The 72089-nt window shown below is 33.5% G+C and overlaps 3 pseudogenes; 1 reads left to right on the top strand and 2 right to left on the bottom strand.

The window, feature by feature from the left end:
• Window positions 1-28130: 28130 nt before the first annotated feature.
• LOC141492194 (CD2-associated protein-like) lies at window positions 28131-28754 on the bottom strand (annotated as a pseudogene).
• Window positions 28755-28934: 180 nt separating this feature from the next.
• Window positions 28935-40824, bottom strand: LOC141492193 (CD2-associated protein pseudogene; annotated as a pseudogene).
• An 8928-nt stretch (window positions 40825-49752) lies between these two features.
• LOC141491792 (ATP synthase F(0) complex subunit C2, mitochondrial pseudogene) lies at window positions 49753-50249 on the top strand (annotated as a pseudogene).
• The last annotated feature ends 21840 nt before the right edge of the window (window positions 50250-72089 follow it).

Below are 72089 nucleotides of genomic sequence, written 5' to 3'. Positions count from 1 at the left end.
AATGATAATATTCTTTTTATAAATTGTCTTTTCTATCCCTTAAGTTTATATCAATAAAAATTAAAGTTATCTTTGGTCAAGTCCTTTAAATAATTATTTTCATACTCTTTTTTATTGCTGCACAGTTTCTCTTAATACCTTAGTTTATACTCTGGTATAGCCATGTAAACCTATATACATGCAACCATCTAAGTAGTGGGAATATTTATATGCTTTTCTTTTACTATAATACAGAGGACACCTTCCTCTCACCTAATGCACAGAAAAGATAGGCTAGGTTTAAGGAAATACTTAAATACATTTATTCAAAATTTCAATTCATCAGTCTATGTGACATGGTTACTTTTATTATTCAGGTTGGAGAAACATCTGGTTCCAAACAAAATCATTTAAATAAAATGACAAGGTAAAACTAACAATTGAATATTATTTGTTTTACAATAATATGAGACATAAACTTCCTAAAATTCTCATACCATTAGTTAGAGAAGAAAGCAATCCTAGGGAATATTCTTGGAGGGGAGCATGCTTTGGAAACATTTCCTTGTAAGGGATCTGTTTATTCATTTCTGAGAAAAGGTGAATTATGCCTCTGATCCAGCAGAGATGCTGATGTCTGCTATTGATTTCATTGTGCTCACTTCACTGGGGTTGCTTTCCACAATCTCCATGACTATCTCTCTTCTTGGATTGGCTTGATGCTGCCAATAACTGTGCTTGAACTGGAGATCTTGGTTTCAATGCAACCAGTTCTAAATAAGAGGAAGAGTGGGTCCAGTCATACATTCATAGCTTACAGTTCAATGCATAAGTTTCAATTCTTTTTGGAAGGCAGGAAAGTTACAGAGCTATTCATGGAAAGAGAGGGAAAATAACTCTCTATGAATAAATTGAGGGATCACTTTCATCATTTTGAGTTTAAGCTTTGCATAACTTTTTTAAATTATTATTTTTAAGGAGAAACTTCTTTCAGCAACCAAAATTTGAGATTTAGAGTCTAATATCGTTGGAACATGGACCAGTTAGCCAAGAAACTGGAAGCCAAAGGTATGTATCTAGTCTGTCTTTATGAAAATGCACACATGATCCCATTCAACCTTAACTTCATCAGATTATCTCCTTTATCATCCCAGTATTTTCAGTCTCTCCTTGACTGCTAACTACTTTGCTATTACCTAAAAATATACTCATGTCTCTCTAATTCTTAAATACTTCTCACAAAATCTTAACATCTCCAGAAGGAGAAAAGTTGAGGTCTGATGCATGAATCATAAGTATCAGTGATATGGTAATCAAACTTGAAACATGGGAGTTGATGAGATCATCAAGAGAAATATATATATATATATATATATATATATATGTATATGTATATGTATATACATAAAACTAAAAGTCAAGATCAGAGAACTTAAAGACATCTACAGTTAATGGCTATGATTTGGATAAAGATCAAAAAGGCTGTGAAGGAATGGTTAGAAAGGTAAAAGTAGAACCAGGAGAGAGGAAAATCATGAAAACCTAGAGAGAAGACAGTATCAAGAAGCTGTTGAGCTGTTGTCAATGTCGAAGAGTAAAGAAAGGTCAAGAAGAATAAATATTGAGCAAACATAATTAGATTTGGCAATTATAATTAAGGAATGAAAAGATGAGAATTAGAGACTTTGCTGTAGATATTTTTCTGCAGGAATTTAGCCCAAAAAGGAAGAAGAGATATAGGACCATATCTAGTAAGCATGGATTAATCCCTAGTGCTTTGTAACAGTCCCTGGACTACAGTAAGTGCAAAATAAATGTTTGTTGGCATGTTGACTATTTTCTTCTATTAGTAGGATTAACTTCTTTCTAAAAAAGTTCTATCTTACTTGAATTTTCTAGGTAGGGGAGATAAAAAGGGCATCTTTAGAAATGAATGAAATGTAAACTCAAAAAGCATCAATAAAACTAAAAAAGAAAGAAGTCCCTAAAGGAAATTGTAATTTCCTTTAGTTTAGATCTTCTCAAAGGCCAGCAGAACTACTGTGAAATTGTTATACTGCATCCCATTTTTGGTGTTATTGTTATCGTTGATTTTAATTCCTGCCTTTCACAGGTAGGAACTCTCAGTAATAAATTTTGCAGTCAATGATATACCTTTTATGTTCTTTGGTTTTTATCTTTTCCTCTTTGCAATGTATCAGATTTCTTATAATTTCACTGAATTCTCACAAAAAAAGATCATCACAGTTTCACAAATTTAAAATTGTAAAGGACCTTAGGTACCTGAATTTCAGACTCTTTATTTGTTGATAAAAACATTAAGATAAAGAAAGCTTAAGAAACTTAGCATGATTGCATTGTTAGATTATTAGGTGGAAGGTGAATCCAGGTCTATTCTGATTCTAAATCCAGTGACCTAAAGTCCTTACCAGAACTCCAAACTTCTCATGGTTAACAAATTCCTGATGTCTCTTTATTACTAGGTATCAACTCCCCAAGATGGTTATAACATAATAGCAAGCCAAGCATCCATGTAAGTTATAATAAAATAGGGGAATTTCTTCTTCTACTGGAATAAACTTAACTTAAATACTCTCACAGATCATCTCAGTGGAATAAGCAGATACCACTGCACTCCCCTTCTCTTCATTTTGTTTTCAGTGGGACAGAATAATTCTCATATAGTGAAAAACCAAGAATGATCTGCAGAAATTGCAATGCATCATCTGTCATACCCAAATAAAACAATCCAAGTTATCTTTTTTTCTTACTTTATTTTCACAACATCTCCAGGATCTATTTCCATTCACACACTCACAAATGCACTGCCTAATCAGGCTATCACCTGTGAACTAGACTGTTAGTATCCCTGCTTCAAGGTTCCCATCCAGAAACTTTAATGGCTCCCTATTGATTTTAGGATCAAATATCTTTTATTTGTTATCTCATCATTTGGTAATTTCTACGTTTATGTTTCATGATGTAATAGGAAAATAGTTGACTTTGATTCAGAAGTCTGAGAGACATGTCTTTTATTAACTCTTGATAAGACTTGTAAGTATAATTTCAAGATAAAGATTCAATATTATTTTGAATATTAATGTTGATTATTCATCCAATGAAAATACTTCATTGGCTTCATTTTTCTTTCTTTTAGATTTTTTTAATTATTTAAGGCAATGAAGTTAAGCGACTTTGCCCAAGGTCATACAGCTAGGCAATTATTAAGTGTCTGAGGTCATATTTGAATTCAGGTCCTCCTGACTCCAGGGCCAGTGCTCTATCCACTATGCCACCCAGGCCTCATTTTTCTTTGTCTGCATAAATGTGTTAGTGAATATGCATAAGTGCTTATTAGTTGGGTGGGATACTAGGTCAATTCTTGCAATTTTATCAATATATTGGATTTTTAGTAGATAAAATACCTATTTGTAGGCAGTCTTGCAGTTTGCCTAAAACTTAAAATCTTAGGGACATTAAAGGTGAAATTATCTTCCTTTGGTTACAAATATAGGATTTCTCAGAAAACAAGCTCTAGTCTTCTTGGTTTGAGTATAAAGCCTTTATCTACTCTATGATATGTTATTTTTAATTTATTTAAGGCAGTGGGGTTAAGTGACTTTCCCAAGGCCACATAGCTAGGCAATTGTTAAGTGTCTGAGGTTGGATTTTTAACTCAGATGTTCATAACAGCTATGTTTGTTTAGCAAAGAATTGGAAATGTAGTGAATGTTCATCATCTGGGGAATGGCAGAACAAACTGTGGTACATGTACATTATGGAACATTATTGTTCTATTAGAAACCAAGAGGGATGGGATCTCACAGAGGCCTAGAAAGACTTGCATGAACTGATGCTGAGTGAAATGCGCAGAACTAGAAGAGAATTTTACACTCTAACAGTAACATGGGGATGATGATCAATGTTAATGGATGGGCTTATTCCATCAGTGCAATAATCAGGCATAATTTTAAGATATCAGGGACAGAGAATACCATTTGTACCCTGAGAAAGAAATGTGTAGTTTAAGCAAAGACCAAAGATTATTACCTTCAATTTTTTTAAAGTTGCCTTTTGAACTATATAAGTGTGCTATCCCTAATATTTTATTCTTTCCTCCAGGATATGATTTTTCTCTCAACAGGTTTAATGTTCATCAATGGAAAGCATGGAAACAAAGTAAAGATTATCAGACTGCCTTCTGTGGGGGGAAGGGGAAGGGAAGGAAGGGTGGGACAAATGTATAAAATTCAAAATATTACTTAAAATGATAGGTAGAAACTACTATTGTATATAATTGGAAAACAAATAAAATATTTATATAATGAAAACACTAGAAAATTTAGGAAGAAATGGAGTGAAAACTTAAACCCTAAAATAATAAATTGTATCTATATGAAACCATCAACAAATATTATATGTAATGGTGATAAACTTGGAGTATTTCCAACAAAATCAGGGGTGAAAGAAGGATGCCAATTATCACCATTATTATTCAATATAGTTTCAGAATTGCTAGCTGTAGTAATAGAAGAAAAACACATTTAAGAAATCAGAATTGGCAATGAGAAAGCAATGCTTTCACTCTTTGCAGATGGTATGATCATATACTTAGAGAACCTGAGAAAATCATCTAAAAAGTCCTTGAAACAATTAGTTAATTTAGTAAAGTAGCAGGATTTAAAATAAATCCATATAAATCATCAGCATCTTTATAAATGAAAAAATGGTTGAACATGTTACAATATTTGAATATTATGGAATACTATTGATCTATAAGAAATCATAAATGGTTGAACTCTAGAGAAGCATGGAATGAATTATAGGATCTGATGATGAGTGAAGGGAATAGAACCAAAAGAACAATGTACACCTTAACAATATTGTGAGATGATCAACTATGATAGATGAAACACCTTTCAGCAGTTCAGAGAGCTAGGACAATTCTCTTAAATTGGCTATGGTTGATACTATACCCATCCAAAGAAGAAAACATAACAAAACAAAGACCCCTTCAGAATTTAATGAAAACTATATGCATTTTTTAAAAAAATCTCTTATCTATTTCTTTCCCTTGATCCTCATTCCTCATACTGAAAATGACAAATTTATAAATATGTTTAACACAAATGTGTATGTACAATATCAACCTGATTTTTCACCACTGAAAGGAGAGGAACTGGGAAGTGAGGGTAGAAGGATATTTTTTAACTTAACCATATACATAGACTTCTGAATGAATGTTGAAGAACTTTCATAACATGTATTTGGAAAAATAAAATATCAACTTAAAAAAAGATAGAAAAGTAAATTTATCAGTTACCTTATCCATCCCCTTCAAGTTTAGATTTAGAAACTGAGACACATAGAGCTTAAACAGTTTTAATAAGGTTACATAGGATATCAGTAGTAGTGTAAAGACAACAAGCATATCTTAAGCACCTAATACAGTACTAAGCTCTTTATAGATATTGAATTATTTGATTATTAACAAAACAATGGGAGGTAGGTGCACTTATGGTTCCAATTTTACTGTTCAGAAAAGTGATGCAGACAGAATTTCAATGATTTGTTCAGTCACATAGCTAGTAGGTATCTGAATGAGAATTTGCATTCGTCTTTCTGACTCTAGGCCAAACACATCTATTTATCTACATAGGTGCTTCTGTAGAGTTAGAAAGAAAAAACAAAACACCTTGATTGAATATTATTCTAGGACATTCTCTATTAGTTCCTGTTATACAAGCACAGAAATGTTCAAATAGTCAGAAAGTTTTAAGAGGAACACTTAAAAATTAGAGCAGAATTTATTTTTAAATATTTGTAAACACTAATTTATATGTTTATAAATTATTTTCTAATGAACTTAAACTGAATTATTTTATCATACCTTTAAAAAACTGAACAGAAATTGACAATAATTAATGACAGTACTGTATTTATATTTCCATTAAGCAGGAATTAACATGATTTTTCTAATGAATTCTAGTGAAATACTTATTCTATTCTACATACATAAATATCCTGTTAAGAAAAAAAAACCACTGTTGTCTTAATAAATTAAAACAAATATTTCTGCTCATAAATATGAAAATAATCTTAATCCTAATTTGAAAATTTGATTGATTTGTGCAATAAAACACTATAGTAGTTAGTTATTCTCTATTTTTGTATATTATAATTTGGAAAAATATATAATGAGTTGTAGTGAAACAATATTCAGCTTGTAATAGAGAAAGGACATATTTTCAAGGGAAAATTTGGTAAGTTTGGGTCAAATAATTAATTACCTATGCTCAATTATAAATTGTTTAATAAAACAAAACCTGAAAAAATTTCTGGTTCCACAGGTAAAATACGTTTGAACTTGAAGTGTATGCATGTTGTTTTTGTTCCATTCCTCTATTATATTTTAAATTAAGTCTGCTACATACTAAGTCCCTTGCAGACAGAAATAGTAATTTTGTAATTTATGTTCTGATTCAATATTATATAGAGTAATGAATATCATTGTATACTAGGTATGAAATATATTCAGAATATTTCATTAATTTTTGTTGAAATGATGAAGGTAAGGTAGTCTAGTGTTTAGTGAAGAAAAAATGCATGCATCTGTTGAACGTAGTGACCACTGACTAACCTACCTCTCGAATTTGTTTTCCTTTGTGAATTTGAGGGATGTCATCAAAACAGAGAACTTCCTTAATGAATGACTCTTTGAAAGCATTATTAAGATTCCTGACATTCAAAAGATGATGTATATCTTGCTGTCTCATTAAGCATGGCTGTGTAAAATAGATTGAACAAAACAAGAGTCATTATGTAAACCTACTTTACACTATTAGTGATGGGAAATGGAAGAGACAAAATACCATCTTTACCAAGAATCATTCCATTAACCACTCCTTTGTGAAACAGTCTGATGAATTGGTCAAGCAACTTCACTTAGTTCAGGAGGTATTGAAAACATTGATCAGATTTATTTAAATTATTCTGATTAATTTAATCCAATTCATTAGACTGTTTTTTACATCTCTTAAAAGGTAAATATTATAACATTTTCATCATATTATTAAGGGAGATAATCCTAACACCTCACAATTGGCAAGTTTTGTACTAAAAGTTCAAGAGATTCTAATATAGAATTATTAATCAATAACATTGATTTTTGATAATATTCAACATATTTTCCTTACATTAAAAACCATGATGATGCCTTAGTAATAAAAGTTTTTTTTTTCTGAACACTGCTGATAATACATATATTTCTCATGGAATTTTTTTCAAAGAATTCTGGATTTTTAATAATGTGGAAAGAATCCTATAATTCTACATGATTTTTAATGTAATGGAAATTTCAAGATGATGTTAAATTTTTTGCAGATTCATTATCTTTTCTCAATTCAACAATTTATATGAACTATTTTCTTCACTATGTTTTATTCTGTTTGCTATATCATGGCAATCGTTGATCAAAAGTTTTTGAAGGCTATGCTAATGGAGTATAATCCTACCAAGGTGTAAGATTTTGAGTATAGATTCAATGTAGTTTGATGCCCAGACTAGTTAAGTTTAGAAAGACTCAGAAGGAATTAAAGACTTTCTGTGTATATAAGAAAGTAAATTCTATGTTTTTGGAAAAAAAAACAGATCTTCAATGGTCAAAATTCTTTACACTGTACTCTGTTCCCATTCAGGGTCTTTCATTTTATTCCGGATAACTCTGATGTTTAGATACTCGTTTCTTATAGTGAGATCAGATCTGCTTCCCTATAAATTTCATCCATTGTTTCTAAATACCTTTTCAAGATCCACACAAAATTTTCTTTCATAAGACAATATATATTTGAAGATTTCTATCATATTCCTTTTGATTTTTTATTTCTCCTTCAGCATTAACATTTTTAACTTACCAATTCTTCATGTGATATGCTTTAAGTCCACCATCATGTTTTTTGTATATTTTTGTATACTTTGGCAATGCAGCAGATAGATAATTAGAACTAGAAACAAAAAAGTTCAAATCTGGTTTCAGGCACTTACTAACTGCATGACAATGGCTACCTCACTTTACTGAGCTGTAAACTGGAGATAATAATGATTTGCTTGAAATTGCACAGGGAGGGCTCAAGATCAATACTCGGTTTCTTTTACTGTAAATCCTATGTCTTTCAGCTTTGGCAAAATCCTTCAATGAGGTAGAAAGGGAATGTGGTCATTTGAACCTTCTTAATAGTGCAAGATAATAGAAATTGTGGAGAACACATTGGATCATTATAATTTCTAAATGAATTTTATTGTTTGTTTATGGAAGTGACAGATTTGGATTTTGTTTCCTAAAGACTTGATATAGGATGATATCAGCTCAAGAACTTTGCAAGATGAAAGAGAGGGTATAAAAAAATGCAATACTGCTGCTACTTCTACTATTGCTACTACTACTATAGATCCTTTAAGGTCCTTAAAACCTTTTATAAATATTATCTTTCATTTTGTCCTCATTAACAATCCTGAAAAATAGGGTTCCTTCCAATTAACAAATGAGAAAATTTAGGCTATGAGAAGTTAAATAAGTTAATTCTGGCCCTGAAGCTATTTTTAGGGATACGACTTTAATAACAAGGTTGGATATGAGCCTGTAGGTTGAGGCATGCAGGATAATAATAGTCAATGTGAGCAATACAAAGATTCTAAAAGTAAGGTATGGCCAGACTGTAGTCCCCGGAAGCAACTGGGAGAAACACCTGTAGCTAGGTTAGTCAGTTCCTTGAGTTATCCTTGAAAGGACATCTTAATTGACAAACTTAAATCTGAGAATCTGACCCATGTTTCTTTGAACTCCTGAGCTTTTGCGTGGCCTGAAGATAAAGAAGCTTGAAATGAAATACCCACATTCATGTATTTCATCACCTTTTTTGAAAAATTTGGGGGTCTAAAACCTGGGAGCATCTTATACAGTGATTGCAGATTTTTTTAAATTGCATTTCCTGCTTTTTCATTACTTCTTTCCATTCATCCATTGTCTCACATTTGTTATGGGTACATAAGATTGCATTTTCCCATGTTCTGCCTAAAAATAGCTCAGAAAAGATTTTCATACAATGCTGAATTCAGGTTAAGTGGAAATTATACAGTTGAACTTAAATTTTATCCTCCTTCAATTGAGAAAACAATTCACGACTGGCTATGGGAACAAGATAACCTACTGAAAATGCCACAGCAGAAGGCCATGAAAGGTGAGTAAGAAAAATGGCCTGAGTTAGAGAAGGAATTGAAAAGATGAATTGAAGAGCAAAGGGCCATTGGAATTTCTGTGTCCAAAAAGATGGTTCAGCAAGAGACAAGAAGAATTGCTGCTGAAAAAGAAGCTACTGATTTCCAAGGAGGACACATTGGGTGCTTCAGGTTCATGAAACAGAATGGCCTAAGTATGTATCCATGCACAAGACTCACCCAAAAGAGTCCTGAAAGCTATGAACAGAAGGTCTGAATTTCATGATGTATAAAATTTGAATTCAATAACTTTATGTAATACATTTTTTTCAAGTTCTGGGCCCCAAAATTAAGGTGCCTCCTATACATTGAACTGTCTTATATATGGGGAAATGTGATGTGTTTTCTGAGTTCTAAATGTGCCCATAAAAACAGGTATTGGATTATGCTTATTTAAACTTTTGAATTGTAGACTTGTAGACTTACTTTGGGGGATTTCTCAGTCTTAACTGTTAAATGTTTTGGTTAAAGAGAATATTCCATTATATTTTATATATTTTTTCAAACTACCCTCAAATGGAGTACAATTTGGAAGAGATGGTGTTGTGGCTTGCTTCCTTGGGGCCCACAGCGGTGACCTCCCTGCAGGAGAGGAGCTGAGAATAAGGAGTCAAGCCACTAACTACTGCCTTATGCCTCCAGCTCAATTTTATTACTGCTTAGCTATTACATATATATTGTTAGGTCTTCTGGGATAGAACAAAGAATAATGAGGTAATTGGGGGTAGTAAAAGCAGTGTGTATGTGCAGCATCTTGCATTACAGGATAGGGGGGTTTGTTAGGGAGGAGATGATAAGGCACAGCTGTGTCTAGTGCCCTTGGTCAGTGGGGCAGAATGTCCAGCTCCCAAGGACTCTGGCTCTGAAGGACTCCAGCTCACCTTATCTCTCAGGGTGGCAAGCCAGCTCCTGAGCCTGTCCAGGTGGTGGTTTACTTGGAGATGATTTGTGTCATGGCTGTTATAATAGCCTGTGTACCCACAAGATGGTATAGCTAATTGCCTTCACGGTGGTTGAATTAAAATCTGTTTGAACAAAGGACATCCATTTAAACATTTCCTAATGAAATGAGTGTTGTCCTTTGAATGGGGGAGAAGTTGGATGAGAAGTCTTCTCTTTGAGAGCTATACATAGCTTGGTTTTACTTTAAGATATCTTCTATTTTGGATGATATGTTTAATTGATCTAATGGCTATGTAACCAAAAATGGACATAAAAGGCAAATCACTAATCATCAATTAGCAAAACTGTTTGTGAGTTAAATTAAGATTATTTAGTCACATGACATCATCTTTTCACTCAGATTTTAACCAGCTTCTAACCTATAATTGTTTGGAGCCCAACAGGGCTGGCTATGGGAACAAGATAACATCCAGTATATTATGAAAACAGAACAGACTAGAGACAGCATTCAAATTGAAGTTGAATTAATCTTAAAGTGAGGAAAACAGCTTACAAGCAATGACACATGTGCTGGAGTCTCATCCCTAATGGGTGGACCCAAGACAATATGGAAATAATTTCATAGTTATACCTATGACAACATAGTGAACTTTGGTCCTGAGCATGAGGAAACAGAAACAATGAGATGTTTAATTTAGAGTAGGACTGTGTGTCCTGAACATGATTATATCAGATGTTATCCAAGCTCAGAGAACACATGAATACCTGTTGCTACTTGGAAACAATTCTAAGACTTATGCTATGGCGGAGATCATCTAGAAGATGGATCATCCAGAACACTAAGATCTGTTCTCAAGCTAAGATTAGGGGCAGGAAATAAGGAATCTACAAATATCTTGGCATGTGCATCTACAAATACATGACACATGTATTTTAGGATGATCACAGAACCTAGAGTGAGGAAACATGGGCAAGTCTCACTGCTGAATTTTATCACTCAGGTCAAATAGAAATTCTGTAAACTCTATATTATCACCTGAAAAGTAAAATAATAATATTTGAAATATTTCCTGCATAGAGAGGTTAAGAAGAAAATTTTCTGTGAATCTGAGTTATATAGACACCATTCCTCCAATTTTGATAAATATATATATATTTATCCCAATGATCATATTGCCATATAATTATCTTTTTCACATTTCTCCTCCTACTTTATTAGATTCATTTTGGGGTTTAATTGTGTTACCCAGCTTATCTTCAATCTACTCTAGGTTGTGCCAAATTTGATATGTCAATTTTATGTCTTTGAAAAAGACTAAGAAAACAATACTGTCCAGGATATCAGAAGGCTTGTTGAAATTAGATTGAACTGAAGTTAATTACAATATACGTCTTTAGTTATAGGAAATAGGTATCATCAAAGGCATATATAAACTGCAAACTAATGTAAGACACTAAAATGTTATGTAAATTAAAAACAAATGGCGGTCAGTCTAAGTATTACAAGATCGTGCTAAGTATTACATGAGACTTTCGTAAAACCAATGGAAAGTTTCCAGTACATTATGAAAATCTTTTTATTATTTATGCAAAGATATGGAAAATAATCTCATTAAATTAAAAGGAATGAAGAATGTATTTTGATAATTGATATTTGGGAGTTTCCATGATGATGGGATGCATCTAAATATATAATTATTTGAATAAGAGGGTTTTTTCCCCTTTATTTCAATTTAAGTAATTTGAGTTTCATCTGTGAACTCTGATTACCAGAAATACACGTTCAATATAACTTGGAAAAGAAACCTGTCATTCATTTTCTTCAACTTCCCAATCCTTCCCTTTTATCCTCTTGCTAATAAAATAAGACTGGATTTTTCTTTCATGTTTTCTGTCCTACTGGGAAGGAATGATCCTTCATTTCTGTCTTCTCTTTTCCTAATGAGGAAATAATGTAACAATACCCTTTAAGTTTCTAGTCACAAGTTCAGCTGAGGATACTCTGGTCCTTTCCCTGAAGAAAGATTTAGATAAAGAGGAATCTTGGAATTCATAAGAGAGAAGCCTTACCACAGAACATAAACAAATTAATTCTTTTGTTGAAGTCCTAATTCATTAGAGGCAAGGTCTTGTCCAATATGTAGACTTTAACTTGAAGAATATGGGGTTTCCTCTGTAGAAATAAAACTTTTAGAACAAAAAATATCATGTCAGTGGCAGAAGCGATGGGAGAAAACCTTGTCATTAGTTAAGTGAAACATTTGGTTGACTGATTGGTCATTGCTAAGAGCCTCACTGATAGTTCTTCCTGAAACTGTCATATATTGATCATAGTTTCTATCTTTTCTTCCTCTCTGACTCCAACTCTCTTCATTAACCAATCTTCTGTATTTCTTGATACCTTTTCATGTCTACCATCTTCATAATAAATAACCTAAGATAATTCAACATTTCAGATTTTAGACTTGGACTTTATCCTATTTTATCTAAGTATACCTCTCATTGATGTCTCCTAATATCATTCTAGCTTTCATATCAACCACCTCCCAACTCCAGTTCACATGACTATTTTTTCCATGTTAAATACTTTGTGCCATTTGACTATTCAATTTCTGAAAAATCATATTCAGCAAACATTAGGTAATAATTTAGTGTTGAGCGTTGTGGTTGACACTAGGGAACATGTAAAATTTAACTTACACTCATGTGGTTTACTTATTGGGAAGGAATTATAAATTATGATCAATTAACTATGAAACAAAATTAAAAGACTATGTACATAAGGGCTAATTTGAAGATAGTTCTCCAGAGAAACTAGGTATATCCTCATTTATCTTAAGAGAGAGTTGAATACTTGACTGTTCTTGAAGCAACATATGTGTACAAGTGGCATTTTTTTCCAATTCAGGACATGTCTTTCCATTTTAGTGGAAGTGCCAATTTTATGGAATGAAAGTGACTGCTCTAACCCATAGTTTCAAAACTTCCTGATGCCCAGGTGGTTACAGGAACCCACTGTGCTTGCTCAGTCTTCAGTAATTGAAAAGTATTTTCAACATATAGGCTTCAATAACACACTAGGTAGATTTCCTGGTTAACAATGTCATTAAATTAATACTGACAGGACAAGCCCTGGGCAAAATTGTGAAATAAGCAAAATTTGATGTTGTCATCCACCCATACTGCAGTCTTCTCCAGTCATTCTGACATATCACAGACCCCATTCTCACAGTGTCACTTGGCTGCTCCTACTCTCTTATTACATTTTTTTTGTTTTTGCAAGGCAATAGGGTTAAGTGAGTTCCCCAAGGTCACACAGCTAGGTAATTACTAAATACCTGAGGCAGGATATAAACTCAGGTCCTCCTGACTCCAGAGACAGTGCTCTATCCACTGAACCACCTAGCTGCCCCTATTCTCCCTTACCACAGAGGGAAACAATCTGATTAATTTTAAATATTTGCAAACGTACTTACCACAGTTCCTAAAACAAAGTGACTGCTCAAGAGATGCTCATTTCCTTTCTCTTTAAGTTCTTTTCTCTAGGTAACATGAACAAATGTACCACTTATTTAAGTCACATAAGAATTTATAGATAATATAGAGAAGAAGGAATGAACATATTGGAAGGAATTAATTTTGGAGGATGAAATATTTGACTTCCATAATACCTATGAGTGAGTCTAATTGCGATTATGAAGACTTGAATCATTTCTCAAATAATAAAAAGTAATGATGATGCTAGGTTTTAATAGTTTCTCTTCTTCTTTACATCTTTCCCTCTTTTTCTCTTGCTGGACTTTCTGATATCTCTATCTCATAAGCAGTCAGTAAAGGAAGAAGAAAAAAAATCCTTTTCCCCTAACTTTTCTTTCCATGTATCTCATTTCTTATCCTCCTTCACATTCTTCTGAGTGCTTGTAGTATATTCTTCTCCAATCATATTCTTTCTATTAAAATTAAATTGGTTTTTGAGGTAAATTCTTTTTTTCCTTACAAGATGAACTCCAGTATCCACCCATGACATTATATTGGTATCCTGATCTATTATTAAAAGACTGATAAATATATAGATGCATTTTTCACTATTGCTGAACTTGCTTTGACTTTGGGAATTTGTTAAGCATTTGGCAACATAACACATGGAAATTGCTTCCAGGTGGCTTCCTCATATGGTTTTTTTTTAAATGAATGAGTGATAGTACCTTAATTCCCCTAACCAGCAACCTGACAGTTTTTATCCATCAACCAAGCCAGATAAAATTTTTCTGATTCAGGACTCTTGATGAAAATACTCGACATCTATTCTAGACATTAATACTTGAATTAGTATTTCAAAAACAGAATGAAATTTTCTACACAAACAACATTCAATATGTTACAAAGTTGTACAAAATCTTTTAAAAAACACAATTCAGACTTCTGGCCAAGATAGCGGAGAGAAGACAGGCACAGTTCCAAAGTCTCCTTATCTTTCCCCATCTATGATATGAAACAAAACTCTTAACAGAAATCAGATTCCACAAAACTCAGAAAGAAAGCCAGAAGAAAAAAACATTTACCCCAGGATTTGTTTTCAGTGGTCTTGGGTGAATCCCAGCACAGAGGGTGGATCAACCACAGATCAGCCTGACTAGTGGTGGGGTTGGAGCCTGGCAGCCTGAGGGCCAGAGAACTGGACCTGCTTTATGAGCAGCGGGTTAGATTGCAGTAGGGGCTTGGATCACTTAGGGAGTACAGGCATTGGTGGTCATGCTGACCATCTGTAGTTTACTGACAGGGCTTGAGGGAGAGTTCCGGGACAGGAGAGCTGCAGGCACCATCCCTGGGTTCCACTGGTCTGAGGAACTCTGAGTTCACACCTCCATTGCAGCTAAGGTCTCTTTTCCAGAACAAACACAATTACAGACTACTTCTGCCCAAGGAACAGGTGTGTGAGCAGAAGAATCAGCCCAGCTGACAATAGGGAGAGGGATAACCTCACCCCAGAGTAGAGTCCAACACTGAATGAAGACAAAAGTATTTAACAGCTTCAATCACTCCCTCCAGGCTAAGGGAGTAGGTCTCAATCAAGGTCACAGACACTCCAGAGAAAACAACCAACACCTCCTACTGGCTAGCCAAAGAAATTGCACTAAGTGAGTAAAGCCTCTAGGGATCCCAAAGCCAAACCACTGTGAACTAGGCCTTCCTCAACTCATAGTCTTAGCAAAATGAAGAAAGGTCAGCAGAAAGGTAGATCCATAGAAAAATTCTTGGAAGGAAGAGACCCTAACTCAGAGAGAATTAGAACCTCTGAGGAGAGTATGATCTGGTCTCCAGCACAGAAAGACTTCCTTGAAGAAATAATGAAGGAGTTTAAAAATCAATTGGAAAATTTGAGTCAATTAACACCTTGCAACAAGACAACAAATCATTGGAAAATACAATTGGACAAATACAAAATGAGAATAATTCTCTTAGATACTCAATTGGGCAAATGCAAAAAGAAAATAATTCTCTCAAAACCTCAATTGGACAAATGGAAAGGTCTTTCAAAAGTAGAACTGACCAATTGTAAAAGGAGTTGCAAAAGTTAAATTAAAAAAATCCTCTCTAAATAAAAGAATAGATTCTGCAGAAGCTAATGACTTCATGAGACAGCATGATCCTGTTAAAGAGAATAAAAATAGAAAAAATTAGAAGAAAATGCAAAATACCTCATCAGCAAAACCACTGACCTTGAGAATAGATCGAGGAGGGGCAACCTGATAATTATTGGATTTCCTGAAAACATTGAAGAGAAAAAAAAAGCCTGGACTTAATATTACAGGATCTAATGCTGGAAAATTTCCCTGACAACATGGAACCAGAGGGCAAAGTAGTTATTAAAAGAGTACACTGATCCCCTCCAGAAACAGATACAAAAATGGAAACACCAAGGAATGCTGTGGCCAAATTCCAGAACTATCTCAGATACAAGAGAAAATCCTGCAAGCAGCCAGAAAGATACAATTTAAATACCATGGAGCCATAGTAAGGATTATGCAGGACCTTACTGCATCAACATTGCGGTATTGAAAGGCCTGGAATGAGATATTATGAAGAGAGAGGGAACTTGGAATGCATCTAAGAATCCACTATCCTGCAAAACTGAGCCTTCTTTTTCAGAGGCAAAGATGGACATTTAACAAAATGGAAGAATTCCAAAAATTCCTGTTGAAAAAACAAGAGGTAAATAGAAAATTTGGACATCAAACAGGAGGTTCAAGAGAAACAAGAAAAGGTAAAAAAGAGGGGGGGGGTAAAGAAAAAAGAAACTACTATCCAATAAGTTGAAACTGACTATATCTCAGCATAGGAAAAAGATTCTAATAACTCTTGAGAATTGTAACTCTAACAGAGAGAATATAAAAAGCCAGAAGTGATGGACACTTATGACTTATCCATGAGACTGCTATCCAATCAGATGAAACTGGCTATAACCACTGGTCAATTTGATTTAAAAAAAAGAAGAAAACCAAATTGCTAACATCATAAATGAAAAAGGTGAACTCACCAGCAATAAGGAATAAGGAATAATTTGAAATTATTATGTCCAATTCTATGTCAATAAATTTGACAATCTAAGTGAAATGGGTGAATATTTACAAAAATATAAGTTGCTCAGGTTAAATGAAGAGGAGATTAAATACCTAAATAATCCTATCTCAGATAAAGAAATTCAACAAGCCATCATTGAACACCCTAAGAAATATCTCCAGGGCCTGATGGAAACACAAATGAATTCTACCAAACATTTAAGGAACAATTGGTTCCAATTCTATATAAAGTCTTTGGAAAAATAGGGGAAGATGGAACTCTGCCTTACTATGAAACCAATATAGCACTGATACCTAAAACAGGAAGACTTAAAACAGAGAAGGAAAATTATAGACCTATATCCCTGATGAATGTAGATGAAAAAATCTTAAATAAAATCTTAGCAAAATGATTACAACAAAATTATCACTGTGATAATACATTACTATCAAGTAGGATTCATCCCAGGAATGCAGGGCTGGTTCAATATTAGGAAAATTTTTGGTATACTCAATTGTATCAACAACAAACCTATCAGAAATTATATGCTCACAACAATAGATGCTGAAAAAGCTTTTGACAAAATACAGCACCCGTTCCTAGAGAATATAGGGATAAATGGACTGTTCCTTAGAATAAATAGCATTATCTATCTGAAATCATCAACAAGCATTATATTCAACAGGGAGAGGCTAGAGGCATTTCCAATAAGATCAGGGGTGAAACAAGGATGTCCATTATGAGTACTACTATTCAATATCATATTAAAAAGGTTAGCTTCAGCAGTTAGAGAACAAAAAGAAAAATTGAAGGAATTAGAATTGGGAAGGAAGAGACAAAACTCTCACTCTTTGCTGATGACATGAGTGTAAACCTAGAGAATCCCAATAAATCATCCAAAAAATTAATGGAAACAATTAGCAATTTTAGCATAATTGCAGGATATAAAATAAACCCTCATAAATGCTCCATATTTCTCTATATGACAAGCAAGACATAGCAGAAAGAGCTAGAAATAGAAATTCCATTCAAAGAAACCTCAGAGAAAATAAAATACCTGGGAGTCTACCTGCCAAGGCAGACTCAAAACCTTTTTGAAAACAATTACAAAACAGTTCTCACCAAATAAAATCAGATTTAAATACTTGGGCAAACATCAACTGTTCATGGATATGAACTAATATAATAAATAAACTAATATAGTAAAAATGACAATTCTACCAAAACTAAACTACTTATTTAGTGCCTCAAATTTTCCATATGTAACTAGCAAGATATAGCAGCAAGAACTAGAAAGAGAAATCCCATTCAAAGTAACCTCAGACAATATAAAATACCTGGAATTCTATTTGCCAAAGCAGACTCAGAAACTATTTGAAAACAATTACAAAACACTACTCATACAAATTAAATCAGATTTAAAGAACTGTGCAAATATCAACTGCTCATGGATAGGTAGGTCTAATGTAATAAAAATGACAATTCTACCAAAACTCCACTACCTGTTTAGTGCCCTACCAATGAAAATTCAAATAAAAATACTTTAATGAGTTAGAAAAAGTTATAAGGCAATTTATATGGAGAAATAAAAATTCATGAATTTCCAAGGATTCATTGAAAAAAGTGCAAAAGAAGGTGACTTAGCCTTACCAGATCAACAATTATATTATAAAGCTTCAGTCATCAAAACTGTCTGGTATTGGTTAAGAAATAGAGTGGTGGACCAGTAGAATAGACTAGATGTAGTAACAGGAAACAATTATAGTAATCTGTTGTTTGATCAACCCCAAGATTCCAGCTATTGGAATAAAAACTCTGTCTTTGATGAAAACTCCTGGGAAAATTGGAAGTTAGTATGGAAGAAACTTAAATTAGACCAACACCTCACACCCAATGCCAAGATAAGATCCAAATGGATACAGGATTTAGACATAAAAAAATACTGTAAGCAAATTAGAAGACCAAGGACTAGTTTACCTATCATATCTATGGAAAGGAAAGCAGTTTGTGACCAAGGAAGAGATGGGGAACATCACTAAAAACAAACTAGATGATTTCGATTACATTAAATTAAAAAGCTTTTGCAGAGACAAAACCACTGTAACCAAGATCAAAAGAAATGTAGTAAACAGGGAAACAATCTTTACAACTAGAATTCGTTTCTAAAATATACAGAGAAGTGATTCATAATTTTTTTAAAAAGTCATTCCCCAATTGACAAATGGTCAAAGGATATGCAAAGGCAATTTACAGATGAGGAGATCAAAGCAATCCATAGTCATATGAAAAATTGCTCTAAATCATTACTTATTAGAGAAATGCAAATTAAAGCTTCTCCTGAGGTATCATCTCACACCTCTCAGACTCACCAATATGATCAGAAAGGATAATGATCATTTTTTGTAATGGTTGTAGGGACACTATCTGGAACACTAATTCATTGTTGGTGGAGCTGTGAACTCATTCATTCTTTTTGGAGAGAAATTTGGAACTATGCCCAAAGAGCAACAAAAATGTATCTACCCTTTGTTCCAGCAATGCCACTACTGGGTCTATACCCTAAAGAGATGATGAAAAATGGTTCAAAACATCACTTGTTCAAAAATATTCATAGCAGGACTGTTTGTGTTGGCAAAGAATTGGAAATCAAGTAAATGTCCTTCAATTGGGGAATGGTTTATAAAATTGTGGTATATGTATACCATGAAACACTATTGTTCTATTGGAAACCAGGAGGAATTGGAATTCAGGGAAGTCTGGATAGATTTGAATGAAGTGATTCTGAGTGAGATGAGCAGAACCAGAAAAACACTGTACACCCAAACAGCAACATATGTGGGGCTGATGATCAACTTTGATGGATACTCTTATTTCATCAGTACAATAATCAGGGACAATTTTGGGCTGTCTGCAATGGAGAATACCATCTGCATCCAGAGAAAGAACCACAGAGATTGAACAAAGTCCAACCACTATTCCCTTTAATTTAGGAAAAACACTGATACCTTATTGTCTGATCTTGTAATCTCTTATACTTTATGTTTCTTCCTTAAGGATATGATTTCTTTCTCATCACCCTCAATTTGGATCAATGTACAACATGGAAACAATATAAAGACTGACAAATTTCTTTCTGTGTTGGAGTAGGGGGAAGGGAAGTAAGATTGGGGGAAAAATTGTAAAACTCAAATAAAATCTTCAATTAAAAATACAATTCAGTCATTGTCTATATATGGGAAAATATTAGTGGAAATATTTTTAATTTTTAGATGATATAGTCTGAAGTTACCATTATTTCTTATACAAATACATTAATCTGTGGAATATTTTCTCATTAAATGTTTCTTAATTCCATTATATCTTCACTCTTCTATTACTCCCTTCCTTCAGCATTTGTAATATATAATGCTGTCTAAATGAAAGAAATTTAAAAAGATCACTTAGGCAAGAACAGTCAAAAATATGAATCTTGTTTAAAACAAGCCCAGTAAGTGATCATATAACTTTTTCATGAAGACTTGAAAATAAGAAAGCCTTTATTTCATTGAGTCATTATTCCATTCTATTTCTGGGCAACCTGAATTTCTTTCTTTTTTTAGGTTTTTGCAAGGCAATGGGGTTAAGTGGCTTGCCCAAGGCCACACAGCTAGGTAATTATTAAGTGTCCAAGACCAGATTTGAACCCAGGTACTCCTGACTCCAGGGCCGGTGCTTTATCCACTATACCACCTAGCCACCCCTGCAACCTGAATTTCTAAGATTTTTTTGTTTGTTTGTTTGTTTTGGTGAGGGTGATCAGGAGAGTAAAGTCAACTTGTAGAGTTTTCTAATCAAACACATGAAATTCTGGGTCAGTGTTCTGAGGTGTGTTGAAGCCATCTTCATATTCATTTCATTCTGTGCTGATAAGATTTCAGGGAAAAATGGGTATTTTAGGATAACTAGTTGAATGAGAATCATTTCTCATTTCCTTTGAATTCTAAGAATGAATTCTTTAACATTTTACAATTTCCTCTTTGCCTTTCCCCTCATGTTGTCTTCCATTGTTGGAGGAGTGGAAGAAGAATTTTTCTTTTTTCTTCTCTCCTCCCATTCCTGAAGAAAGCTCATGGTAAGTTGCGACATTTGATAATGGAAGATATGTTTGATCATATATAATTTGAGAAGAAAAACCATAAAAGTGGACTAAATTAAAAAGTGAAAGATAGAGGCTTCCTGTTCAAGGTTTAAAATGAAGTAGGCAAAAGTATTTCCATTCAGCCCAAGAAGGAACTGGAAGCTTTGGAAGCTCCTTTTTGTTTAACCATGAAATCTAATTTCTGATGTTGAGTGGATAAGAAGATGAATTCCTAATAAAATATGCTTTCTGGAGAAGAGGAAACAGAAGGAAATATTCATTTATATAGCACCTAGAATTGCCAATCTCTCATTTCCTTAATTCTCTAGAGTCTCTAGAGTCCAACCATTTATGGTTTCTTATAAAACAATAATATTCTATAGTATTCATCTACTATAACTTGTTTAGCTATTCCTCAGTTGATGGGCATCCCCTCAATTTCCAATTTTTTGTCACTACAAAAAGAGGTGCTATGAGATTTTTGGAACATGTGAGACTTCTTCCATTTTTTATGGTTTCTTCTGGATATAGATTGTAGAACTGGAATTTCTGGGCCAAAGGTAATGAACAGTATTATGCTCTTTGGGCAAAGATTCATATATTGCTCTCCAGAATGGTTGGAATCATATACAACTTCATCAGCAATGCATCAATGTTCTAATCCTCTCACAGCCTCTCCAGTAGTGATCATTTGTCTTTTTTATTCATCTTAGTCAATCTGATATGTGTAAGGTGATATGTCATATTTTTTTAATTTGCTTTTCTCTAATCAGTAATGATTTGGAATATTTTTCATAATATATATATATATATATATTGCTTCAATTTTTTTCAATTCATCAACTTTAGTTTTTCAACTTTTTCCACAATCCAAATAATTGCATAGTATAACATTTAATATAAGTATCATGCTTCCAATGGTTCTACTCTTTTAGGAAATATCATTTTAATTGTCTTTTACCAGAGTGCCACATAATGCTAGTGATTATTTTAATAAACATTGACAAGAATGTCATTTTAATTTACTTCATTTCCCAGTTTTAAAACATTCTATTAGAGGAGGTTATAATAAGTCATTCCTAATTTCAGAAAAAAAATAATTACTTCAATTAATATAGCAAGACAGGATTGACATGCTACTTTATACCCTTGGCTTTGAAAGGGTCATCAATGCATTATTTGTAAGCTTTACATATATATATATATATATATATATATATATATATATATATATATATATATACATATATATACATATTTAGATATTTAGATATTTAGATATATATCCCTAATCCTTAAATCCTTAATTAACTAATAATGAATAAAATAGGGTATTCATATACTGATAAAATGTAAATGTTCAGAGATTAGAATTTTGATAATTTGAATATTCTAGCATTTGTTTAATGTGACTTGACACCTAGTAGCTTCAGAGAACTTGGAGCTATTGAGTTGTCAAAATAATTTAAAATGATAACCATAATTTCAAAGAGTTTATAATCAAGTTAAGGTATCAAAACACATACCTCATGAGAAACTTAATTACAAAGTCAATGTATCATACAAGACAATTGCTGTGCTCTATAGGATAATTTTATGTTTCTATCATACCTGTTCCACCTAATTCAATGAGTGATTCTCTGGATGTTCAATCTTCTAGTTCACAATAATAGAGAGGAAAGTTTTTTTTTAAAAGAAGAAAATACCACAAGAGCAATCCTTAATTATTCTGTTCATTTGAACCTATAGATCATTTGTTCTTGTCTGATTGTGATTCATCCATATTTATTTGCAGTGGTATTTTTTATTCTGAAAATGTATAGCAGAAGTGGCACATACAGATGTAGATGGTCTTATATCATAGAACTCCACTAGCTGTCAACTATTTAGAATGAAAAGTGCAAAGCACAAGATATTGCTTTTGAAAAAATGAAAGGCTCTATTGAAAACAACATTATTATTTCATTATTTTTAAATATGAAACAGAAAAGTAGGTATATATTATTTTACCATGTGTATGCAATCAGTTATACACACAGATACATGCATCTTTATATTTTTATGGGACAGAAACCGGGTAAGTGTCAGAGAGTGCTAAGAATGAATGATCCTAGGTATTAAAGCTTTCTTTAATAATCTATGACAGCTAAATTGCTGATAAAGTCTATAGTCTTTGCATTTTTTTAGAGTAGCTAGGTAGAAAGGGAGGTAGCTATATGGAACAACTGATATGAACCTGGAGTCTGGGAGTCTTGAGTTCAAATAATAACTCAGATATTTACAAATTATTTGATTGTGGGCAAATCATTTTTTTAGGGTTTTGTAAGGCAAATGGGGTTAAGTGGCTTGCCCAAGGCCACACAGCTAGGTAATAAAGTGTCTGAGGCTGGATTTGAATTCAGGTACTCCTGACTACAGGGCCAGGGCTCTATCCACTGCGCCATGGGCAAATCATTTAACCTCAGTTTGCTTTAATTCCCTGAGGAAGGGAATGAAGGACCCTATGGACAATATTAGCATACTATGATCCATGGGGTTTCAAAAAGTAAGACCTAATGACCAAAAATAATAGTAATAAGAAGAAAGGAAAGTTTTCCAAGTCGAGAAACTTCCTAAACATCAAAATAATGTTATGTTGAAACATCACAAGATAATCAGAACTTTGAACAATGCTTATAATTTAATATGCTGCATTAAAGGATAAATAAATAAGCAAATAAATATATACATGTATATGTAATAGGCCTGGAGAAGGACTAGGTGAAATAGTGTTTTTCTTTATGAAGATTTTTTTTAATTAATAAGGCTTCATTTTGGAAAGACCAAGACTGAAGATTCGGCAATCAAATTTTAAACCAATCATGAAAAGCATAGAAGGGGCAAGCAAGTCTTGTTAACAAGTACTTGAACTTCTTGGACATAGCTCCTTTTGTTGCTTGAAAAGGAATTGTCTTTGGACAGCAAATAGTATTCCTATTTTTCTCATTATCCTAAGAGATAGTGCACATTAAAGGAAGAATTAGATTTCAAAAAAAGTTGTGGATAAATTAATGTTAGGATGTATTCATGCATGCATGCATGCTTACAAATATATATGTGTTCATTATATATGTACGTCTATATATTTATCTATCTAATGCTTGGCCAAAAGCTAGTTTTTCTGGATTATAATTTCAAACTTTTGATACAGACATAGTAAAAAAGACAGAAACAAAGTTTTCTTTTGTAACATTTTGGGAAATTTAGCTACATTGATCATTGGTTTACTCTAGTATGGTCTTTTGCACATTCTTTCAAATATTATATTGTCATTTCTTTCAAGACCATTAGATGAAAGTGGTCCACACATCTGAAATGCTGCATAACTCCTCATATATTTTAAATGCATAGATATAGGGATTTATATTAAAACTAAAACATATTCATTACCTGATTTTGGGGGACAGAACAGCGCTACATTTTTAAAATATATTGAAGAAAATAAGGGTCTAGATATTATTCAGAAACTTTTCTTTGGGGATTAGCTTAAAATTATCTATAACCCTTTAGATCTGAAATTCAAATCTGAAATCTATCATACAAAACAATGACCATGGCACCTAGATTAGTTGTTGTGAATAGATCTTACTCAAATTAAAATGATGTCAGTTTAGGTTCAAAATTAGAACAAAATGAAGGAGTATTAGGTCACTGAACAGTTGAAAAACGCTAACGTGTTTAATATAGACATCACACAAAAAAAGATATTCAACAAGGATACTCCAGAATTTGTCTAGAGCACCTAGTATGTAATGACTTGTGATCTTTCAACACCTGCTAACTCAAGTGCCCCAGCTCCACATGATTGGGTCAGAGGCTACCAAAAAATCAGTGCTAACATAGATTTAACCTTTGTACCCTAAGCTAAAGCAGTACTGGGGACAAATTTTCTCTCTTCTAAAATAAAATTAGCTGAAATCACAGTAGGAAGGCATTAGAATATTACCTCTGCCATTACAATGATGAGTATCCAATGAATACTCAATAAAAACCTTTTCTACAATAATTTATTGAGCTCTTGTTATCAACAAAGAAATGTGCCCCCAAAACACACACACAAACAGATATTCATACCCATATTTATTAATAATTTTGAATATATGATTTTATTATATTTTATTTCCTCTAGAGTTAGAAATAACTCCATTCAAAGTAGAATAATTTTTGAAATGTATATAGATAAAAAAACTAATATTAAAAATTAATCAACTGGTAACCTGTCTTCTGATGATGAACTTCTTTGAATTTAACTAATTTTCATTAGATAGACTCAGAGAATGGTACCAGAAGCTTTTCCATCCTAACAGGATCTTCCAAAGTTTGTTTGTAATGGAACATTCTTTAAGAACCAAAATCCATCTCCAAGTTGTAATTAAGTATCTGATTTGAATTTTAATGTATATAAATTAACTATGTGAAGGTTTTCTTTACTTGTTTGGTTTAGTAGGAGAACCATTTTTCAGAAGTATAAATTTATTAAATAACTAATAATACCAAAATTAGTATTTTGAATATAATTTATCATACATGAAATAAATTTTAAAAGTTATAGTATATTCATCTGTCAAATTTTAGATGTAGTACTACAAATAATTCTTCTTTAGATAAACTAAGATTTGTTTACACAGGTGCTCTGTATTGATATTTATGAAGAAATCTATTACAATTGTCATTTTTCATTGCTCACACAATCTTTAAATATGATACACTTGCTTTTATATAGCCTAGACTTCTACAGTTGTTCAGTTCAATGTCATTATTTTGCTACATTAAAGGCAATCATTATTTTTTAGCAGTTCTTTCATTTTATTTGATTTTTTTTATTCTTTCCAGGGAAAACCTACATTTACTGCAAACACATCAATACCTTCACAGTAATTTGTGAATTCAGTAGGTTTTGGAATAGTGGAATACTCATCAAACCCAATATAATATGCAACATCAGCAAAAGAGAAAGGAATATATTATGTTAAGATAATTTATGATTAAAATATTCAAAGTAACAGCTTTTGAAAGATGATTCTATTATTTCAAGTCATTGTATATATTGTCACTATAGTAAAACTATGCTATTTTAATGTATGACCTTTCTTGTTTTTATTTTAATTGATTGCTTCATTCTGCTTATCTATTTTATGTTTTTTCATGGACAAAATTTTTTTTCCCATTTTTGCAAGGCAAATGGGGTTAAGTGGCTTGCCCAAGGCCATACAGATAAGTAATTTTTAAGTGTCTGAGGTCGAATTTGAACTCAGGTACTCCTGATTCCAGGGCCAGTGCTCTATCCACTGCGCCACCTAGATGCCCCATGGACAAAATATTTAAAAATAATTTAGAGCACTTTTTCCCCCTTATAACAAGATTATTTAGGGCAATTTTTTTTCTTTTCTATTAAAGAAAGAACATAGGGTAGAACAGTTAACTTATATGGAAATCTTTCGTATATATTTTATTTTACAAATTTTATATTTAAAAAATGTTTGTTTACCTGATAAAATCAACAATTTATAATCAGCATTTGAAGGATCTTTTTTTTTTTAAAAATGTTTTCCTAGTTTTGTGGCCTTGGGCAAGCCACTTAGCCCCACTGCCTGGCAAAAAGACCCCCTAAAATCCAAAAAAAAGCAAACAAAAAATTATTTAGGAATTTGGGTTAAGTGACTTGCTCAAGGTCACACAGCTAGGCAATTATTAAATGTCCAAGGTCAAATTTGAACTCAGTTCCTCCTGGCTCTAGGGCAGTGCCAACTAACTGCCCCAACATTTGAAGGTTCTTAAACACCAGGAAACCAAGAAAAGAATATTTAATTTCTCAAGTTCTTCCCAAGAATGTAAAGGAAAAACTTCCTTAAATACTAATGGAGATGATTCCTAGAATATTAAAAACTTAACATTTTTCCCTTTAATACTGTCATAAAATTGAGGTTGAGTGATTAAGGGTGTTGGAGGGAAAATGTGGAAACAAAATAAATTCCTTTGGTCATTTTAAAAAATGCGTATGATACCATGATGGCTAGTTTTGATTAATGCTGATTTCATTGGCATAGAAATCTGTCCTTCATGATGAGGCAAAACATTTAGCCAAACATTAGTTAACCCAAAAGCAGCATTTTGCATTATTTCATTAACTCTATAAATCTGCATTTTGATTATCTCCTACTGGGAAAAAAACATTCATACAAAATTACATTGTAAAATAAAAAAAGTATTGTTTTAAGTTACAGAAAAAAGTAAAACATTTTGATCACCTCACTATCTTCATATCTTACAAGTTAATACACTAGAAATCAACTGGTAAATTGATACAATGAAGTTAAGTCCTAAACTGTAGCATAGTTTGTTAAAAGATATTAGTTACCTCTAAAATCTATAAATCCTAGGTAGGACTATATCCATATTTGAAATTGTTGACATATTATAGAAATATATTTTAAAACTGTTAACCAATTTGAAAAAAAATATTGTTGACCATGTAATTTAAGGAAATGTAACTTTAAAAAACTGATTTCATAACAAATGTGATAGTATGATCTGTGAAATAAAATAGTAGTCTTTATGAAGTCAGTAGCTAATTGAGAATTTAAAATATCTCAAAAAAGCTACTTAATTTAATTAGCTAAGTAATATTTCTTAAACTGAATATATACATGAGTTGACTACTCTGGAAGCATGAGCTCATGACAAATACCCTAACAATTTGCATTTTGTTTTATTAATAGAATTTTAAAAGGGGGAAGGATTATATATATATATATATATATATATATATATATATGTATATACGTGTGTATGCATATTTGTATCCATATAGCAAATATCTCATATCCTTTTTGAATTATGAGATGACTACAAATTAGTGGTTTCTAAGCTAATATAGTCTCATAGTCTATTTTACTGACTACTTGAAGATATACCAATCTATTTATAGAAAAGATCATGTTAAAAATTGCAGTCAGTAGTCAATAAAAATCTACTAAAATTTTATTTTTGTACAGATTCACAATATTTTCAATAAAACCAGAAAAGAGAAGTTTGTCATTCCAACCCAGTAAAAATTAACCTTCTATTTCATATAGGCAAATAAAATAAAATACACAATTTTCCTTTTTTTCCCCTATTACTGTAAGATATGTAAACACATCGACTCATTTTTCCTGTAACATAACAAAAAACTTTTGTTACTTGGGAGAAAACAAGTCAGTTTTGTGTTCATAATCTTGCTTTGAATTCCTGATCAAAGAACAACAGTGATTCTATGTCACACCTCCCTGAAATAGAGGATTTCTTTTTTCAGTTTTACTATTTCCATCTCTAAGTTACTTCTAATTGCTTTTTCTTCTCATTATTCATTTGTTAACTTTTCCTGTTCATTTCTATGTTCTTTTTTTATTGCTTCTACACCACACAATAACTCAACTTTTGTTCTGAGGTTATCTAGTATGATTTTCTTTTCATCATCAATTTCTCCTTTTGTTTTGGCATCTACTCTGTGGAGGAAAGCTGTTTTTAAGAGAAGAAGCTGAAGATGTTGAAGTGTACCCAGGTATCTTTATAATTTCTATTGTCTTTAATTCTGGAATTTTCTTGCAATATGTTGTAAAAGATTTTCAGAGGATCTATGTTATCAAAATTTATATCTGACTCTTTAGAGCTCCTTATAACAAATGAATTTAGATTTACTGACTTGAGTATAAGAGGGACTTGTTCAGAATCTAACTTTTGTTTCAATACTGGCACATTTTTTGTCTTTGACAGAAAGGTAAAAACATCCCTTTGAGTTTAGAGATAGTACGTGATGATGGTGGAACTGATTTTTCTGGTAGTTTCTCTGGTAGCTTAATAAATTATTGGCTTTGTTAGGAGGAGTAAATTTCTTGGATACCTGGGGAAATGACTAGCTTTGTAAGGAGGAATAGATTTCTTGGGTACCTGGAGAAATGAGTAGTATTGCAAGGAGAAATAGATTTCTTGGATAACTAAGGAAATAGCTAAATTTGTTGGGAAGAGTAGGTTTCTTGGATACCTGGGAAACACCTAGCTTTGAAGATTTCTGTTCCAGAGTTTACTTTTTCAAAATTGTATACTTAGGATTGGCAGCTGAATATTTGAAAGGAGGTGTTTATTCTTTGGTTTAGGAAAATCCTTGTCTTATACCAGTATCTGGATAACAAAGTTGTCTGGAAATACTCCTTAACATTAAATTCATCTTTCCATCATCTTACTTCTCCAGTGACCTTACTTATTCAATAGATGATTTCTCCTTCTGTAAAAGAAAATTCACAATCATTAGCACCTTCATAGGTAAATAATGTTCTTCAATATTCCTTAGATTTTTTATTTGCCTTCTATTTCTGCCTTTGTTACTTCTACACTCAAATACTGTGCTAATGCAAATCTTAGGTTATATGTAATAAAAAAACTTGTATGCTTTTTTTAAATTTGCTTCATTAGTGAACATTCTTGTCCAGAGGTTCACAGAACCATCCTTAAACATATCTCCAAATCCAACTCTTTAAATTTTCTTGGACTGAAAGTGATTCAGCTGCAGTTTCACTCTCATTTACTAGAGAAGTTGAAGGTGAGGTAAGGCTAGTAAAAAACAACTTATTATTCCTCTTGAACTTCATGGGCAACTCCATCATCAGATATCTCCAATTCTTTCACAAAATTTAAGGAATAGTCCTGACTTATTCAAAGTTATACTCCAGCATTCATCGTCTACCTCTTCATTAATATTAATAACATCTCCCAATCTGAGAAGTAATTCATCTTCATTTTGTGCAATATAGTAATAGAGAACTTTACACTAAAGGGGAGTAATTATTGATGAAATTTATCTGGGAAGTCCAAAGTTAGAATTTTGTGCAAGGACTCAAAAGATTTACATAATGTAATGTAACTTACTTAAGCTGGAAGCACAAATGCATACATATATGGTAACTATTCCTGTTTCTCTTAAAATCTGTTCACAAAGAAGAATGGAATAGAAAAGTCTAAATTAAAGGAAAAAATATATTTCCTTTCATAAAAATGATGGACGCAAGGTACAATGATAAATATTTTTAGAAATAGTGTTTGTATTGAATTATTTTACTTGACTGTGCTAATATTTATTTTTCTTTTTCAACATTATTGGATAATTTTGATCAGGGGAAAGGGGATTAGCAATAGCAATGTCAATAAAGAGAACCATTATAAAAAAATAGAGAACAGAAAGAAGTACAGAATTAAACAGAAAAAAAGCATATTTTAGAGTTATGTGTAAGATTATTGTATGAATATTTTAAAGTGGTATTAATTAGAGATTCACAGCTACAATTAATATTTTTGTATTCTGATGTCTTTGTAAAAATGTTCCTTTTGGGGATGAATTCAAATTCAGAACTTTTAAACCCCCTCAAAAATCATATGATTTTTACCTCCACACAAATACAAATGATTAGTATTATTATCTGTACATTTTTGCACAAAAATTATATACTAAAACCTCATTATCTTTATTATTATTATATTTATTATTAATATTATTGATATAAACTAATTGACATTTCTTTAAAGTCATTTCAGTCTCCAAATTATATCACAGAAGAACTTTAACTTGGTTAAAATGATATATTTCCATTTTTGGAGTGATCATATTACAGAGGTATAGTTTATTCTATGAAGCTCAAAAATTAGAATGACAATGATTGCATCCAAACTTGACTCCTTTCCTTCCCTTCACATTCATGTTTCCAAAATACATGTAGATAAATTAATGTTTATGGAATATATATACTGACAAGAAATTAATATTAAAATTATTTATCATTTAGAGTTTAAATATATGTTAGACAATTTTGATTTATCCCTTTTCTCAAAATATTTAAATTACAAACCTATACATTTGACTTCTATGTAATAATTAATGAATTTATTCCAAACTCTCTGGACAAAAATCCATATTTGGTAGGGTAGAATAAATTATCTAGCAGAGAAACTAGATTTAGAGAGGACACTTTTGGAGAGGAAATTATTTCAAACTTTTGACATCACAGGAAAATGACTTTGATATCTCACAACATCTTTTTCTAAGTGAGTGGGAAATGAATGGTAGGCACAAATAGATTAGTTTGTCATACTCCAACATCTAGTTATAGGAATATTTATGGCCATTTACTTCAGGAGTAGCAAGTGTCTACTTAAATTGCTGAGATAAATCATTAAGACAGTCATGGACAATCAGGTTCCACAAATTCAGTTAAATATTTATGGCAATTCCAATTCAAACTGATAATCTCTTGAGCTGGGCATTAGAACATTGGGAGTTAGTATAGTATAGTATAGTAAAAAGCACAAGTCATACCTACAGCTTAGTATGGTGATAACATTATCCTAGTTAAGATTCTGAAAGTGAAAATGAGAGGCAGCCTACCCATGACTTAATTCATGGATGATCTCAGAAATTTCTGATGACTGATGATCTTTATGGAAGAAAAAAAATAGTAGAGGGTTAAGTATTTGTTCCAGAGACAGAGGATCTGGGTAAAACTAGTAATGCTTACCACCTGTGTGATCATGAGTAGATTACATAGCCTCTCTGTGCTTCAGTTTCCTCAGCTACAAAATAAGATTGACATGATAGTCTTTGAGCTCCCTTAAGGATTTAATTCTATAATCTCATACATTTTGCATACCTTTTAGTTGAAATTTCTCGCTCTATATTTCGTATTCAACATTTTTCCCTCTTTCCATCTATATCACAATATTTTAGGGAATTTGTTCAACTGAGCTAAAAAAAATTTAAATACTTGAGATGAAAGGTAAAAACAAGTGTCCTCAAGATTAATGAGCTTATTTTTAACAGTGAAGTCAATATATAATGGCATATTCAAAGTATGTATGTGTATATATATATATATATATATATATATATATATATATATATATAGTGCCTTGGATGACAAGAAGATAAGGAAGGATCTCATGAAGAAAGATGTCTTTAGTTTGTCTTAAAGGAAGCCAAGGATCCTAAGTGAAGGACAATAGGAAAAAGTACATTACAAAAATGAAGGAAGCCAGGATAAAATTATAGAGAAAATAGATGGAGCCTTGTGAATAAGGAACTAGAAGAAGGACAGCTAACCTCACCATGAAAAACATAAGAGTTCAAGTAAGGATGTAATATATAAGAAGAATAGAAAGGTAAAATGAAATCCATATTTAAATATTTAGACACCAATAGCAACTTTTATAATTGATTCAAGATATAATAGGGAGGCACTGTAATTCATTAAATATGGGAGTGACTGAACTGTTCAGTGACTGAACTGTTAAGAAAAATCAATTATTTTGTTGTGACTTCTCAAATTATTTATTTTCTACTTTTTTGCCATAGCTGAATAGAAATCATTTTTACATTTATTGTTAGATAATAGGAACATACCAATAGAAAACTAATTCCATTCCCACCCTCAAAGAGCTTATATTTTAATGGAGAAAAACAACAGAAACACATATAACATATTATAAAAATATATGTAAAATTATTTTACAGAAAATAATTAGCAGTTGACTGGTTCTGCTTATTCTTTGGAGGTAACATGAGCTGTGACTTTGAAGAAGTACAGATTAAAAGGAAGTAGTCTTTTAGTTGGGAGACTTTCTTTGCAAAATGGATAGAATATTCTAGAAAAAGAGACATCATACTCCATCCAAGGACCAAATCAGTGTGCTGCTTGCAATAAGAATTATTTTAACATGTTTAAATAAAATTTTGTTGTTGTGAAAAATGTAAAAACTATTCTTTATTATATCTTATAGAGTCAAATTAGGAATAATTTACCAAACCACATTCTATTTGCATTCAACCATTTGACCCTGGAGGGTAGTTTGCTGACCTCAGTTTCAGAAAATTAATTTGGATGGACTATGGAGAAGGTGAAAGGTCATGATGTAAAATAGGGAAGCTTGTTGTTGTTGGTGTTGTTTGTCATTCTTGATGGGAACCATGACATCCAGAAGGTGATGTCATGACTTGAAAGTGAATCGCACTTTCTTGTGTCCAGGCTGTGCAGAGTTCTCACTCTCTCCTCCTGAACCATCTGGGTCCAGTGGTCAGTTATAAATCAGAATGACTGGAGATGGCTCTGTTTATAGTAGGAAACCCTGGCCTTTTTAAGCTAAGATCTTTCTTAGGTCTAAGCTTATCTGATGTGATGTAAATTTCGTAATTAAATCTAGGTAAGAAAAAAAAAGAATGACCTCTTTTACTTGTCAAAAAATTCTCAGAGGAGAAGACCCACAGGGTTTCTGGTCAAAGAAGAAACTACTGCTATTTAAACTCACTCTGAGTCAATGGAGGACAGGGACACATTAATGAAGAGTTGGTCAGAGAATTAACTCTAAAGTGATTTGGGGTTAAGACACGATTCTTAAAATAAATCTAACTCTTAAACTCCAAGATTCTTGCAAGGTTTAAGTGATTACAATTTGTATTACTTCTAGTATAATTATCCTGGGAAAGGGTATGATTCCCTATGTTGAAAAAGTGAGAGAAAAGAGGGAGGGGTGAAGAAGAGGAGGAAGGGATAAAAAAAGAAAGGATTGAAGGAAGGAAAGAAAAATAGAAAGAAGGAAAAAAGGAGATACAGATGGATCCCCCAGTAGGGTAGTTACCATATTATTATATAGATCATTTCCCCTTTGTTTTTGAGGAGAACCATGGCATCAGAAAGGTTAAGATCTATATCTTTCAACTGGATCCATATGGATCAGGAGGAGAGAGTGAGACTGGCAATAGGAAAGGTAGACCAAAGCTGTATGGTAAATAGTTTTACATAACAAATGTAGTAGTTTATATTTCAACCAAGAAGAAATAAGAAGCCCCTGGATATTTTGTAGTAGTGAGTTTTAGGAATGTCACTTGGCAGCTGTGTGAAGAATGATTGGTCCACATAACCTAATTATCAAACTACTGGAATGGTCCAGGAAAGAGCTGATAAGGACTCTGCAAGTTTGCTGGCAATGTAAATGGAGAGAAAATAATAAAGTGAGAAATGTTGTGAAGCTAAAATCAACAAACTTTGGAAACTTATTAGCTATGTGAAATGAGTTAGCTAAGGAAAACACTGGGGTTTTTAAAGTAGAGACCTGGAAGGATAGAAATAGATAAGGAGATACAGGTTTTTGTTGGGAGAATAGTTTGTGTTGCTTAGTTTAGTATGTGCTTGTTTGAAATATATGATATCCAGATTGAAATGTGCAATGTGATGATCAAGGGCTAGAGAGAAACACTGAGCTGGGAGTGTATTAAAATAATACATGTGGATTGATAAAATCAGCAAGAAGAAATATTAAGAAAATATAGAAAAGGGCCCTGTTTTCCTAGGAGTTAACCAAGTTATATTGAATCTAAAAATTTCTTACACCTTAATGAAAATAATTATTAAATAATAAATGTTGATAAATAGTAACTGGGCTTCATGGATAGAGAGTTGATCTCTGACTACAAAATATTAGGTTTCAAAAGTACCTCAGACAAATGGTAGTTACAAGTTCTTAGACCCTATTAATTCTCCAAGACAATGATCTACAATTGCAATAGTTAAAATGGGCTTTGGAGTCCACAGATCCTTTCATAAGGATCATTAGGTCAAAAATATTTTCATAAAAATGTCACCTTAAATTTTAACCTAGCAAATATTTATACAGAGAAGTCACATGAACCAACACTGTTTCAGAGTTTATAGTTGTTCACATTATAATGAGGACCTGAAACCAAGAATTTTGAGAAAATCTGCCTTTCACTAATATAAGCATAGTTGATGTCAAAGCATCTAGGAAAGATTCTTTTGAGTTCTATAATTTCAGTAAATTTCAATCCATTATTCTTTTCCTTAAGACCTAGACATTGATGCTAGTCATAGCAGTGCTTGGAGACAACAAATAACAATTTCATTATTCACAGTTAAATTATCTACATTTCCTATCAGGTTTTATGGCTGAGAGCATTGCAGGGGTGGAAACCCAAGGGAATTTATTTTAAAATAGGGACTGATGGACAAAGACAAACTAATAGGGAGAAACGCACACAAAGTCACACACACAGACAGAAAGACAGACTGATACACACACATATGCACACATGCACATGCACATCAACTGTGTGCAAGCACACAATTCTTACTTATGGAAATACCATGAAACTAGAGCCTCTATTTTTCTTTGTAGAATCAGGAAGTAAACTCACACATACACAAACACCAGAGACAATCACAACAACAATGACAACAAAACCTTTGTTCTTATTATTATTTTACACATCTAAATCTGTAAACATAACTATTTATGCATTCTTTTTGTCTATTATCAGGAAATGTCAGTGAACAGAAAAACAAATGCATCACTATAGTCAAGAACTATTGGTGAAAGACCCCCTGAGTACCCTTCTGTCTCATATTTGTTTAAATGTTTCATGCTTGTAAATATATACATATATGCATGTGTGTGTATTTGTGTGTGTGTATGAAACAGATTCTCCTCTCAAATATTTAAAGAGAGTTCTTGATTTTACACAATGTTTTATTCAATTTTGCACTACCATGGAATGACTATCTGTCTTGTTGGACAGCATATGGCTTCCCTTTTCTTCAATCTGTGCTATGAATTAGCCATTCAAGATATTGACTTTGACATATCATTTGGACCTAAAGTACCATAATAATTGTGTTCTTGCTAGCCTGGACAATTTTGATGTTTTGCATCTATAAATCTCATCTAACAAAAGATATATATTAAAACTACATAAATAACTTAAAACATCTCATATTGCAATTAATGACTTTATGAATAGGACCTTTAGAAGAATGATAGGGAAATAATGGCATTCTTTGTTAGTACTTACCCTGAGCAGGATCTCATGATCATTGCATATTTCTCACAATGGAAACATTTTGTACATTTTTGTAAAAATATTTTCAACATATACTAATCCCCTCAAATGTAGCAAGCAACACACTTGATGAAAATCGAAAATAAAAAGCACATGTGGAGTCAGTTGGCACTGCTATATGTGCTGAACACATGGGAATACGAGACAACAGAGGGGATTGGGTTTCACTGAAAAAATGAATTGTTTTGTTTTAGCCAGAAATGTTGAGCCAATACCTGGATCAAAATCAATGATAGCATCTGTTTTAAGACTGGCTAGAAAAGTTCTCTAAAATCATAAAGAGGTATCTATAAGATGCACCGTATGGATCAGACAATGAATTGTTTGGTTCCTTTTAATCTCACTAAGGATACTTTCAACAACTATAAGATTTTCAAGTATGATTGTATATAAATATATATATACACACATAATATATATACATACATTTATTCACATAGTATCCATCCAGCACAATTGTATTCATATTCATGGCTGCATTTTGCATGAATCCTCAACATGGAGATGAAAAACATGCCATTCTACATGCATATTTAGTTAGCCTTCAGTTGGAGGATGTAAAAGGAATGTATGAAAGAAGCAAAATCCAATTACACAAGGCTGCTCTGTGACTGTAAAGTTCATGAGATCATGCATTTAGGTGTGTTAAGGATGTTAGAAGTCATCAATCCAACACTTTCCCTTTGTAAATCAGGAAACTATGACTCAAAGTATTTAAATAACTTGTAAAATGCCACTAAGATAAATAAGGAGAGGAACAGGGGATAATAATTATAACTAAGACTTATCTAGTTCTTGCTATGTGCTAGCACCTGAAATAAGTATTTTATAATTATTATCTAATTTGGTCCACCCAATAATGGTAGAAGGTAGGTGCTGTTTATTGACCTTTATTTGGATTAAGAATTAAGTAATTAGAGATAGATAGAGGTTAATTGCCTTTCTCAGAGTGATATAGCTAGCTAGTACTTGAGGACAACTTTCAACTCAGGTCTTCTGATTCCAATCTCAACACTCTGTCCACTGCACAACAAACTTGCCTCTTACAGTGTAGTCTCAGACTAAAATGGGAACCTTCTTTCTACCATATCGCACTATTGCAATTGTTTTAAAAGAAGTACAGCATATGTTATGATATTTTACATTCTTAAAGCTGAATATTCATACTTTATCAAAAAGACTGAACTACTTCCTTACTGAGTGTGAGTCATATGAACAAAATAACACTTAAAATGCAATGTGAAAAAAGTATCATAGACAATAAGGTAATATCAATAATAAATATGTATGTACCAATGGTATAGCATCCAAATTCTTAGAGGAGAAGTTGAAAGAGCTACAGGAAGACATAGACAGCAAAACTCTGCTAGTGAGAGACCTCAACCTCCCATTCTCAGATTTAGATTAATCTAATCATAAAACAAGCAAGAAGGAAGTTAAGGAGGTAAATAGTTGTTAGAAAACCTAGTTATGATAGGCTTACGGAGGAAATTGAATGAGGATAGGAAGGAATATATATATATATTTTTCTGCATTACATGGCACTTACACAAAAATTGACCATGTACTAGGGCATAAAAACGTAATGATTAATTGCAGAAAGGAATAAATAGTAAATACATCTTTCTCAGATCATAATGGAATAAAATTCATATGCAATATTGGGTCAGGGAGATACAGACTCAAAACCAATTGGAAACTAAACAATTTCATTTCAAAGAATGAGTGAATCAAACAGCAAATTATAGAAAGAATTAATTATTACATCCTAGATAATGACAATAATGAAACAACATACCAAACCCTGTGGGATTCACTCAAGGTGGTTGTCAGGGGTTATATTATATCTTTAAATACTTCCATGAATAAATTAGAGAAAGTGGAAATCAATGAACTAAGTATGCAACTAAAGAAATTAGAGAAAGAACAAATTTAAAACCCCCAAATAGATACCAAATTAGAAATTCTAAAAAAAAGATAAATTAATAAAAATTGAAAGTAAGAAAACTATTGAACTAATAAATAAAGCCAAGTTAGCTTTATTTTAAAAAAATGAAATTCAAAAACTTCTGGTAAATTTGATTTATAAAAAGGAAGAATAAAACCAAATTTCTAGTATTATAAATGAAAAAGGTGAACTCACCAATAATGATAAGGAAATTAAATTTTAATTCAGAATTATTTTGACAATTTGACAATCTAAGTGAAATGGATGAATATTACAAAAAGTTTCCCTGGTTAAATGAAGAGAAAATTAAATACCTAACTATCTCTATCTCAGAAAAAGAAATTCAACAAGCCATTATTGAACTCCCTAAGAAAAAATCTCCAGGGCCAGATGGATTCACAAGTAAATTCTATCAAACAATTAAGAATCAATTGGTTCCAATTCTTTATAAATTCTTTCGAAAAACAGGTGAAGATACAACTGATTTCTATGACACTAATAAGGTACTGATACCTAAACCAGGAAGAGTTAATACAGAGAAAGAAAATTAAAGACCTATCTCCCTGATGAATACAGATGCAAATATCTTAAATAAAATCTTAGCAAAATGATTACAAGTTATCACTAGGGTAATATGTTATGATCGAGTAGGATTTATCCCAGGAATGCAGGGTTGTTTGAATATTAGGAAAACTGTTAGTGTAATAAATTGTATCAGTAACAAACCTACTAAAAATCATTTGATTGTATCAATAGATGCTGAAAAAGCTTTGATAAAATACAGCACCCATTCCTACTAAAAACACTAGAAATAAATGGATTATTCCTTAGAATAATAAGCAGTATCTATCTGAAACTATCAAGAAGCAGCATATGCAATGAGGATAGACTGGAGGCATCCAGAATAAAATCAGGGGTGAAACAAGAATGCCCATTATCACCACTACTATTCAATATTGTATTAGAAATGTTAGCCTTAGTAATAAGAGAAGAAAAAAATTGAAAGAATTAGAATTGGGTAGGAAAACAAAATTCTCACTGTTTGCAGATAAGAATCCTAAAAAATCATCTAAAATACTACTAGAAATAATTAGCAACTTTAACAAATTTGAAGGATATAAAATTAGCCCTCATAAATCCTCAACATTTCTATATATGACTAGCAAGATACATCAGAAAGAACTAGAAAGAGAAATCCCATTCAAAGTAACCTCAGACAATATAAAATACCTGGGAGTCTATCTGCCAAGGCAGATTCAAAAACTTTTTGAAAATAATTACAAAACACTTCTCATACAAACAAAATCAGATTTAAATAACTGGGAAAACTGACCAACTAACTGCTCATGGATAGGCTGCTTCTACCAAATTCTACCAAAACAAAACTACCTGTTTGGTGTTCTACCAAGTAAAATTTGAAAAAAATTACTTTAATGAGTTAGAAAAAAAATTGTAAGCTAATTCATATGGAGAAATAAAAAGTCAAGAATTTCCAGGGAGTCAATGAAAAAAAAAAGTGTAAAAGAGGGTGACATAGCCTTACCAGATCTAAAATTCCACTATAAAGCATCAGTCATCAAAACTCTTGGGTATTGACTAAGAAATACAGTGGTGTATCAGTGCAATAGACTAGGTGCTATAGCAGAAAATGATTATAGTAATCTGCTGTTTGATAAACCCAAAGCATCCAGCTATTGGGATTAAAAACTCTCTTCAATAAAAACTGTTGGGGAAAATTAGAAGTTAGTAAGGAAGAAACTTCGATTAGATCAACACCTCACACCCTGTACCAAGAAAAGATCAAAATGGATACAGATTGTAGACATAAAAAACATTATTTTTAGAAAACCAGAAGATCAAGGAGCAGTTTACCTCTCAGATCTTTGAAAATGGAAGCAGTTTATGACCAAGGAAGAGATGGTGAACATCATTAAAAACAAACTATAATTTGATTACCTTAAATTAAAAAGCTTTTTCACAGACAAAACCACTGTAACCAAGATCAAAAGAAATGTACTAATTTTGGAAACAATTTTACTAGTAGTACTTCTGAGAAAGGGCTTGTTTCTAAAATATACAGAGAACTGAGTCAAAGTTTCAAAAAAAAAGCCATTCCCAATTGAAAAATAGTCAAAGGATATGCAAAGACAATTTACAGATGAGGAAATCAAAGTGATCCATAGTCATATGAAAAATTGCTCTAAATCATTCCATACTAGACAAGTGCAAATTAAATAATACCTAAGGTACCATGTCACACCTCTACGACTGGCCAATATGACCAGAAAAGACAATGATCAATGTTGGAAGGGATGTGGGAAACACTGATGCATTATTGGTGGCACTGTGAACTCAACCAACCTTTCTGGAGAGCAATTTGGAATTATGTCCAAAGGGCAACAGAAATGTGCATACACTTTTATCCAGCAATACTCCTACTGGGGCTATACTGTGAAGAGATTATGAATAAAGGTAAAATCACAACTTGGAATATCTGCAATGGAGAATATCATCTGTATCCAGAGAAAGAATTGTGGAGTTTGAACAAAGTCCAAAGACCTTTAATTAAAAAAAAAACCATTAACTTATTATGTAATTTCGCTATCTCTTATTTTCTTTAAGGATATGATTTCTCTCCCATCACATTCAACTCAGATCAGTGTATACTATGGAAACAATGTAAAGACTACCAGACTGTCTTCTGTGGGGGGGGGGGGGGAAGAAAGATTAGGGGGAAAATTGTAAAACTCAAAAATAAATAAAATATTTTTAAAAAAATAAAATACATTTGTTGTTGCATCATTGGTAAGGATTTCTTGGCAAAGATCTTGGAGTAGTTTGTCATTTTCTTCTACAACTCAGTTTTCTGATGAGGAAATTGCAGCAAAGTTAAGGGAATTTCCCACAGTCACAGAGCTAGCAATGTCTAAGATCGGAGTGAAATCATGAAATTCAGTCTTTCTCTTTCTAGGCTCAGTGCCACATCCAAAAAACAATTTAATATGCAATGCAAGCCAAAATGAATAATTGGTCATTTAAAATGACAAAAAAGGAAACAAAACTTACCCACATTTTTCCTCCCTCTTTCATTATATTGCCTTTTCCTAAATTCCATAACAATTAAAAAGAAATAGAACTGCATCAAGATTTGATGCTTAAAGAAAAAATAAAAACAAAACAATCAAAAGCAAAAATAAAAGAACAATTTGTAAGATCTGACAAATGTAATCAGAATAGAAAATGAAAGGGAAAATGGAATTGAATAGGTTGAATAATGGAATTAAAAACACAATAGAAGTAAAATATACTTAGATTCTCTGATGAATACATTTTAAAACATGATAGATTTTGTGAATACACCTGATTTCTTAGAAGTAAAATTGAATGAGTTAATCCCATCCTTTTTTATAAAAAAATTTATCAGAATTCACAGATAGAGTAAATTGTCAAAAATCACTTGTCACATCCACTTGGGAATGGTATAACTTGTATCTTTCAAAAGATCACCCAAATGACTCTTCATCATATCACTCTTGGATCTCATACATTGTAGCTTACTAGGATGTGAGCTGAATTTGGAATTTAGGAGAAAATATGAGTTTGAATCATGACTCCAAACCATGGTGGATTTATGATCATAGGCATATCACTTGACTCATACCAACAGCTTGTTTCTGCATGTGTGAAGTCATTATCTCATCTTCAAAATGGAGATAACTATATCAATATTATCTGCCTTTCAGGTTTGTTTTGGAAATGAAATGAGTTATAGTAAAGTAATTTTTAAATCTTAAAATACTAGTTTTTTAATGTCTTTATTCAAGTTTTACTTTTCTAAATATATGTTCTGAAAGTTTTTTTTAACATTCATTCATATTAACTTTATATATTTCTAATTTACAAAATTTCCTTCCATCATCTCTTCTCAACCCCCCTCCCCTCAGAGATGAACAGTCAGATTAATATTGCATTTATACATTTGTGTTAATGATATTTACAGGTTAGCTATTATTTGGTATAAAGAATTAAGGTTATGGGAAAGAAATACTTAAGAGATATATATTTATTTAAAAAGTGAATGTAGTATTTCTCAGTTTCTGAAGGATTTTTCTTGTTTTGTTTTCCTCTGGATGGAGATAGTTCCATAGCCAGTCTGATAGGGTTGTCCTAGCTCTCTGAACTGCTGAGAGCAGCTGCATCCATCAGGGTTGATCATCCCACAATATTGATGTTTAACGTGTATATTGTTTTCTTGGTTCTACTCTCTTTGCTCATCATTGGATTCTATCATTCCATCCATGCTTCTCTAGAGTCCTACAATTTATGGTTTCTAATAGAACAATAGTATTACATAATATTCATGTAACATGATTTGTTTAACCATTCCCCATTTGAGGGGCATTTCACAATTTCCACCTCTTTGCCACTACAAAAAAGAGCTGTTATGAATATTTTGAAACATGTGGAACTTTTCCCATTTGTCATGATTTCTTGTGGTTATACGCCTAAAATTGGAATTGCTATGTCAAAAGATGAGAATAGTGTTTTTTGCTCTTTGGTCGTAGTTCCATATTGCTCTCTAGAAAGGGTGGATCTGTTTACAACTCCACAAGCAATGCATCAATGTCCCAGTGCTCCCACAATTTCTACAGAATTGATCATTTTCCATTTTTCCCATCCTGGCCAATCTGATAGGTGTGAGATGATATATAATTGTAGTTTTAATTTTCATTTCCATAATCAATAATGATTTGAAACATTTCTCATATGATTATATAAAGATTTAATTTTTTCATTTGAAAATTGTAATCTTCATATCCTTTGACCATTAATTGGGGAACGACTTAGAACCTTATATATGCGATGCAGGCCTCTATTTTAGAAATGAGACCTTTAGCAGAACTCCAGATTGTGAAAATTGTTTCCAAGTTTTCTGATTCCCTTCTAATTTTGGCAGCATTGATTTTATTAGTATAAAATCTTTTTAATTTAATATAGTAAAAATCATTCATTTTGCAGTTTATAATATATGATATTTCTTGTTTGATTATAAATTTTCCCTTTCCATAGATCAAATCGATAGAGTATGTCTTGATCTATTAATACATCTATGGTGCTGTCCTTGATGTCTTTCAATCCTGTTACCCATTTTGACCTTATTTTGTATAGGGCTGTGAAATGTGGGTGCATGCCTCATTTTTCTCATATTATTTTCCAGTTTTCCCAACAATTTTTTGCCAAAAACTGAGTTCTTATCCCAGAAACTAGGATCTTGGAGTTTGTCAAACAGGAGAATACTAGAGTCATTTACTGTTGTTTCTTTTTTTCGTTTTAGGTATTTTTTTTGCAAGGCAGATGGGGTTAAGTGGCTTGCCCAAGACAACACAGCTAGGTAATTATTAAGTGTCTGAGACCAGATTTGTACCCAGGTATTCCCTGACTCCAGGGCCAGTGCTTTATCCACTGTTGCACCTAGCTGCCCCTGTATCTAATCCACTGATCCATTAAACTATTTCTTTACCAATACAAGGCAATTTTGATGACTGCAGCTTTATAGTATAAATTTAAATCTGGTAAAGCTAGGCCACCTTCCTTTTTATTTGTTTCACCAGTTCCTTTGCCATTCTTGAAATTTACTTGCTCCAGATAAATTTTGTTACTATTATTTTCTAGCTTGGCAAAATCATTATTTGGTAATTTGATTGGTATGTCATTGAATAAGTAACTTAGTTTGGGTAGAATTGTAATTTTTATTATTTTAGCTTGACCTAAAGATGAGCAATTGTCACATTTCCAATTATTTAGATCTACTTTTATTTGGGTGAGAAGTACTTCATAATTGGTTCATACAGTTTTGGGGGTTTTGTCTTGGGAGTCAGAATCCCAAGTATTTAATGTTGTCTACAGTTACTTTAAATTGAATTTCTCTTTATTTCTCTTCCTCTTGGGTTATGTTGCTCATATTTAGAAATGTTTATGATTTATATGCATTAATTTTCTATCCTGCTATTTTTCTGAATTTGTTAATGGTTTCAAGGAGAGTTTTAGATAAATTTCTTGGATTCTCCAGTTTACCATTATATCATCTGCAAGGAGTAAAAGCTTTCCTTCCTCATTGCCAATTCTGATTTCATCAATTTCTTTTTCTTTACTTAATGCAAGAGCTAAAATCTCTAAAACTATATTGAAAAGTAATGGTCATAAAGGATATTCTTATTTCCCCTGATCTTATTGGAAGTGCTCTGAGTTTATCCCTATTGCATATAATATTTGTTGATGGTTTTAGATAGATATCATTCATTACTTTAAGGAAAACTTCATTTCTTCCTAAACTTGTTAGGGTTTTTAATAGGAATGGATGTTGTATTTTATCAAAGGTTTTTTCATTTCCTATTTCAAAAATCATTTGTTTTCTATTGGTTTTGCTTTTTTATAAGTTTAATTAAAATGACTGATTTTCTAATATTGAACCATCCCTGCATACCTGTTATAAATCCTACCTGATCATGGTGTATTATCCTAATAGTAATTTGTAGTCTCATTGCTAAAATTTTATTTAAGATTTTTGCATCAATATTATTTAGAGAGACTTGTCTATAATTGTCTTGTTTTCGTTCTTCTTGGATAATGTATTAGTACCAAGTTGGTGTCATAAAAGGAATTTGGTGTAACTCCTATTTTTTCAAATAGTGTATGTAGAATTGTAGAATTATGTAGAATTTAATTGTTCCTTAAATGTTTGGTAGGAGATCAAAGCAATCCATAGTCATTTGAAAAATTGCTCTAAATCATCACTTATTAGAGAAATGCAAATTAAAGGTTCTCTAAAGTAGCACCTCACCCTTCTCAGACTAGCCAATATGACCAGAAAGGATAATGATCATTGTTGGAAGGGCTGTGGGAAATCTGGGACACATTGTTGGTGGAGCTGTGAACTCATACAACCTTTCTGGAAAGAAATTTGGAACCACGCCCAAAGATGCAACAAAAATGTGCATACCCTTTGATCCAGCAATACCACTACTGCATCTATACCCTGAAGAGATGATGGAAAGGGCTAAAAACATCACTTGTATTGGGGGTGGCTAGGTGGCATAGTGGATAAAGCACCGGCCCTGTAGTCAGGAGTACCTGGGTTCAATTTGGTCTCAGACACTTAATAATTACCTTGCTGTGTGGCCTTGGGAAAGCCACTTAACCCCATTTTCCTTGCAAAAACCTAAGAACAAATAAACATCACTTGTACAAAATTATTCATAGCAGCCCTGTTTGTGGTGGCAAAGAAATGGAAATCAAGTAAATACACTTCAATTGGGGAATGGCTTAGAAAACTGTGGTATATGTATGTCATGGAACATTATTGTTCTGTTAGAAACCAGGAGGGATGGGAATTCAGGGAAGCCTGGAGGGATTTGCATGAACTGATGCTGAGTGAGATGAGCAGAAGCAGAAAAACACTGTACACCCTATCAACTACATGGGGGCAATGATCAACCTTGATGGACTTGCTCATTCCAACAATGCAACAATTGGGACAATTTGGGCCTGTCTACAGTGGAGAATACCATCTGTATCAAGAGAAGCAACTGTGGAATTTGAACAAAGATCAAGGACTATTACCTTAAATTTAGAAAAAAAAAATATCTTATTGTTTGACTTGCTTTCTCATTTCATCCTTAAGGATATGATTTCTCTCTCATCACACTCAATTTGAATCAATGTGTACCATGGAAACAATGTAGAGACTGACAAATTGCCTTCTGTGGGGGGTGGGGGAGGGAAGTAAGATTAGGGGAAAAATTGTAAAGCTCAAAATAAATTAAATAGTTAATTTAAAAAATGTTTGGCAGAATTTGCTTGTAAATCCATATGTACCTGGAGACATTCTCTAAGGGAATTTATTGATGGTTTCTTCATTTTCTTATTCAGAAATGAGTTTACTTAAGTATGTTTTTTGCTCTACTTTTAATCTGGGAAGTTTTTATTTTTTGTAAAAATTCATCCATTTCATTAAGCTTATCAAATTTATTGGCATACAGTTGACAAAGTAGCTCTGAATTATCTTGTTAATTTCTGCCTCATTGCTAGTTAGTTCACCCTTTTCATTTTTTGTTACTGGAAATTTGGTTGTCTTCTTTCTTTTTTCAAATCATATTAACCAAAGATTTATCTATTTTATTGACTTGTTCATAAAACCAAAACTTATTTTTATTTATTAGATCAATGGTTTTCCTTTCAGTTTTATTAATCTCACTCTTAATTTTCAGAATTTCTAATTTGGAATTTAGTAGGGGATCTTGCATTTGTTTTTTTTTTCTAGCTTCTTTCATTGCATAACCAATTCATTGACCTTTTCTTTCTCTATTATATTCATATAAACACTTAGAGATAGAATTCCACTTCAAAACTGCCTTGGCTGCATCCCATAAATTTTGGTTTCATGCCATCTTATTGTATATTATTGATTATTTCTATGATTTGTTATTTAATCCACTCATTATTTAAAATTAAGGGTTTTTTTCTTTCCAATTAATTTTTAGTTTCTCTTTCCATGATCTTTTATTGTAGGTAATTTTTATTGCATCATTTTCTGAGAAGTACACACTTATTATTTCTGCCTATCTGCATTTGATTAAAGGGTTTTTATGCCCTGAGACATGGTCAGTTTGGTGCCATGTAATGCCAAGAAAAAGATTATATTCTTTTCTATTCACATTGTTTTCTTCAGAGAACTATCATATCCAAGATTCATAAGATTTCATGCACCTTTTTAACTTCCTTCTTGTTTATTTTGTACTTAGATTTATCTAGTTCTGAGAGAGGGAAGTTGAAGTCCCCCATTATTAAAATTTTACTGTCTATATCTCCTTGTAATTTTCTCAACTCTTCCTCTAGGAATTTTGATGCTATATCACTAGATGAGTACATGTTTAATAATGATATAGTTTCATTCATTTCCTTTTAACAAGATGTATTTTCCTTCCTTTTCTCTTTCAGTGTGATTTATTTTTGCTTTTGTATCCATCTTTTCCCCTGCCAGTATATGCTGAATTTTTCAGGCTAGTAAATTCTTGGTTGTAATCCCAATTCCTTTGTACTCTGATATATGGTATTTCTCAGATTGTGGAGGCTGATAGGTCTGATGCGAGTGTCATTTTGTTTCCTTTGTATTTAAATTGTTTTGTTTTTTCTGCTTGCAGTAATTTTTTCCTTTATTGGGAATTCTGAAATTTGGCTATAACAGCCCATATAGTATTTATCCTAGAGTCTCTTTCTGGAGGGGTTCCGTATACTCTTTCAATGACCGTATTGTCTTCTTGTTCTAGCATATTTGAACAGTTTTCACTAATAATTTACTGAATGCTATTTCCAGGTTCTTTTTATGATCTAAGCTTTCTAGTAGTCCACTGATTCATAGATTTTTCTCTCCTAGATATATTTTCCATGTTGTTCATTTTTCCTAAAAGGTACTTTACATTTTCTTCAACTTTTTCAACCATTTTATTCTGTTTGATTGAATCTTGTAGTCTCATAGATTCATTGGTTTCTATTTACTCTATTCTAATTTTTAGTGTTTGATTTTCTTCCATTACCTTTTGTGTTTCCTTTTTAAAGATGCTAAATTCTCTGGTCAATTTTTCATAATTTCCCTGCATGACTCTCATTTCTTTTTATTTCTTTTTTTTCTTATTCTTTTCTATAGTTTTTAAATTATTTTTTAAGCTCGCCTCTGAGTTTTTGGATTTGAGTTCAATTGATAGACTGTTTTGGGTCTTCCCCCGAGATTGATTTTTTCACTGATTTCTTCTTCTAACATAGCATTATCATCATCTTTGTTTGAAAAGTACTTTTCTATAGGGAACATTCTTTTATCTTTTTTTTCTCATCTTTGTTCTTTTAGCTCTGCTTCTGGGTATAGGGAGTATAGATCCAAGATTTTTTTTTTTCCTGAGATTGTGGTTTGATCCCTGACTTGTCATTGGCCAAGACTTTGTCTATGTAGTCCAGATCTTGCCTTTGTAGAGGTTTATTTCCTCCTTTGTATTCAGGTTCTGACTTAGTGGTTTGTTCTCAATCCAGGCCTGTGTTCCCTGGGTTCAAACTTTGTTTGGAGTTGAGTTCTTCCTTGCTGTCTTGCTTTCCAGATGCCAGGACCTATGCTCTTGTCAAGCTTTCAGGACCTGGACTTTACTGTGACAAAACATGTTCCACCCACTATTCCATCTTCTGGCCTTTTCCTCCCCCTTTCCCCCAAAGAGACAGGCCTTCTCTGAAGATCCTCTATGAAGTTTACCACTGAAAATTTATTTGGTTCTTCTCTTTTTCTTGGTAGTATTTGTAGCTTGAAGTTAGTTCAGAGACCTCATTTATCTTGGGTAAGGAAAAGCTCTGGAAGTTGTTAGCTTTAGGCTGCCTTCTTGGTTCTGCCCCAGAAGTCACTAGATTTCTTTATTGTAAAAGAATATTAAATAATGCCCTAGATATTTTAACCTTCTGGTGCCAAATTTTAGAGAAAAAATAAAGATGAGAATTCATTATAATAGAAACTTCAAAAAAGCAAACTAAACTCTTTGTATCCTTTGCACAATAGAAATCCATATACAGATATAGATTTGCCATGCAAAAGATGTTTAAACCTTAAGCAATTTCTACACTGAATTAGGGAGAGGAGATAAATCATGCTCATTCAGAGGACAATTCTGGCTGCCATTAATTGTCAACAGTACACATCACAAATAACCTAATACTCTAATCATCACAAAGCCTGCCATTCATATCAAATTCATAAAACACTTCAGTTCTATAGTACATAAAATACTCTCAAGTGCTTTATACAGTATACTATGACCTTAAAGACTCTTGGGAAGAAATGGCTTTTCTCACTCTTTTAACAAATTTCCTTAGGTTCAAATTTGATATAGATCCTGCATATTGGCATGCACAGATACATTTTTTTCTTCATTTGAGAAATAATGTATATATAGTGTAAATGTAGTGAAAGTAACCCTTAAATAACTTCAGGAACCTAGTGATACTGAATGTACTACAGAGAATAGATTTCTTATGAAGTAATGTAGGGGAAAGACTGTTGTACTTGTAGGCAGAGAGGATCTCTCTTTTAAGCAAGTAGAACTGATATTTTCCAGAGAACTTTGCATATCAATAAATATTTGACAATACCTCATTGATCACTACAAAGAAAATAGTAGATTTGAATCTAGTGATTAAAATTATTTAAACAAAAGATGAGCTAAGAAAAGGATTTGCTGAATTTGTTGAAAATTGTGTAAATTGAAACAAATGTCATTTATCATCACAATATTAATTAATATTGAGATTTGAGATTTATTTTTTCTTTAAAAATGTAAACAAAAATTTTTAACATTTAAAATTTTTTTGAGTTCCAAATTTCCTTGCTTCTCCTTCTCCTTTACCCCTTCTGTGAGAAGACAAGCAATTTGAAACAGATTATGCACTTTCATATATGCCAAACATTTCCATATTAACCATGTGGCAAAAGAAAACACAGACTCAAAAAGTGACAATAATAAAGTTAAAAAAAATATGCTTCCGTCTGCATTCAGGTTCCATCATTTGTGTTAGCATTTTTATCATTTTTAGGGCTTAATTTGAATCATTGTATTGCTGAGAATAGTTAAAGCATTCTCAGTTAATCATCATATTAACTGATTTCTGTGTGTGATTTTTCTCTTGGTTCTGCTCACTTCACTTACCATCAATTCATGTATGTCTTCCCAGATTTTTCTGAGGGTATCCTGTACTGCATTTCTTATAGTAAAATATTATATTATGACAATACCATACTACAACATATTCAGTTATTTCCCAATTGTTGAACATTATCTCAATTTACAATTCTTTGCGACTATAAAAAACAATTTTTACAAATATTTTTGTCCATATAGGTCCTTTTCCTTTTTAAAAGAAATCATTTTGGTTACAGACCCAATAATGGTATGGATGGTTTAAAGAATATTTTCTTTTTTTAACCCCCCCCCATCTCCTCTACTCTGCCAGCAGCTCTTTGACTTTGCCCCTCACCCCCGAGAATGTATGCCTGCACCAAGTTCATCTCTACCCCTGCCCTTGTGAGGAGCAGCTCTTAGCTGTTAAGTATACTGTTGTCTGCAATGGTGTTAAGATGACCAGATGTTCGGACAGATGACAACCTCGACATTTTGGCAGGATTGGGTCCCTTTACCACACTTGTCCCCAGATGTGGTTTCCAAACTAATGCCATCACATGGGACATTGACACAGCAGCCAAGTTCATTGGGGCTGGAACTGCCACTGTTGGGGTGGCTGGTTCTGGAGCTGGGATTGGGACTGTGTTTGGAAGTCTCATTATTGGTTATGCCAGGAACACCTCCCTGAAGCAGCAGCTCTTCTCCTACACCATCCTGGGCTTTGCCCTTTCTGAGGCCATGGGGCTCTTTTGCCTGATGGTGGCCTTCCTCATTCTCTTCTCCGTGTGATGGAGTCATTTCTGACCTCATAGTTTCTAAACATTCCTCCTCATCCTCTAGGTTCTTTCTTTACTCTTCCAGCCTTTGTGTACTTTCTCCCTCCATCTTACCAGGCAGCCCTGGGGAAAACCATGAACTCAGGGTTTGACAGAGGGAAGAAAAATACTGTGTTATTAAGCTGAAAATAAAAAAAGAATATTTATGATTTTTAATCACTTTGTTATACTTCCAAATTACTATCCAGAATAGTTGGATCAGTTTTATTCCACCAATAGTGTCCCTAATTTTCCATATGACCTTAAACATTTACTATTTTCCTTTTCTTTTCTGTCATTGTAACCAATCTGATGGATATCAGGTGGTATCTGAAAGTTGTTATAATTTACATTTCTCTAATCAGTTTTCATTAAGAATATTTTTTTTCATCTGACTATAGATAGCTTTGTTTCAATTTTTTTTTTAGGTTTATTTTTTCTACAAGTCAAACGGGGTTAAGTGGCTTGCCCAAGGCCACACAGCTAGGAATTATTAAGTGTCTGAGACCAGATTTGAACCCAGGTACTCCTGACTCCAGGGCCGGGGCTTTATCCACTACGCCACCTAGCCGTCCCTTGTTTCCTTTTTTTTTGAAAATTGCTTGTTCATATCCTTTGGCTAATTATCAGTTGGGGAGTGATTTTTAAGTTGATAAATTTGACTTATTTCATTGGTAACTCATTTAACTTTTCTTTTAAGAATTTTGATGCTATTTCATTTGATGCACATATATGTAGGATTGATATTACTCAATTTTCCATATTATACTTTTATCAAAATGTAGTTTTCCTGATTGTCTTTTCTGATTAGATCTAGTTTTGCTTTTGCTTTGTCTGATGTTATAATTACTACCTTTTTAAAACCTCAGTTAAAATATAATAAATCCTGCTCTAATTCCTTATTTTCACTCTGTCTATGCTTCAAGCATAAACAATGTATTACAGAATTTCCTTTCATTCCATTTTGCTATTTTGTTTCTCTTTCATCAGTAAGTTCATCCCATTAGTATTTATAGTTATGATTACTGTGCATTTTTCTCCATCCTACTTTTCCTGTTTAGTATTCAGTTTCTTTTTTTTTTCTGCCCTATTCCTCTATAAAGTCTATGTTGCTTATGACCACTATTCTTTTCTCTCTACCCCTCCATTCCCTTATCCCCTTCATCTTCTTTTTATCTGTAGGTTAGGAGAGATTTCTATAACAAAGAGAAAGGATATCTTATTCTTTCTTTTATCCAATTTCAATGAGAGTAAGGTTCAAATGTTGCCCACAATAGCATAATCTTTTCACCATTATTAAAGCTCCTTTTACACCTCTTTTATGTGAGATAATTTTCCCATTCTTTCCCAGGGCATCTCACTTTCTTACATCTTAATTAAAAAAAATCATCCCAGCAAAGTCAAATCAAAGCAATATCCTGTAAGTATACTCCTTCTAACTGCCATAATAATGATGATTTTATTAGGAATTATAATTATTATATTATCATATTCTAAACATTTTTAACATTATTGATTTTCTTTATGATTTCTCTTTCATGTGTTCTGCATCTCTTGAATTTTGTACTTTGAAGTCAAATTTTCTATTCAGTTTTGCTCTTCTTATTGGAAATGCTTACAAATTCAAAATTTCATTAAATATTCATTTTCCCCTGAAATTGTGACCATTTTCCTGGATAACTTATTTTTTATTGTAATCCCAGCTCTTTTGCTGATAAGAATATCATAATCCAAACTCCATCCCCCAATCCTTAAATGTTTAAACTGCTAGATATTGGTTGATCTTCACTGCAACAACATCCTATTTAATTTTTTTTTGCTTTTACTAACTAGAATTTTTTTAATCCTTGATCCAGGAACTCTGGAATTTTGCAATAATATTCTTGAAAGTTTTCATTTTAAGGTCTAGTTCAGAGGTTAATAGATTAGATAGCAACAATTTTTTTTATTTTATGTTCTAGAATCTTGGAACAATTTTTTTTTATAGATTCTAGAAATATGGCATCTAGGATCTTTTGAACTGATGATGGATTTGAGTTATACCATTATTTCTTAAATTTTTCTCTCCTGAATATATTTTCTAGGTCAGTTGATTTTACAAAAGATATTTCAGACTTTCTCTGTTTCTTTTTAATAATTCCTTTTGTTTTATTGTTTTTGGTTTCCCATACAATCATTAGTTTTAATTTAACAATTGTAATTTTTAAGAAAATACTTTCTTCAATGATTTTTAAATTTATCTGATTCTGCTTTATAAGGAGTTCTTTTATTCAATAGATTATTATAGTTCTTTTCCCATTTGGCCAATTTTGTTTTATAAGGTATTATTCTCTTTGGTGAAATATTGTAGATCTTTTACCTTTTGGTCAATTTTTTAAGTTGTTATTTTCTTCAGGATTTTTTTGTTTCCCTTTTAAGAATTTGTTGAATGATTTACCAATACTTCCAAGGTAAACCCAAAATAATGGCATGAAGGTAACATGCTCCCAGGAACTTTTGCTTACCAAAGATAAATGAAACCTCTACACAGACATTAAAATTACAGATCCCATCAAGAAAAAGAGAAGATCCAAAGAAGTTTTCAATGTTTGAAATTTTGGAGGAACTTCAGTGAAGGTCTGTCACATAGGGAGAAAAGGGGAAGTAAAGCCAAGTGAGCCTAGAGAGGTATAAAGTCAGCAAGAGGTTTGAAGCCACAGTGCAGTCCAGGTACCAACAACTTGACAAAAGAAAGGGTCTCAGCAACTAGATTTCAAGCCAGGAGAAAGGGTGCCAACCCCAAACAAAGTCTGAACTGTGCAAATACCAGGACAAAAGAAAGACTGGGATGGGAACAAACCACTGCAAAGGCAGAACCTGAACACAAAGGAGGCAGAAATAAAAAAAAAAAAAAAAAAAAAAAACGTTTGCAATGGCAAAGCCTATACTTCATAGAATCCCGGCCAAAGACAAGCCAGGAATCAGAACCCAGTCACAGCATAAAAAATTAGATCTATATGCTCCATATGCCAGGAGCAGAGCAAAAAGAGCAATTATGAACAAAGAAGCTTAAAGAGTGCTTGCTACAAAAAACTACTTTGCAGGAAAAAATATGATACAATTCCTTATAAAAAGAAATCAGTGAAAAAAATACCCACAGGGAAGTCTCAAAAGAGTTTATGAATTAGACTCAACTCCAAATGCTCATAGAAGAGCTTAAATAAGAATTTAAAAATCGAAGAAGAGAGGAAGAAGAAAAAAGGGGGAAATAAAAAGAAATGAGAGTCATATAGGAAAAGTTAAAAAAAACTGACTAAAGAAATCTGCACCATCAAAAAAAAGATAACCAATGAAAAAAATAAATATGATAGTTAATTGAAGTAAATAAAACCTTAAGAATTAGAACTGAACAAATAGAAGTCAATGAACCTGAGACTACAAGATTCCTTCAAACAAAATACAAAAGCTGAAAAAATAGAAGGAAATGTAAAGAACTTTTTAGGAAAAACAAAAGACCTGGAAAATAGGTCCAGAAAAAATACTTTTCAAATCATCAGACTACCATAAAGCCCAGATCAAAAAAACAGAACCTGGAAAACATCTTGCAGGAAATTATTAGAAAAAACTGTTCAAATCTGCTAAAATAAGAAGACAATATAGGCATTGAAAAAATGCACAGAACCTCTCCAGAAAGAGATTCTAAGATAAAAACTCCAAGGATTATTATAGCCAAATTTCAGAACTCTCATATAAAGGAGAAAATTCTGCAAGCAGTAAAAAAAAAAATTTAAAAAGAAAAGAAACGAGACTTCTGGCCAAGATGGAGGAGAGAAGACAGGCACTGTGGAAAGGTCTCCTGATCTTGCTTCAAATATAATATGAAACAAATCTCTTTTATTTTTTTAGGTTGTTTTTTTTTTTTGCAAGGCAAACAGGGTTAAATGGCTTGCCCAAGGCCACACAGCTAGGTAATTAAGTGTCTGAGACCGGATTTGAACCCAAGTACTCCTGACTCCAGGGTTAGTGCTTTATCCACTATGCCACCTAGCCGTCCCTGAAACAAATCTCTTAATAGAAATTCAATTGACAAAACCTAGAAAAAGAAGCTAGAAGATCATCTATGAACAAGGTCTGTCTTCGAGGATTATGGGTGAGCCAGGGGCAGAGAGCCAAAAGCCAAGGCATTGGGATGAGAGCCAGACTAAGCTAGGATCAGACACAGAGGCATTGACTGTGGGCGCCACAGTCCAAGAATCAACTGGGGTGCAAAGACTGACTGTGAGACTGATGGTCTGGGGCTCTGCGGCAGGAATGGAGGGTGAGTTCCAGCATGGAATACAGCTGATCATACATCTGCTGGGCTTTTCTAATTTGGAGGACCTCAGTCTCCATACTTTTGTTTCAGCTTAACCCTCTTCCCAGAACAAACACAATAGCAGCCAACCACCACCACCACCACCAACCCTAGGCCCAGGCATGGTCAGCAGAGTTCCCTCAGTTTAATAGGGAGATTAATTACCCTTGCTCCAGGGCAAAGCCTATATTGTTCAAGGATAAATGTATACAGCAGCACCACCCACACCCTCCAGGTCAAGGGAGAGGGCCTCAAATCAAGGTCACAAACAGTACAAAGAAAGTAATCAGCATGCCCACTGGGCAGCAGTTTATGACCAAGAAAGAGCTAAAGAATATCACTAAAACAAATCAGATAATTTTGCTTATAATAAATTTAAAAACTTTTGCACAGACAAAACTCCTGTAAACAAGATCAAAAGAAACCTAGTAAATTGGGAAACAACTTTTACAACTAGCATTTCTGACAGACTCATTTCTAAAATATACAGAAAACTGAACCAAACTTATTTTTAAAAAAAGCCATTTCCCAATTGACAAATGATCAAAGGATATTTGGAGGCAATTTACAGATGAAGAAATCAAAGTGATCCATAGTCATATGAAAAATTGCTTTAAATCATTCCTGATTAGAGAAAGGTAAATTTTAAAACATCTCTGAGGCACCATCTTGCACCTATCAGATTAGACAATCAGATCAGAAAATACAATATTCAGTTTGGAAGGGATGTGGGAAATCTGGAGCTGTGAATCATCCAACCTTTCTAAAGAGTAATCTGGATTTATGCCCAAAAGCCACTAAAAATGTGTATTCACTTTGATCCAGCAATACTCTGAGTCTATACACTGAAGAGATCATGAAAATGAGTAAAAAACTTACTTTTACAAAAATATTCAGAGCAGCCCTGTTTGTGGCAGCAAAGAATTGGAAATCAAGTGAATGTACATAATTTGGGGAATGGTTGAGCAAATTGTGGTATATGTATGTTACAGAACACTATTGTTCAATTAAAAACCAAGAGGGATTGGATTTCAGAGAAGCCTGGAAAGACTTGCATGAACTGATGTTGAGTGAGATGAGCAGAACCAGAAGAACACTGTGCACCCTATCAGCAACTTGGGGGTGATGATCAATCCTGATGGACATGCTCATTTCATCAGTGCAACAATCAAGGACAATTTGGGGCTGTCTGCAATGGAAAATACCGTCTGTATCCAGATAAAGAACCATGGAATTTGAACAAAGTCCAAGGACTATTCCCTTTAATTTAAGAAAAAAACTGATATCTTATTGTCTGATCTTGTTATCTCTTATACTTTATGTTTCTTCCTTAAGGATATGATTTCTCTCTCATCACACTCAATTTAGATCAATGTATACCATGGAAACAATCTAAAGACACACAGATTGCTTTCTATGGGGGTTGGGGGAGGGAAGTAAGATTGGGGGAAAATTTATAAAACTCAAAATAAATAAAATCTTTAATAAAAATAAAGAAAATATGGTTCAGAAGAAACAGATGAAGGAAGTCAAACATTTGTGGATTGTTCAGAAATCTCTGACATATATTTAGAAATACTTTGAAAGAAAGGAGTTAGAAGGTTTTAGACAAATGAAATGGGGAAAAAACATTAAAATGATGATATACTAATAGATAGGAAGTGATTAGTTAGAGAAAGCAATCATTTTACTATCAATTGTGTATGGGTAATCATAGCATGAATTTGTCAGGATAAAGAGTACTAGAGTTCAATATCATGAAAATTTTATTATGTAATAACAGGTGAAATAAAATAATTTCCTCTTTAATAAAAGGACAATTTTAAAATACCTGTGATAGAGAATATTACCTGTATCCAGAGAAAAAGCTGTGAAGTTTAAACAAATATCAAAGTCCAATACCTTCAATGATTTTTTTAAGCCTCTTATGTACAACTTAAAAAAAAATCAGGGGTAGTAATCCTGATATCAGATAAAGCAAATGCAAAAACAAATCTCATTAAAAGGGATAAGGATGTAGGCAACTAATTGGAGCAGTGGATAGACCACTGGCCCTGGAGTCAAGAGTACCTGAGTTCAAATCTGGCCTCAGACATTTAATAATTACCTAGCTGTGTGGCCCCATTGCCTTGCAGAAAACCTTAAAAAAGGGATAAGTATAGAAAACACATCTTCTTAAAAGGAATTACAGGTAATGAAGCTATGTCATTAGTACACATGTATTTAACTAATGGTATAGCATCCAAATTCCTAGAGGAAATGTTGAGTCAATTACTAGAAAACATAGACAGCAAAATTAAATAATGGGGGAATCTCAAACTCTCTCTTTCAGAACTAGATAAATCTGACCAAAAATTAAACAAGAAGAAAGTTATAAAGCTGAATGAAAACTTAAGAAACTTAGATTATGATAGACCTCTGCAGAAAACTTAATTTCAGTAGAAAATAATAAGCAGTACTTGGCACCTGTACCAAAATTGATCATGTACTAAACATAAAAACTTTTAAATCAAATGCAGAAAGACAGACATAATAAATGCATATTTCTCAGGCCATGATACAATAAAACCTACATGTAATAATTTGTCAGGGAAAGAGATACCAAAAACTAATTAGAAATTAAATAACTTAATTTTAAATACTGCATGTCTCAAACAACAAATCATAGATATAATCAGTAATTATATCCAAGAAAATGATAATGATGAGGCATCAAACCAAAATTTATGGAATGCAACCAAAGCAAGTTTGAGGGGAAACTTTATATCCCTAAATACTTATATGAATAAAATAGAGAAAGAAGAGACCAATGAATTGAATATACAACAAAAAAACTAGAAAAATAACAAATTAAAGATCCCCATTTTAATACCAAATTATAAATTCTGAAATACAAGGGAGAGATAAAATTGAAAGAAAGAAAACCATTGATCTAATAAATAAAACTAAGAGCTGGTCAGTGAAGTCAATAAAATAAATAAACCTCTGAATATCTGATTAAAAAATAAAAAGATAACCAAATTACCAGCATCAAAAATGAAAATGGTAAACTAACTACCAATGAGGAGGAAATTAAAGAGAATAATTGGAACTACTTTGTCAAATGTTTGCCAATAAATTTGAGAACATGAATGAAAGGGATGCATATTCACAAAAATACAATCTTTCCAGATTTAAATAACAGGAAGTATTATACTTAACTAACACCACTTTAAAAAGAAGTGAAGAAATCATGAATTGACTCCCTAAGAAGAAATCAATCAACTCCCTAAGAAAATGGCTCCAGGTCCAGATGGATGTACATTTCAATTCTCCCAAACATTCGAGGAACAATTAATTCTTATTCTATATAAACTCATTTTTTCATTTATTTTTATTAAAGATATTATTTGAGTTTTACAATTTTCCCACAATCTTACTTCCCTTTCCCCACCCCACCCCCACAGAAAGCAATCTGTCAGTCATTACTTTGTTTCTATGTTGTATGTACATTGATCCAAATTGAGTGGAGTGTGATGAGAGAGAAATAATATCCTTAAAGAAGAGACAAGAAGTCTAAGAGATAACAAGATCAGACAATACAGTATCTGTTTTTTTTTTCTAAATTAAAGGGAATAGTCCTTGAACTTTATCCAAACTCCACGGCTCCTTATCTGGATACAGATGGCACTTTCCTTTGCAGACAGCCCAAAATAGCTCCCAATTGTTGCACTGATGGAATGAGCAAGTCCTTCAAAGTTGATCATCACCCTCATGTTGTTGTTCGGATGTACAATGTTTTTCTGGTTCTGCTCTTACTTGGCATCAGTTCATGCAAATCCCTCCAGGATTCCCTGAAATCCTGAACCTCCTGGTTTCTAACAGAACAATAGTGTTCCATGACATACATATACCACAGTTTGCTAAGCCATTCCCCAATTGAAGGACATTTACTTGATTTCCAGTTCTTTGCCACAACAAACAAGTTTGCTATAAATATTTTTCTACAAGTGATGATTTAACCCTTTTTCATCATTTCTTCAGGGTATAGACCCAGTAGTGGTATTGCTGGGTCAAAGGGTATGCACATATTTGTTGCCCTTTGGGCATAGTTCCAAATAGCTTTCCAGAAATGTTGGATGAGTTCACAGCTCCACCAAAAATGTAATAGTGTGCCAGATTTCCCACAACCCTTCCAACAATGATCATTATCCTTTCTGGTCATACTGACCAATCTGAGAGGTATGAGGTGGTACCTCAGAGAAGCTTTAATTTGCATTTCTCTAATAATTAATGATTTAGAGCACTTTTTCATATGGCTATGGATTGCTTTCCCACTGGGTGCATATATATTCAGTATTGAAATAACTTTATTGTCTATGGTACGTTTTTAGGAGGATAAAGTTTCCTTTCTTATGTCTTTTAATGCTATCTATTTTTGCTGTTGCTTTGTCTGAGATAAGGATTGCTACCCCTGCTTTTTTTTTTACTTCAGCTGAAGTAAAATATATTTTGCTCCAACATTTTACCTTTACTCGATATGTATCTCTCTGCTTCAAATGAGTTTCTTGTAAGCAGCATATTGTAGGATTCTGGTTTTTAATCCACTCTGCTATTCGCTTATGTTTTTTTTAATTGATTTTTTTTATTCTCATTTTGTACAAATGTTTTTTTTACATTAATAAAATATTCTTGTTTACAAGTAAACAAAATACCACTCCCCCCCAATGAATATAGATAGATTTGCTTGGGGGAAAAAAGTAAAGGGAAGAGAAAAAAAAATTAAAATAAAAAAATAATAGTAATAATTATAGCTATGGCCAGGTGGCGCAATAGGTGAAGCACCAGCCCTGGAGCCATGAGCACCCGAGTCCATATCCAGCTTCGTAAACCCAACTATCACCCAGCCATGTGACATGCAAGCCACCCAATCCCCATTGCCCTGCAAAAACCAAAAAGAAGAAAAAAAAAAGACCCAAAATAAAATAAAATAGTAATAATAGTAGGGGTGGCTGGGTGGCAGACAGAGAATTGGCCCATTAGCCAGGAGCACCTGGGTCCAAATCTAGACCCAGACACCCAAAGATCACCCTGCTATGTGGCCCCAGGCAGGCCACTCAGCCCCACTTGCCCTGCACCCTCCCCCAAATAATAATAACAAAAAATGTGCTTCACTCTTTGTTCCAACACCAACAACTCTGTCACAGGTGGATCACATTCTTTATAAGTCCATCACAAAAGTTACTTCCATATTTTTCCAACATTGCTGATCGCAAATCCCTCCTTTCTTATTTCTCCACTACCATGTATTATATTTTCTCTCTCCTTTCACTCTGACTCTGCTGTAGGGTCACTGAGTGGTGCAGCAGACAGATCCCTAGTCCTGGGGCCAAGAAGCCCTGAGCCCCCATACCACCCCTTAGGCCCAGAATCCACCTGGCCCTATGGTCCTGGGCAGGCCTTCCATTTTTATACCATATTTTATCTTCGAATTAACTTTCTCCTGTGCTTCAACTATAAAAGCTCCCTCTACCTGCTCCATTAACTGAGATGGTTCATATGAATATTATCAGTATCATTTTTCTATACATGCAGCTCATCCTCATTAAGTCCCTCATATTTTCCCCCTCTCCTCCAATCTCCATGCTTCACCTGAGTCCTGTATTTGAAGATCAAACCTTCTGTTCAGCTCTGGCCATTCCAAAAGGAACATTTGAAATTCCCCTGATTTATTGAAAGTCCATCTTTTTCCCTGGAAGAGGACATTCAGCCTTGCTGGGTAGTTCATTCTTGGCTGCATTCTAAGCTCTTTTGCCTTCCAGTATATTGTATTCCAAGGCCTATGAGCTTCCAATGTAATTGCTGCTAAATCCTGTGTGATCCTGACTGCAGCTCCAGGATATTTGAACTGTGTCCTTCTGGCTGCTTGTAATATTTTATCTTTGACTTGGGAGTACTGGAACTTGGCTATAATATTCCTAGGGGTTGGTTTTTTGGGATCTCTTTCTCAGGGGGGATCGGTGGATTCTCTCCATTTCTATTTTGCCCTCTGCTTCTAGAATATCAGGGCAATTTTCCTGTAGTAATTCTTTGAAAATGATGTCAAGGCTCTTTTCCTGATCATGACTTTCAGGTATTCCAATAATTTTTAAATTATCTTTCCTAAGTCTGTTTTCCATATCAGTTGTTTTTTTCAATGAGATATTTCACATTTTCTTCTAATTTTTCATTTTTTTGGTTTTGAAGTATTGATTCCTGATTTCTGGTAAATTCATCAATCTCCCTAAATTCTATTCTTTGTCTGAAGGATTTGTTCTCCTCAGACAGTTTTCTTATCTCTTTTTCCATCTGGCCAATTTTGCTTTTTAAAGCATTCTTCTCCTCAATAACTTTTTGAACTGTTTTATCCATTTGACCTAAACTGGTTTTTAGCATGCTATTTTCTTCAGCATTTTTTTGGTTTTCCTTGACTAAGCTGCTGATTTCATTTTCATGTTTTGTCTGCATCTCTTTGATTTCTTTTCATGGTTTTTATTCCAACTCCCTCATTTGATTTTCAAAGTCTTTTTTGAGCTCTGTCATAGCCTGAGCCCAATTTCTGTTTTTCTTGGACTCTTTAGATGCAGGAGCTTGTGCTCCCTCATCTTCAGACTGAGTATTTTGATCCTTCTTGGGCTGATTTGCAAAATATTTCTCAATAGTCTTCCTCTTATTTCTCTGCTTGCTCATTTTCCCAGCCTGGGCCTGGTTTTGGGTGCTTCCTGAGCTTTTGGGACACTCCCACAAGGGTCTCAGTGTGTGAAGCTCTGTTCTCCCTCCTGTTCTGTGAATGACCATAAGTGCCCCCCTCTGCCATGGGGCCAAGGTTGGGGGCCCTGTTGTTCTATGGGGGGGGGGGGCTAGATTGGGATAAGGATCTGAATGTGGTCAGAGCCTCAGAGTCCTGTTACAGGGGCAGAATACAGACCTCTGCACTCCCCTCCCTCAGGTCGATGGGCTCATGTCCTGGGGGCTCCTGCTTACCAGCTCCGCCTCCTTCTGTTTCCGGTTCTGTGCTGTGGAAAGACCAAGCTGCTCCCTGTGTGCCCTGAGGGCTGGGCTCCATGTGCTCACTCTGGCAGAGGTCCCCTGCTGTTCCCCCACTTTGTGCCTGGTGCTCCCCAGGGTGCAGCTCAGGAGACTGCCCCACTGCTGTGAGCCGTGGCTCCCAGTTCCCTGGGGCTGCCTCCTGGAGGCTGAAGTTCTTTCCCTCTGGCGGGCCACCCCTCTGGCAGGCAGCCCCTCTGACCCAGGGGAGCAGAGCCTTTCTGCTCTTTTCCAGGTTACTTTGAGTAAGAGAACTGCCTCACTGGGTCCCTTTGTGGGTTCTGTCTCGCTTATATTTTAAGGAAGAGTTCATCTCATTCACATTTAAAGTTATGATTACTAATTCTTTATTTCCCTCCATGCTATCTTCCCTCTGTTTGTATTTTCCCCCTTCCCCCCTTATCCATATTCCCCAGTATTTTGTTTCTGAAAACCACCCCCTTCAGTGTGTTTGCCCTCCTATATCACCCCTCCCCTTTCTTTCCCCTTCCCCTTTTTCTCTTTTCCCTTCCCTTCCTTTTGTTAGTTTCCCTTTTTTCCCCACTCTCCTTCCCTTTCTCTGTCCCCGCTCCCCTCCCCCCCTTTAATACTTGAAAGTTTAGATTTTTTATAAGTTAACTGAATATGTGTAAGTTGACTTTAAGCCAAGTCTGATGACAAGAAGATAACAGTGTTTCTCATGTCCTCCCTTCCTCCCCTCTATTAACATAGGTATTTTGTACCTTTTAGTGTAATGAGATTTACCCCATTCGATCCCCTCCCTGGGCCCATCTCTTTCCTATTCCCCTTTTTTAAGAAGGTAGTGTTTTTTAGATCATTCTATCTGAGTCATAGAAAATTCTGAGTATCTGTCACTTCTAGCTAAGTACATTCTATCTAATAGAGTTAAAATTCTTGAGAGTTATTGAAGTCTTTCTCCAAAGTAGGGTTAAAGCCAGTTACATCCAATTAGAGAGCAGTCTCATGGATAGATCATGAATGTCCATCATTTCTGGCTAGGTATATTCTCTCTGTTAGAGTTACAGTCCTCAAAATTTATGAGAATCTTTTTCCCCATGCGGGGATATAGCCAGTTTCAACTTATTGAATAGTAGGTTTTTCCCTTTAACCGCAACCCCTTTTTTTCCTTACCTTTTCATGTATATCTTGAACCTCATGTTTGATATCCAAATTTTCTATTTAGCTCTCGTCTTTTCATCAAGAATTTTTGGGAATTCATCCATTTCTTTAAATGTCCATGTTTTTCCTGGAAGAGAAGGCTCAGCTTTGTGGGATAGTGGATTCTTGGCTGCAGTCCAATCTCCCTTGCTCTTTGAAATATCTCATTCCAGGCCCTTTGATCCCTTAATGTTGATGTAGCCAGGTCCTGTCTAATCCTTACTGTGGCTCCTTGATATTTAAATTGTTTCTTTCTGGCTGCTTGCAGGATTTTCTCTTTTATCTGATAGTTCTGGAATTTGGCCACCACATTCCTTGGTGTTTTCATTTTAGTATCTTTTTCTGGAGGGGATGGATGTATTCTTTCAATAATGACTTTGCTTTCTGGTTCCATGATATCAGGGCAGTTTTCCATCGCTAGATCCTGAAATATTAAGTCCAGGCATTTTTTCTCTTCAATGTGTTCAGGAAGTCCAATAATTCTCAGGTTGTCCCTCCCTGATCTATTCTCAAGGTCAGTGGTTTTGTTGATGAGGTATTTTACATTTTCTTCTATTTTTTCTATTTTTTGATTTTGTTTAACTGACTCTTGCTGTCTCATGGAATCATTAATTTCTGCAGACTCCATTCTTATTTTTAGGGAGGAGTTTTCTTCATTAACCTTTTGCAGCTTTTCTAATTTGTCAATTCTACTTTTGAAAGAGCTTTCCATTTGACCAATTGAGGTTTTGAGAGAATTATTTTCTTTTTTGCTTTTGCCAAATTGAGGATCTGAGAGAATTATACTCATTTTGTATTTGTACAATTGATGATGTGAGAAATTTATTCTCATTTTGTATTTGTCCAATTGAGTATCAGAGACATTTAGTCTCCTTTTGTATTTGTCCAATTGTATTTTCTAAGGATTGTTTTCTTGTTGCAAGTTATTCCTTGTCTCTCCCAAATTTTCCAGTTGATTTTTAAACTCCATCCTTATTTCTTCAAGGAAGTCTTTATGTGCTGAAGACGAGATTGTATTCTCCTCAGAGGTTCTAGGTCTCTCTGTGTTAGGGTCTTTTCCTTCCAAGAATTTTTCTATGGCTCCACCTTTCCTCTGACCCTTCTTCATTTTGCTAAGACCTAGAGTTGGGGAGGGGCTGGTTCACAAGTGGCTTGGGATCACTAAGACTTTACTCATTGAAAGCTGTTTCTCTGGCTGGCCACTAGGAGGTGCTGGTTGCTTTCTCTGGAGTGACTGTGGCCTTGGTTGAGGCCTTCTCCCTTTGCTTGAAGGGAGGAGTTGGAGCTAATGAATCCTTTTGCCTTCAATCAATGGTGGGCTTTACCCTGGCCTGAGGTCATTCCCCTCTCTCTATTGTCACCTGGACTGGTTCTTTTGCTCACACATCTGTGCCTGAGGCAGAAGTAGTCTGCAATTGTTTGTTCCAGGAAGAGGCCTCAGATGTAATGGAGGCATGGACTCAGGGTTCCTCAGACCAAAAGAGCCCAGAGATGGTGTCCACAGCTCTCCTGCACCGGAACTCTCCCCCCGAGCCCTGTAGGCAAGCTCCAGAGGGACAGCACCAACACCAGTACCTCTGTTCCCTAGTTGACTCAAGCCCCTGCCATCTAGCCCCGCCACTGATCCAGCAGGTCTGGCTCTGGGGCCCTCAGACTCCCTGGCTCCAATTCAGTGGCTAATCTGGCTGATCTGGGGCTGATCTGCCCTCTGAGCCTAGACTCACCAGTCCAAACTCGTCCAATGCTGCTGCAGAAGACAAATTCTGATGTAAATGTTCTTTCTCCTGGCTTTTCTTTCCGGGTTTTGTGGGTCAGATTTCTGTTAAGGGGTTTATTTCATGTGATAGAGGGGGAAACATAAGAAGACTTTAGAACTGTGCCTGTCTTCTCTCCGCCAACTTGGCTGGAAGTCTATATAAACTCTTTAAAAAAAATAGGAGAAGAAAAGGTTCTGCTAAATTATTTTTATTTCACCAACATGGCACTGATACCTAAACCAGGATGCTCTCATTTCTAAAATATATAGAAACCTGAATAAAATTTATAGGTTTGTAACTCAATTCCCAGTTGATAAATGGTCAAAGGATATGAATAGACAATTTTCAAATGAAGAAATTAAAGTGTATATAATCATATGAAAAATGATCCAAATAATTATTGTTTGGAGAAATGGAAATTAAAGATCAATTATATATCACCTCACACTATCCGATTGGTCAATATGAGAAAAAGGAAAAATAATCAATGTTGGAGAGTTTGTGGGAGGATTGGAACATTGCTAGTGGAATTCTGATCAGATCCAACCTTTCTGGAGAGCAATTTGGAACTATGCCCAAAGAGCAATAAAACTATTCATATTCTTTGACCCAGCAATTCCAATTTTAGGCCTAAACCCACAAGAAATCATTACAAATGGGAAAAGTTCCACACATTCCAAAATATTCATAGTATTTCTTCTTGTAGTGGCAAAAAATTTGAAATTAAGGGAATGACCATCAACTGGGGAATGGTTTAAACCATAAATGGTCAGATGCTAGAGAAGCATGGAATGACTTATGAGATCTGATGCTGAGTGAAGGGAGCAGAACCAAGAGAACGATGTACACATTAACAACAACATTGTGAGATAATCAACCCTAATAGATGCAGCTTCTCTCACCTGTTCAGAGAACTAGAACCACCCCATTAGACTATGAGCAATGTTGTCTCCATCAAGTGCAGGAAAAAAGTAAACAAAAAGAACATTCTTCAAAATCTGATGAATGCTATATTAGTTTTTTTTTTAATCTCCCTTTATGCCAATTTCTAGTACTGAAAATGACTAATCTGTAAACATGTCATTTCTGAGGGGTGCGGGGTGGGAAGGGTTGGTAGGAGGCTATATTGTAATAAAAATATAGTTAGACATATGGATGAATGTTGAAAAACTTTCATAACATATATTTGGAAAAATAAATTATCAATTAAAAAATGGTTGAAGTTTTCATATTTATTCATTTCCCTTTCATCCTCCCCCTCCAATTCCCACCTCCTATGTTTAAAATCCTTTTTAAAGTTTTCTTCTTTTTGATCATGTATCCAATTCCTTTTTTTTTACTTTGAGGCCTTGCTTATAATTGCTTTGACATTATTGCCTTCTGCTAGGTTTGTATCTTGAACTTCCTCTTCATTGTAATTATTTGATATGTCCAGTTTCTTCTTCATTTTTTGCAGTTTCTCATTTTCTAGTTTATTTTTTGACTTTTATATTAAGTTGGACTCTAATTCAGGATAGGGAGCACTGTCCCAAACTTCATGCCTTTCATTCTGTCCTTTTCAGAGCTAGCTCTGGGTATCTTTAGATTGGTACTACTTCAAAGATGATATGATACAATGAGAACTTTGGTCCTTGCTCTCCTGTCATATGCACTGGCTTTGACATAGGAAGATTTCTTGTTCCCCTGTTACTACCCGGGTTAGCACTCCATCTAACTTTAGTACTTCAGCTAGGTTCAACTCTCCTATACCCATAACTGCTAGTACTCCTTTATGTTTTGTAATTAAGACCAGTTTTCCTGGGTCAAGAATTCTTCTCTTCCTTATTATTGAACAAAGATACCTGTTCGTCTTTACCTTCTGTTCCCTTAGGCCCTGTGACTGAGACCAATTAAAACTGTTCATGGGCAATAACTGTAGACAGTCTCCTGCAATATTCTTCCAACTAGTTCTCATCTTCCTCTCCCTGATGCTGATTCATGGGATGAGAGATCCTGATGCTGCTATTACTGCCAATGCAAATTCTTGCATTGCATTTTCTGGGATATGCTCCAAGGCTGACCATTCCAGGGAGACAATATTTTTTCCACTGATAACTCTAAGTTGTCACTGCCCAGAAAATTATTTCAAGCAAACTTGTGTTGGTTCTGCAGAATTCAATTTGAAACATTATTTTAGAAATGTTTAGAGGGAAATTAGGAAGAATTCAACTTTAGTACTCTACCATCTTTTTGCTGTTGTCAAAATGATGGGTTTGTCATAGAAAATTTGGGTAACATTACAAAACTGAAAGGTGTGATATCTCTATGTTCTCTCTTTGTTATTTGTCCTCATCCCTCACACCCCAAAAAATTCTTTTTCAAGAACACAGCATGGTGGGGTGTCTTGTACCAGTTCAATTAGTGTCTTGGGGCTAGGAGCACCTGTCATGGTTATAGAATTTCTGGATATTGCGTACCCCTTTTCTCATTTGCAAGTCATTATTAAAATAATGTAATATAAATATATTAACAGTATAGTGTGGATATTTTAAAATCTCCCTAGCTTGAAGTAAACATATACATACACAAAATGAAAGTATAGATATTAATGTATTTGATTTTTCAAAAAGACATGGTGATTTTGCCAAAAGTAATCCATCTTCCTTAAGATGTCAGCAATTATATTTCAAATTGCTAACTGACAGCAGTCACATGATATTAAATTTTTTACAAAGATGTGTTTATTTAAGAAGAAATTTCATAGTATTTTGAAAGAACACTGAAATCCACCCCAAAACCTCTCTCTGAACTTTATTTTTTTAAATGTGATTATTCCTCTAAACAGTTATAGAGGGAAGACTTTTCTTTCCCTGATTCACCTCTATCTCAATGCAATAGATAGTGAGATAACAGATACACTCTGAAAAATTTTATAAACCTAGTCAGGAAAAACCAAGTTAATTGCTCTCTTCTGTAATCTCATAGGCAACAAAAAGTTTTTCTTTAACTTTTTTTCTTCTTACAAGTTTGAATTGTGTATTGGCAAGTAACCCAAGAGGAATATTTCTCCTTTTCTTTGAGGAAATTGCTTATTTATAGTTTCTGGAGTTAAAACTTTAAAAAAAATTAAAGGACTAAACATGAACCTAGATACCGACAAATCTGTTTTATTCAACCTATCTTCCTCCAGAGAAAACTCTGAAATTTTAATTTGTATAAACATTTACTTCATCAGTCAACTCTTCTAAATATTTAAGCCCTGAGAGTTTTGGTTCAGCATTTACACTATTTTTGTTGATTCTGCTATTCAGTTTGCCAAAGACCAATTTGTATTATGGGCATCTTTTAATTCCAGAAATGCTGTTGGCTTATGGTACATGAAGGGGAATCTAGAAGTTAAAGCATTGAATTAAGCCTTTCCTTTTAAAGAAAATCCCAGAATAAGTGCCTATGTGTCTGGTTTGAGATTTCTCAAATTATTTTACCTACTGAAAACCAATTATATTTTTATCCCCATGGCAACTGAGTTTAAAGAACCTGCCTTACCAACAGTGATTCTAGTACTGTGAACTACAATGAAAATTTTTCTTAGGTATATCTGTCAATACCAACTTTATATTTAAATAGAATTTAAAATAACACTATCTACATTATGATTCTAATGCTCATCATTCTTAGTACTTTAATTTTTGGAGTTGCTTTAGTGGGGCTATGTTTTTTCAGGTGATGGTGAGGCTAGGTAAAGTCTGAGGTACCTTCTAATAATATGATTCTTTATTTATAGGACAAGTTATATCAGAGAAAAATATGGGTTAAACAATGTCCTTCCTCGACACTATGCTATTCTGTCTTGATTGACTGTAACTATATTCAAAAAGAAATGAAATAATGCAATCAAGAGACTAACAAAAATAATTGTTCTTGAAAACATTATGGTACTTTCTCTCCCTAAATGTTAGTTATCTTCAATATTAAAAATTTATGAGAGTTAATGGGAAAAATGTAGAAAAGCAAAACAAAACCAAACCTCATATAATGCTTAGGAATGTCTAGATTACAATTTGTTAAAACTATCTGTATAATAAAAACCCAATTACAGAGGTGATAAAATGCTAAAAATATAACATTATTTTTCTCAAAAAAAATTTAAAGACTAATAGATTCCTATAGCATTACGTGGACTTTGAATGTGGGGAACAGAAGAGTTTTGATTTTTGGTCCTTCAACCAGGAAAGTGGTCTCCAGTGGGTATCATAAGTTTCTGACTGGGCTGTTTTTGTTCTACATTTTAAATAATGACTTATATAAAGGCATTTTTGAATCAGAGTCAATCTATCTTTTTTTTAAAATTCAGACTCTTTTCAGCAAGTCCCAAGTTAAAATATTATAGTATATACTCTTGTCTGGTCTCTGCACAAAATGTTTCTAGTCAGTCCTGTGTCAATTTTGAATTCAAATAACCTAGTTTTAAGCCTTTCTTTGACCAGGGTCTTGCCATCACCATCCCTTTCTGTTCATTTCACTCTTGGCATGTCTCCCTGAATTTGATCCCTTTGTCAATCACAGTTTTGGATCATCTGGTTTCATATGTCATTTTTCCACTAGATACATCTGGAACTGTCACTTTCTGCTTCTTGTATCCTGTATACTTTCCTAACTCTATACTATATCACTTGATGAGCCTATCTAATGCAATAAACATTTATTAAACATTAGGTGCTAGACCTTATGCTAAGTGGTAGGCATAAAATCAATAAAAAGAAAAACAGCTCTTACTTTCAAAATTATAATCTAATAAAAAATCCAAACTAATGTGATGTCATGACCTTATATAGGTTCAAATATTTTATTTTTAAAACATAAAAATAATACTCTGGTATTTTCCCTCATCTTCTTAAGCTTGCATTATTTTAGTGGCCTTTTGGATTTTTCTTTTGGCCTCTAATCTCTCCTTCAAAACTGCCAAAGTGATTTTACTAAAATATGACCATGTCAACACATGTCCAAGCTAAAACATAAAATGCTCTATTTGACCTTTAAAGTCCTTTATATAATACCTTCTTCTATTTCTATTCTATACTATTCTATTAAATATTAAACTAATTTGTAATGCTTATGCTTTCCTCCTGTTTGTGCACTCTGTGATCCAGTAACCCCGACTTTCTTGATGTTATTCATCCATGACATCCAAGTTCCAGATTTCTTGCCTTTTCCTTTGTGCATCGCCTTACTTATTATGTGTTCTTTTTTCATTTTTGAGGGGAAAAGAAGAACATTCAATGAAACAGGGGGCTTTCAAAGTTTCCTGATGAATAGACCATAGACCATAGACCAATAGACCATAAATTTCACCTTCAAATAGACTCAAATGAAGACTCTGACAAAGGTAAACAGGGAAAGCAAATTGCTCTGGACCCAGCTCTGGACCTTGGCCACCTATGGGTTAGGAGACCCCTGGGGGTGTGAACCCGCCCACATGGGTGCTGGGAACGCCCCAGTAACAGGAGTGGCTCCGCCCATGAGGGAGGAACAGGGGAGGAGCTCGGGGGAGGAGCAGAAGACTAGATAAGGGAGGGGACTGGGGAAGAGGAGAGGCTTTTTTCGCTGTTATGTAAGGAATAAAGACCTGCTTGTTAGACTGCAACCGGGTGTTCTGTCCAGTTATTGCCCTCCTTCCCCAAAGGAGGGTCCGTGCATCCGAAGACCGACGGGTCCGTGACGTGCGAAGACCGGGGAAAGGTATGTATCCAGGCAAAGGCTCGGGATAGGTCCCCGAGCAGCAAATAAGGGATTTTCTTATATTGAACTGTTTATATTCCTGCATGGAAGGTGGACTTTATCATTTATTATGGCAGTTAGAAGGAGCATATATAGATAGGTTACTGATGTGCATTGAATAAGAAATAATAATATATTAAAAAGATGGAGTAAAAGGACGAGAGAAGAATGTACTAGAGAAAAGGAAAGGGAGAGGTAGAATGGGTTATTTCACACAAAAGAGGCAAGAAAATTTTTTCCAGTAGAGTGGAAGAAGGGCAAGTTGAGAGGGAGTGAATGTGTATTATTCTCTTTGAAACTGGATTTGAGAGGGAGGGAATAACCTGCACTCTTAATTTGGTATAGAATTCTATCATATCATCTAGGAAAGTGGAAGCAAAAAGGGATAAGAGAAAGGTGGGGAGAGTGATAGAAGGTAAAGCAGATTATGGGAGGATGCTAGAATAAATGGGAGTGAAGGGTAATAGGATGTAGGAAAATACGATGGGGGGAGTATTGAAAAAAGCTTCTCTGATAATGGTCTCATTTCTCAAACAGAGAGTTGAATTAAACTTATAAATATAAGAACCAATTGATATATGATAAAAAAATCTGAAGTTGTCAAACAAGTTAATCAATGTTTTCTATGGTCATTTGGGAAAAAAGTGTTCTAATTCACTATTGATTGGGGAAATGCAAATTGAATACTTTTGAGATACTATTTTATACTTATTGAATTGGCTTATAGAACTGAAAGAAAAAATGTCAAATGTTGGAGGGATTTGGAGAAAATGAGACATTAATGCACTATTGAAAGAATTACAAAATGATGCAACTGTTCTACAAACAATTGGTAATTATGCCAAAGGACTATTAATTAGCCTAGCAATGCCACTAGTGTTTCTGTTTAACAAAATAGATGAAAAATGGAAAGGAGTATGACCTATATGTATAAGAATATTTCTAGCAGCTTTTTTCTTATGACTAGGGATTAGGAATTGATGGGATGCCCATTAGTTAAGGAATACTGAATAAATTTATGGTATGTGAATAGGATGGAATGCTTTTATTAAGAAATAGCGAGCATGCCAGGAAAGACTTGCATGAGCTGATACAGAATAGTATTATATACATTAACAGTATGTGAGATTATCAACTATCATGAATGCAGTTCCTCTTAGATTAAGGACAATACTAAAAGACCTTTTATGGAAAATATCATTCTCATTCAGCGTTAAAACCATGACTCTGAATGCAGAGCAAAACCAACTATGTCACTTTTAAGATTTCTTATATGGTGTTTCTTTCTCTCTCATGATATTCTCACCCCCCTTAATTCCAATTCTTCTTTTGCACTATGCCTAAGATGTTAAGTACAACCATACATGAACAATCTACATCAGACTGTTTGCTGCCATGAGAAGTAGAAGGTGGTGGAAAAAATATGGAACTCACAAAATTTCAAAAGACTAAATGTTGAAAAATACTTTTGCATAGAATTGGGGGGTGGGAAGGAATGATGAATAGGATCCTCTCAGTAAAACCTGAAAACTTACATCAGATGATTCAATGTACTATATACAAAGTAACAACAGTATTGTAGGATGATCAGCTGTAAATGATTTAGCTTTTGTCAGCAATGCTATAACAAAAGACAATATTGAAGGACAATGATTAAAAATGCTGTTCATTACCAAATAGAGAGATGATGGTGTCTGAATACAAACTGAAATATAATCTTATTTTTCTTGTGGTTTCTTTTTGG

Source organism: Macrotis lagotis, chromosome 6, assembly GCF_037893015.1.
Source record: "Macrotis lagotis isolate mMagLag1 chromosome 6, bilby.v1.9.chrom.fasta, whole genome shotgun sequence".
In the NCBI taxonomy this organism is placed as follows: domain Eukaryota; kingdom Metazoa; phylum Chordata; class Mammalia; order Peramelemorphia; family Peramelidae; genus Macrotis; species Macrotis lagotis.
This window is presented reverse-complemented; position numbering and strand designations above follow the sequence as displayed.